This window comes from Oryx dammah, unplaced genomic scaffold (assembly GCF_014754425.2).
Source record: "Oryx dammah isolate SB20612 unplaced genomic scaffold, SCBI_Odam_1.1 HiC_scaffold_13, whole genome shotgun sequence".
NCBI lineage: Eukaryota > Metazoa > Chordata > Mammalia > Artiodactyla > Bovidae > Oryx > Oryx dammah.
The window spans coordinates 15,074,636-15,135,583 of record NW_024070197.1 but is presented as its reverse complement, the minus strand read 5'-3'; the positions used below and the strand labels follow the sequence as shown (position 1 = coordinate 15,135,583).

General features: G+C 46.3%; 1 protein-coding gene and 1 long non-coding RNA gene across 3 annotated transcripts; one reads left to right on the top strand and one right to left on the bottom strand.

Annotated features, from left to right (window-relative positions):
* Positions 1 to 1,999: 1,999 nt before the first annotated feature.
* On the bottom strand, positions 2,000 to 11,669 carry LOC120872402 (cytochrome P450 2A13). Its single transcript, XM_040252738.1, has 9 exons — positions 11,445 to 11,669; positions 10,764 to 10,926; positions 9,511 to 9,660; positions 9,107 to 9,267; positions 7,606 to 7,782; positions 6,136 to 6,277; positions 5,257 to 5,444; positions 4,462 to 4,603; positions 2,000 to 3,950 (listed from the first exon to the last, which is right to left on the bottom strand). The coding sequence occupies exons 1-9, from the start codon at positions 11,622 to 11,624 to the stop codon at positions 3,769 to 3,771; spliced, it is 1,485 nt and encodes a 494-aa protein (XP_040108672.1). The 5' UTR covers positions 11,625 to 11,669; the 3' UTR covers positions 2,000 to 3,768.
* A 5,809-nt stretch (positions 11,670 to 17,478) lies between these two features.
* Positions 17,479 to 34,810, top strand: LOC120872473. Of its 2 annotated transcripts, none has more exons than XR_005723256.1 (2): positions 17,479 to 17,665; positions 33,922 to 34,810. It is a non-coding gene; the product is annotated as an uncharacterized LOC120872473 (long non-coding RNA). The 2 variants fall into 2 exon arrangements; XR_005723255.1 differs by lacking the exon at positions 17,479 to 17,665 and adding an exon at positions 30,582 to 30,783.
* Positions 34,811 to 60,948: the final 26,138 nt, after the last annotated feature.

Sequence of the window (60,948 nt, the reverse complement as noted above, 5' to 3'; positions counted from 1 at the left end):
TGCATGTGTAAGTGGTGTTACAGATTAAACTGTGTCAAGAAGCTATGCTGAAGTCTGAACTCCCAGTACCTAAGAGTGTGATCTTATTTGGAAAAAGAATCACTGAAGATAGAATCAGTAAAGATAAAGTCGTCCTGGAGTATGACTGGTATCCTTACAAAAAGATGGCCATGTGAAGAGAGACAAACATAGGGAAGATACCATGTCGTGACAAAGGCAGAGTTCGTAATTATATAGCTGCAAGCCAAGCAATGCCAAAGACTGTTGCAAGCCACTGAAAGCTAAGAAGAGGCAAGGAAGGATTCCCTAGTGGTTTCAGAGGGGGCGTGATCCGGCTGACCTTGATTTGGGGTTTAGGTTGCAGAACTGTGAGATGATATATTTCTGTTGACGTAAGCCCAGCTTATGATACTCATACAAGGGGCTCAGCACAGAGCTTGGCACATAGCAGGCACTCAACACATGCTACTTGTGGTTGTCATTATGGCAACAACAGGTGTCTAAGGATTCTTGGCTTGGCAGAAGACAATAGCGAAAACCAAGCTACACAGAAACATCACTACTCTCATCCTCTCATCCCTGCAGCCATTGAGTTTTAAAGTTCAGCATTACACCATATTTCAATCTTCAAATAATTCTTGTGAAGAAGGAGTCAGATGAGAAAGAGAGGCCAGAGAGAGGCTCAGGAGGACCCAAGAATTTATTAATAGCAACAAAGCTTGGACCAGAATCCAGGGCCTCTGTTCATACCTCCACCCCAGCACTGTCTCTTTGCTGGGTTGGGTCACTGGCCCTTCCAGAGTGACAAAGCTGGGAGCATCTATCTGGAAAGGTGAGATGGATGCACTGGTGGCTAGAATGTGGCTTGTCCTGGCACCTTTGGTGATGCCTTGATGGATTCCCGCTTTTCCCTTTTCAAGTGTAAGTTTGAGGATTCTGGAGATTAATACTTGTTCTCTCTTCACTCTCATCTCCCTTCTTGCTAGACAGAGACCTGCAAGCCACTCTACCCTTCCCTGGAGATGTGCCTCATTGTCAGAACCCAGCTAGCTCCAGCCCTTCCTTTTCTCTCTTAACTCTTTCTCAGAAGGAACTTTCAACTTGGAGAACATTTGCCACCAGAGGGACTAATAATGAAGTTCCCAAGGATGTGGGCAGGGGAAACTCATGCTAAAATTCTGAGCTTCAAGAATTCCAAGCATCAGTGATTCAAACGTTCTGAGTCTAAGGTTGTGGGAACCTGAGATCCCACAATTATGACTGTGGACTCTGCAGTTCCAAGATTCAACAGTTTAGTTAAGCCCCGATTCTGAGATTTCCCCCAGGTGTGGTTTCTGGAAGCCTCTTAAAGTGACACGCATATGGACGGATAAGGTTTGATTCTCACTCTGGACTGTTAGGGACTTCTCTGGTGGCTCAGATGGTAAACAGTCTGCCTGCAAGGTACATACCTGGGTTTGATTCCTGGGTCGGGAAGATCCCCTGGAGAAGGATTCTTGCCTGGGATATCCTATGGACAGAGGAGCCTGGCAGGTTACAGTCTATGGGGTCGCACAGAGTTGGACATGACTAACACTTTCACTTTTCTCTTCACTGAATTGTTAAATAGTGTGTTTGTAATAATAAAGAATGTGACACTGTGGATTCTTAGCTCCTCCCAATGAGTATGAAGCAGCCAATTCATGGAACCCAAGTGGTCAAAACAGACAATGCAAATTGAAAATCCTGAGAATCAGCCTGTTAGGAAACTTGTAGGGTTCAAAGGACCTGATTTCCTCTCACTTGATCTCAAATCACTGGTCCTTCAAGTGTGGCAAGTTTTGTGGAGGCAACACCAGTGTAGCAGTTAGATCTAAGGTTAGAACTAACCAGTGGTCTAATACAAAGATCTAAAGCTGATGTGTGTAGTGGGAATTCCTAATAATGTACTTTCACAACCTTGGGAAATTCCACAGAAATTACACCTGGAAAAACAGCATATATTAAGAACCTGTGTTAGTGATTATCTTGCGTGTTTTTCTTAAGAATAATCACCTTGTTACAAACCCCAAGGCCCGACCCAGAAGGGAGTATGGCTGGGATCATGAAAGCATGGACCTTGGAACACCAGGTCGGCGCCAGACAAGAACGCTGCCTGTGCACTTGCTGATTGTTCCTGAGACTAGCCCAGGAGGGAACAGCCTGGGGTAAACACAAGGAGATCTGGACAATGTCAGTGTAGTCCTTGACATTTAGGAGTACGTGATTAACACAGCATGTGTCTTGAGAAAGATAAGATCTGAGAAAGTCTTGTAGTCTGTGATTAGGAATAAAAACTGGACTCAGAGTGGAGTCTGCACCTCGGTCCTACAGAGGCTGCAGGTCCCCTGACCCATTCCACCAGATTTCGTGTTCTGTCTTCATTCTCGTTGCTCGCTCCCAGACCATTAGGGCAACAGATGTATTATGAATTTTCAGGCTGTGCAGTGCTGAAGGATGCCACTTCCAAGAGGACATACACAAACTTATCTGAGAGCAGGTGATTCAGACACACACCACAGATCTCAGATCCATCAGAGAGAGCCCCATCTTCAGAAACTCATAGGAAATATGCCTTCCTGCATGTACTCTGGAGAACAGGCAATCATATATTTGCCCATGGGCATGCACACATGCACACACAGAGACATGGCTGCGCCGCTACCAAACTTCTGGCATTTCTCTGAAAGAGCTTCTCTCTCCCATTCATTTTATTAAGAAGTCTGACTTCTAGGGCTTCCCTGGTAGTCCAGTGGCTAAGAATCTGTCTTGCAATGCAGGAGATACAGGTTCCATGCCTGGTCCGGGAAGATCCCATTTGCTATGGGGCAACTAAACTGGTGTGTCACAACTACTGAAACCCATGCCCCTAGAGCCCGTGCTCCACTACAAGAGAAGCCACCAAAATGAGAAGTCTAAGCTCTGCAATGAAGAGTAGCCCCTGCTTGCTGCAACTAGAGAAAAGCCTGCATGCAGCAATGGAGACCTAGCACATCCAGAAGAACACCACCAACAACAGTCTGACTCCTGTCGGACACAGTAGCCTTATCTGGTGGTAGGCACAAAATACACTGTCATCCAAAGTGTGCCCGAGTTGGGAAGAGCGTGGGCAAGTGTGTAGTGAAGCCAGGTGAGCTGCCTGTCAGGACTCTGGAAAAGTCCCTGGACAGAGCTGTTCAGGTTGTGTAATAATATAATAAGTTGTTGTGTTTTCACTTGAGGAAGGGATGCTATCCAAGGACTGTGGGTTAAGTATGGCCATCTGTATTCATGTACTTGCTGAGTACTGACTGACTTGTGTTCTATGGGACCTCAGATAGACTTAAACTTTCTGGTCCTCATCTTTGTTATCTGTAAAATGGGCATAGATACTGTTCCCTATCATGGTAGGTTTGTGAGCATTAAGTGAGGTGAGTTTAAGACACTAAGCATAGAACTGACACAGAATACTTGCTCAATAAATAATATCTGCTATTGTTACTATTCAAAGTATAACATAAGGTTTCTTTTCCTCTCATCTCATCTCTAGCAAGCTGAACAAAGAGTCGCTCTGTTTCTTCTTTCTCTCCTATCCACCTTCCCCTTTCCTCCCCACCCTCCACCATTCCTCATCAATAACCCCGCCCCTCCCCTAACCTCGCCCCTAGCCCCTCCCCTCCGCTCCCATACCCCTCCTTTCCCCATCCTTAGCCCCTCCCCTCCCTCATAACCCCGCCCAGGCCCAGCAGCTCCACCGGGCACAGCCCTGACTCAACGGGGCAGGAAGCTCATGGTGTAGTTTGGAGGGATAGTGGCAAAGCCCACGAGTTTGGGGGACACGTTGATGTCCTGGGGCGACTGTGGGGACTTGAAGCGGAAGTTCTGCATGATGGTGGTGAAGAAGAGGAAGAGCTCCATTCTGGCGAGGCCTTCTCCGAAACAGTACCGCTTTCCTGAAGGACCAGAGGCGTGGAGGTGAGGCCTGTTCTCATGGTTGCCTGACCCCCTTTACCGACCCCCGGCTGCGTCCTCTCAGGGAAGAAGGACTGGAATATCGAGGCTAGAGAAACTTGCAGAGAAGTTGCTACTCCTCTCTGAGCCCGTTTCCCTAGAACTTTTGGTGGGATGAGCCCAGACTGTAGCAATTGGAACTTTGGATGCCCCTTGCCCATAAATACACACTCAAATATGGCTACTGCTGTCATCACCTTTCTAAGAATCTGAAGGATTTAAATGACCTTGGACTTAAATTTCTCACTCTGGGCCTTGATTTTCCCCATCTCTGAAAGGGGTACAGATTATTCCTTTTCTTTTGCTTTGGCCCAGGCTCTTGGTAGTTATGGGGATTGCTCATTGGCCCCAGAGTATATGGTAAGAAGGACTTCCAAGCTGGAGAAAGAAGCTAGGTTAAGCCTTAGAGATGAAGGAGGCCCCTGTGGGTGTTGACTTGGCAGTGTCTCTTACCGATGGAGAAGGGCACAAAAGCATCACTCTTCTTAAATTGCCCCTTCTCGTCCAGGAAGTGCTGGGGATTGAAATCTCGGGGGTTGGAGAAGAACTTGGGGTCTCTCAGCACGGAACCCAGCATAGGGAACACTTCGGTGCCCTGGTTGAGAGGAGGGAGGGGACTTTGATAAGGTGGAGTAAGGGATGGGTATGATGAAAGCACATTGTGGGCAGAGGGGGAATTTGGGTGCCCTAGGTGAGGACAAGGGAAGGCATGAGAGTTGGGGTCCTCTGAAGGAGGTGCTTTGGGGGACATGAGATTCATGTCCTCAAGACAGCAAGTTTGGCTGACATGGGGCTTATGTCCCCTGAGAAGGGAAGTTTGAAGAGCACAGGTTCTATGTCTCCTGGAGCAGATGGTTTTGGGGACACATAGTTCCATGCCTCCCATGGCAGGAGGTTGAGGGGTGGGGAGGGTCATGTTTCCTGAGAAAGGAATTTTGGGAGACATGGGGTTCGTGTCCCTCTAGGCAGGATGCTTGGGGGACATGAGATCATGTCTTTGAAGGTCTAGGGGAAATGAGGTTCATTTCTCTTGAGACAGGAATTTGGGGGGCACACAGGGTTCATATTCCTTGAGGCAAGAGGTCTGGGGAGGTCTGGAATTCAGGAGTCTCCAAAGGGGAAGGTGGCAGGGGCATGGTAGTGGGGAAAGTCTTTGATTAGGGGAGTGGGTCCCGTGGGTCATGGGCTGGGAAGGTTCTAAGGGGAATGGGGTTTAGGGTCACAGGGACGGGCTGGGTGGGGCAGCACCTTGGGGAGGAGGAAGTCTCGAAACTTGGTATCCTTGGTGACTCTGCGGGCCAGGCCCATGGGGATCATGTCTCCGAATCTCTGGATCTCGTGGATCACAGCCTCTGTGTAGGGCATCTTGGCCCGGTCCTCAAACTTGGGCTGACGGTTCTTGCCGATCACGCGGTCAATCTCCTCATGGATTTTGGCTAGGGGAGGAGGGAGAACATATTTAGCTCTTGAGGGGACTCGGGGCAGGAATGAAAACCCAAATATGTACAACATGCATGACATCCATGTGTGATGTGGATGCAGACCACTCAGATCAGACGTCGGCTGTAGACACTGTTGGTGCAGGGTATTGTTCGCTTTGTTGCTGTTTAGTTGCTTCAGTTGTGTCTGACTGTTTGTGACCCCATGGACTGTAGCTTGCTGGGCTCCTCTGTCCGTGGGCTTTCCCAGGCAGAAATACTGGAGTGGGTGGCCATTTCCTTCTCCAGGGGATCTTCCTGACCCAGGGATTGAACCTCCATCTCCCGCACTGGCAGGCAGGTTCTTTACCACTGCGCCACCAGGGAAGCCCACCTCCTTCACCTGGTCCTATGGAAATCATGGGGGAGGTGCAGAGGAAGAGTCCTGGGGAAGGTCTGGAGGAGGGGGCGGTGGGCACTTGGTTGGGTCAGCCGCAGAACTGTGTACCAATCAGTTCAGATATTTTCAATATTTTAACAGCTGGTGAGACTTGGCTGGTGCTTATCAGCCAAACATCACCTAGTCTCTAGAGAGCAGAGCGTGTCTGAGGGTCCGTGGACCTGAGAGAGATGGGACCATCGCAGCAGGCTCAGAGGAATTTGGGGGAGGGGTCCGTGGTGCCCGCTTCCCTGCCCTCTCCAGCCTTACCTTCCACATCTGGGTGCTTCATGAGCAGCAGGAAGCCATACCGCATGGTCGTGCTGACCGTCTCGGTGCCCGCAAAGAAGAGGTTCAGGGTTGTCATCACCAGGTTCTTCCTGTAGAACTCCGTGTTGGGATTCTCCTTCTCCTGCATGGACAGAGGGCTTCAGGTGAAGCCCTGTGCTCTGAGGGCCCTTCTGGGGGTTTTCCCTTTGGACCTGTCTCTTTATTTTATAGGGGCTTCCCCGGTGGCTCAGACAGAATCTGCCTGCGGTACAGGAGACTCGGGTTCAATCCCTGGATCAGGAAGATCCCCTGGAGAAAGGAATAGTTACCCACTTCATATTCCTGCCTGGAGAATCCCGTGCATGAACTGAGGAGCTTGGTGGGCTACAGTCCATGGGGTCGCAAACTGTCAGACACGACCGAGCGAGTAACAACACTCTATTTTATTACCTTTTCAAATCAAATCCCCCCGTTTTTGGGGGGTGTGTGCCATGTGACTCGCAGGATCTTCTCTGACCAGGAATTAAACCCCGGGCCCTTGGCAGTGAGAGTGCAGAGTCCTAACCACTGGGGCCTGTGGGCTAAGTCACTTCAGTGGTGTCTACCTCCTTGTGACTCCATGGGCTGTAGTCCACCAGGCTCCTCTGTCCATGGGATTCTCCAGGCAGGAATACTGGGTTGCTATGCCCTCTTTCAGGAGATCTTCCCGACCCAGGGATCGAACCCACGTCTCTTCTGTCTCCTGCATTGGCAGGTGGGTTCTTTACCATTTGTGCAACCTGGGAAACTTGGTGCACGGTAGTTTTACAGAAATGTTTGCTATCGCGATTCACATTCATAAGTCCTGCCTGTGGACAGAACGGTTTAATAGGTGGAATGTGTGCTGTGCTAAGTCATTTCAGTCGTGTCTGACTCCGTGCGACCCCATGGACTGTAGCCCGCCAGGCTCCTCTGCCCATGGGATTCTCCAGGCAGGAATACTGGAGTGGGTTGTCGTGTGTCCTCCTCCAGGGGATCTTCCCGACACAGGAATCAAACTCGCATCTCTTATATCTCTTGCATTGGCGGGTGGGTTCTTTGCCACTGGTGCCACCTGGGAACTCCAGTAGTGGAAGAGTGATGGTTAATTATCACTGGGATTGTGAAGATTACTAGCTCAGTTAGTTAGTTATTTAAATTATTAGTTAGTTATTTAGTTAGTTAGATTATTAGTTCAGTCGTGAAGATTGTTAGTTCAGTTCAGTTCAGTGGCTCAGTCATGTCCAACTCTGCAACCGCATGGATGGCCGCATGCCAAGCTTCCCTGTCCGTCGCCAACTCCCGGAGCTTACTCAAACTGTCCATAGAGTCGGTGAGTTATTATTAGGCTGGGGGAGGGGTGATTTCGATGGGCCTCTGTTCTCCTCCACCCCTAGCCTGATTTCCCTCTGCCTGGCTCTGGACCTCCTCATCCTGGCTGTGAGGGTGTACCTCCTGCATGCGGATGAGGAAGGAGTCGATGAAGTCCCGTGGGGAGTTGGGGTCCAGTGTGCGCTGGTTTTGTTCCACCTTCTTGGCTATGAAGTCCTCTAGTCCCTGCAGCTCCTTAAAGGCCTGTTGCTGTGGCCCTGGTAGATATTTCATCACTGAGTAGAACATCTCGTAGAGCTGACAATGGGGAGGGGAGAAGGGGAGGGAAGGACAGCTGTCAGTGTGCAGGACCTCGTGGGAGTGGGCCCTGTCTCAGGGCAAGGCAGGTACTGGGTTACAGGTGTCTGCCCAGGTGTTTACATATTTTGATGAGGCTGGATGGGAATGTGTTTTCACAGTGAGTTACGTGTGAGGGCCCCTGTCCACGGAATACAGTGAGATGGACTGGAATGCATAGTCAGATATTCAGATGATGTTGGATTGGAGAAACATACCCGGGGTTCATATATCAGATGAGGTTGGGTTGGGAGACACCTGTCCAGGTGTTTAGCTATTTAGGCGGGACTTGTATGGGTGGTGGTCACCTGCCTAAGTGTTTAGGCATTGGTGTGGTCTCAGTTGGACACAACTGTCCAGATGTTTAGGGGGTCTGGGTTGGGGTTTCTGTGCAGGTGTTGAGGTACTAAAGTGGGGTTGGTGTGCAGGTGTTAAGGTGGGGAGATACCTGTTCAGGTGTTCAGATATTCAAATGGGCCAATGGAGGGCACTTCTGTAGGTGCTGGAAATGAGCTGGATCAGGGGACACTTATTTGGGTGTGTGGGGAACAATCTACCTAGGTGTTTATGCATTTAGGGGTCTTGGTTGGGGGACCTGTCTACATGTTCAGCTATTTAAGTGAACTGGGGAGGGGGCACTCTCTGGAGATTCCAGTGGGCTGGTTTGGGGCATCTGTGTGGATAACCAATGATTTTGGTGGGCTGAATTTTGAAGCACCAGGTGTCCAGGTAGTCAGGAAGTAGGCTGAGGTGACCACTTGCCAGGTGTTAAGAAATTCAGATGGAAAGAAAATATCTTTTTTTTTTTTTTTTTTGCCACGCCAAGCAGAATGCAGGATCTTAGTTCCCCGACCAGGGATCGAACCCATGGCTTCTGCATTGGAAGAGCAGAGTTGGAACCACTGGACCACCAAGAGGCCCCCTCCCCTTTTTTGAGATGGAGTGTCTAAAAAGGGACCACTTGTTAGAGAGTAAGATAAGCTGGGATGAGGACACCTGTCTTGTAAGAAAGCTGGGTTGAGGACATGTATCTTTTCTGCAGGTTTTGGTGTTTTTTTGGTGGAGGGTGCATCTTTTGAGATATCCAGGTGTCCTTGGAGACTGAGTATTGGGCTCTGGTGCAGCTGTTGAGTTGTCCAAGAGTGGTGGTCTGGTTTTGAGGGGACCCTGTCTGGGGGAGGATGGGAGTTTGGGGCACGTCTCATGTGTGTGTGGGGGGTGAGGTGGGGTGAGGAGTCGGCAGGTTGCCGTAGGAGCAGGGTAGAGCCAGGTCGACTCGGGTTACCTGCCCGGTAGACGTAGCGGTGAACTGGAAGCTTCCCAGCATCATTCGCAGTAGTGACAGGAACTCTTTGTCCTCGTAGTCAAAGCGGTCCCCGAAGACAATGGAGCTGATGACATTGGAGACCGTTCGGCTCAGGAAGAAGGTGGGATCGATGAAGGCGCCTGGGGGGATGAGAGCGCAGGGGGTTGGGGAGAGACAGGGATTTAGCGGAGAGTCAGCTCGGCGGGCTGATGCGGTCTGATGCGGTCTGAGACGTGAAGGAGGGCACGGTAATGCTGAACTATACTTCCAGCACCGGACCCAAGACCCTTCCCCCAACGTGGCCCCCCTTCCCGGGCCAGAACGCTGTGGCCGCGTCGGCTGTATCCCTCCTCCTCGCACACCACAGGGTCCCCCCGGCTCACCGCGAGTGCCCCGGAAGGCCTCGATGAGGAAGCCCGCCTCCTCCTGGATGCGCTCTTCAATGCCGCGCTTGCCCACGCCGAAGTCCCGCAGCGTCGTAATGGAGAAGCGCCGGAGTTGCTTGGCGCGCTCCCCGTTGCTGAACGCCACGCCTGCGGAGGCAGCGCGGGAGTTGGACGAGGGCCGAGCGAGGCAGGGCCCAGACCAGCCCCGGGCTCCCGGGCTCCCGGGCTCCCGGGCTCCCTAGAGAGAGAAGGGGTGGACAGAGAGAGCAAGGGGGGGAAAAGGAGGGTAGAGAGCCAGAGTAGGGTGTAGAGGGGAAGGAGGGATAGAGGGTGGGCGAGAGCAAGGGGCGAGGGAGGGAAGGGGGGCAAAGAGACAGAGGCTGAGACAAACAACGCAGACTCAGAGAAATGCAGAAAGAAAGACCTCATGCAAAGAACAGAATCGGAAAGAATGAGGCAAGACAGATATGCCAAGAGACACAGAGACACTCAGGGGAAGAGGAGACAGAGGAGGGAAGGAGGGGAAGTAAGATGCATGGAGATCTGGGAGGTAGACATAACCATGGCAAATTCTAAAGGACTTTCCGGGTGGCTCGGATGGTAAAGAATTTACCTGCAATGCAGGTGACCTGGGTTCGATCCCTGGGTTGGGAAGATCCCTGGAGGAGGAAATGGCAACCCACTCCAGTATTCTTGCCTGGAGAATCCCATGGACAGAGGAGCCTGGCTGGGTACAGTCCATGGGGTCACAAAGAGTTGGACACGACTGAGAGACTAACAGACACACGCAAAAAGAAGAGAGAAAAATAGGGAGAAAGAAACAGAGAGGCCCTGGGGGGAGAGACTGTTGCTAAGAGATGGAGGCATGGAGATTTTGAAGCAGAGATAATGGGAGATTCTAAGACAAAGGAAGAAGAAAGAGAGAGGGAAGGAGAGAGAAACCGGGGGAAGCCCAGAGCTTTAGAGAAAAAAAAAGACCAAAAGGCATTTGGAGATAGAGGACCAGGGTTCCAAAGCAGAAATCCCAAGAGGCTCTAAGAAATACAGAGAAGGAAGAGACATCGAGTGAAAGGGAACAGGGGCAGAGAGAAGCAGGGAGAAACAGAGATGCAGAAACTAAGACAAGATAGAGCAGGGGCAGGCAGCAATGCACAGGAGTAGAGACAGGAAGAGCAGAGGCAGTCAGGAGAAAAAAGCTGGGGACCCCGAAGTCTGTCTGACCGTGGCCCCTTCCCCTCAGTCTCCCTCACCATAGCCTTTGAAGAGCCAGTCAAAGGTAGCCTGCTCGCCTCGCCCACTGAATTCTTCAGCCTGGTCCACCAGAGCCTCCTTCACAGCATCGTAGCCGCACAGCACCACGATCTGCCGGGTCCCTAGATGGATCGTGAACACGGGGCCGTAGCGCTCGCTGATCTGATAGAGGTGAGTGGGAGTTAGTTGGTGGGAGTAGCCCCTATTCTGAACTGGCCCTGTACCCAGACCTCACATACTGGGATGCATTTGCTCACAGCTTCTGACTATCAAGGAGCTGGACATCTCAAGATACGGTTTTTTTCCTGGCTAGGACCCCGATTGTTGTTGTTGAGTTGCTCAGTCATGTCCGACTCTTTGTGACCCTATGGACTATAGCCTGCCAGGCTCCTATGTCCATGGGATTTCCCAGGCAAGAATACTGGAGTGGATTGCTATTCCCTTCTCTGGGGCATCTTCCCAGTGCAAGGATCAAAGCTGAGTCTCCTGAATCAGCAGATGGGTTCTTTACCTTTGGGCCACCAGGGAAGCCCCAGGACCCTGGTATTGGATCTTTAAAATTCCCTTCTTCTTTCCTAAGACTCTTGCCCAACACTGCCCATCCCCTGCCATAAAGCCCCAGACGAACTGGCCAGGCCGCCCCTCCTCATCCCGTTCCACCCATCTCTGCCCCATGACACCTTCATGAGGGAGTTGTACATCTGCTCCGTGTTCAGCTGCAGGTAGTTCCCGATGAAGGGCAGAGGAGTGGGCCCTGGAGGCAATTTCCCTTTGAGGTTCCTTTGCCGCCAGACAGACATCAAGACCATGATAGTCAGACAGGCCAGCAAAGCCACGAGGAGCAGCCCTGAGGCCAGCATGGTGGCAACTGGGAGTGATGGCCAGGTGGTAATGTCTGAGATGGCTGGCTTTTATACTACCTGGGAAAGCAGGACAGACTTTGGTCCTGATTATATAATCGTCTTATTTCACCTCTCATATACACGCCTCACTATGCTCCCTGCCTAGCTTGGGACCCAGCCAACCAGGAAGGAGGGCAGGGGCCTCAGGTCAGGTTAACAAGGAGAGGGCCCCAGGGTGGAATTTGTGGTCTGTGGGGAGAGACTGCCGTAGGGCTGTGGACTTAGGAGGAGACAGTAGATACGTTCCAGAACTGAAGATTTTGGGGAGCCCCTGAGCTTTGGACTTGGGATCTCAGAGTGAGAAGGTGAAGGTGAAGTTGTTCAGTCATGTTCGACTCTTTGCGACCCTGTGGACTCGCCTACCAGGCTTCTCCATCCATGGGATTCTCCAGGCAAGAACACTGGAGTGGGTTACCATTTCCTTCTCCAGGGGATCTTCCCAACCCAGGGATCGAACCCGGGTCTCTCACATTGGAGGCAGATGTTTTAACCTCTGAGCCACCAGGGAAGCCCCTCAGAGTGAGAAGGGACCCGCAAAGTTGTGGATTTGGAGGTCTTGGGAAAGTGAAAAATCACAGATCTGGATGTAAGGGTATTAGAATGGACAGGATGTGTGGCTGTGGATTTGGGGGTCTTTTGGTGAGGAGGGATGTAGGTTGAAGGGTCTCATGGTGGCAGCGGGAATTCCAGGGAATGGATTCAAGGGTCTTGAGGTGAGAAAGGACCCCTGCTGTGGGTGTGAGGTTCCTGAGAGCAGATTCCAGCTGGGTCTGGACTCAGCATCTGATCCCAGATGTTGACTTGCTTTTATTTTGGACATGTTTCTCACTCTCGATGTCCAGAAGCTTCATCGGAACCTCAAAGCGAGGTCACAGTGGGGGTCATAGAACTGACCATCTGTGGTTGGGCAAGAGGTGGAAGATCAGAGCTGTTCATCTGTGGAACTTTCCACAAAACTGGAGAATAGTAACTCACAGTCTCAACCGGTAGAGGAACTGGCCAGGGCTTGAGAAGTAGTAATAACCATCAATCTGATACCAAAAAAAATCCCAAATGTTTTAAGGGTTAGAATTCACACAGCATCCCACTGGTTTCCTACCCAGATCCTTAGGGAAGTCCACTATGTTGACTATATCATTTCTATTACTGTTAATGTTTTGCATTTTACATGTGAGTATAAATGAGGACAGGAGAGAGAGAGAGAGTGGGCAAGAGGCACGCATGTGACCCCCTCTGTCTCCTGCTTGGCACTTATTTCCTCTTTCTGGAATTGGGTTTCCCCACTCCCCAGAAGGTGCCAGTGGTAAAGACCCCGCCTGCCAGTGCAGGAGATGTAAGAGACCCAGATTCGACTCCCTGGAGGGCATGGCAACCCACTCCAGTATTCTTGACTGGAGAGTCCCATGGACAGAGGAGCCTGGCGGGCTACAGTCCATGGGGTCACACAGAGTTGGACACGACTGAAGGGAATTAGCACACACGCAGCAGTGCAAAGGGAGTGTTTGGGAGAGAAGGGTGTACTGGAGGGTGCGTAAAGTCCCCTTTAGAGGTGATTCCTGGACTGTCAGGGCTTCTGTTAGCAGGCAGAGGAGACTATGTCAGGAGAGCTTTGGGTAAACTCCAGTGTCAGGAACAGAGAGAAATCCTGGGATTCTGAAAGTACGGGAAGAGAAAAGAGGAGTGGTCCCATGTCCTCCCTTCACGGACATTTTTCCTTCATAATGACACTTAACCCCATCACAGTACTAACTGTGAAGATTACGTCCACATCCTCATGATCTCACTGACTCCCCGTAACAGCAGGGCTGGTTCACTATTGTCTTCACTTGGCAGTTGAGAAGCCTGGGACTCTATAAAGCCGCTTGCTGGAGGTCACACAGGGAGCAGGTGAAGGAGCTGGAACTGGAGCTCTCTCCTGGTTCTCCTTCCATGGACTGGCCTAGCCCACCCTGGGGGCCACGGGAGAGTCAAGGTTGGAGGCAGGTAAGTGCTGACATTCGCATCAGCCTTGGACACAGGGATTACATTAGGTTCTGCTTCTGGCATTAGGTAGCCCTGGGGAGGCAGGGTATCCTGTTTTCACTGAGCCTGCCCCCCAGGTAGACACTAGGATTAAAGTTGACATTGAACCTGATGCCAGGAAAACAGTAACAGAGCCACCTGTGGTATCAAGAGGGCTCTGAGGGTAGGCACAGGTAGCCCTTGGGGCTGCCTTCAGGACAGCATAAGGGTGGCACCATAGAGATCCAGAGGTTGGTCCCAGTGGGTTCTGATATGAACATCCCGTGGGTGCTGAGATGGATCCTCTGTGGGCCTGAGAGGGGGCCCCAGATGGACCCCGGATAGGCTCTGAAAGTTGGACAACCCTGCTCAGGTGCCACCTCTAACCTTGGACAAGAACCAGGGGTCAGGCTGGTACTCCTGGCGCTGGCATCTTGCTAGGTCATTCTAGGCTGCTGAGCCCTGAGTCCTTTGGGGAGGGGACAAAGGGCAGAGAACAAAGCAGAGAGATGAAAGTTGTTTGTTGGTTTTGGAGGGGGAAGAGGAGGACAAGAGGATTAGCTCCGGCTTGGCAGGTATCAGTCTCCCTAATCCTGATCACCAGCTGTACCTGGGCTGGCCCCACGCCTGCGCCCGCCTCTTCCCCCTAATTCCATGACAAGAAGGGAGGTAGAAATTTGGGGAGTTTGTTTTTCAATGAGATTGGCACCCGCGAGGGCACTCACTAAGTGTTCAAACAGGCTGCTGCGAGCTGGGTGGGGAGGAGAAGCACTTGGGGGACAGTGAGGTCAAGTGAATTTGACTTTGATGTTGGCCCTGGAACATGGAGCAAGAGGTTACTGTCCATCATCACGTGTTGTATCTCCTGGAGGCAGGCAGGACACGTGCTAGCCTGTGGTGGCCTGGATATGGGCTTCTAGAGTAGTAGCCCATAATCAATTAATAGACTTATATTTTTGTATATCTGAGATGCAGAGAGTTGGGATCGTCAGTCCAGATGGAAAGTGAGGTTAATTAGTTCCATTATACTACAATGGAAAAAAAGTCTGTAAGGTGAGGCCAGGCCATTTCCATCCTCTTTTGGTAAAATATTGAGTGGTTGGTAAAGTTTTGTATAATATACAGAAATAAAAAGCACTGAAAAAAGTTAAAAAACAACAACAACAACAGTTTAAAGAGTAGCTAGTGGTGAACTGGGGAAAATCCTTTCTCCTTGCTGGGTCTCAGTGTCCCTTTCAGGACGATGGAACAGCGGTTAAGAGCAAGATGAAGACATAGATTGGAATCCCCTCTGTGGTTGTGTCACCTTGAACAGATAACCTCACCTCTCTGGACCTTATGGAGCCAATGATGGTACCCACCTCTTAGCCTCTTTTGGTAAGGAATCAGTAGGTTAAAGCATTTGAGCTGCATGGCAGTAAACAGTCACTATTATTCGTTCTTACCATTAATCCATGGAATGAAGGCCACAGATAAGAGGTTCTCTAAGCATTCCTCTGGCGTGCTGCGATTCGTGGGGTCGCAAAGAGTCGGACACGGCTGAGCGACCGAACTGAACTGAACTGAAGCATTTCTCTGTATTTTACATTCTCTGGCACAAAGTCTTGGAAGTTTTTCCTTTGGAAAAGGAGACAGAGAAAGTTTTTGGGGGAACCTCCCTCCCCATTTCTTCCTCCAGACAGCAGAACTGTATTCCCTGGACGTCCCTGGTGGCTCAGTGGTAAAGAATCCGCCTGCCAGTGCAGGAGACACAGGTTCGATCCCTGGGGTCTAAGAAGGTCCCACCTGCTGCAGGGCAACCAAGCTAGGGCACCAACTACTGAGCCTGCGCTCTCGAGCTTGAGAGCCACCGTTACGGAAGCCCGCGTGCGCAGAGCCCGCGTGCGCAGAGCCCGCGCGCGCAGAGCCCGCGCTCTGCAGCAAGAGAAGCCACCATAATGAGAAGCCTGCGCACTGCCACGAAGAGTGGCCCGCGCGCCCCACAACTAGAGAAAGCCTGCGCAGCAGCTAAGACCCAGCACCACCAATAAAATAAGATAAAGACGTCTCTTCTTAAAAACAAAGAAAGGAAAACTGTACCTCCTGGAGCTGTGCTAGGAAGTGGATCTCTTAGGCACCTCCGGGAGGGATGATGGTTAGGCAGTGTGACTTTCTGTGTGTCTTCCTCTTTCTCCTCCCCTGCAGGCCAGCCTGCCCTTCAACCCTCTTGTGTGCTTCTGAATCTGTTTATATTTGTGTCATTTTGTCCAGTGGGTTTTCCTAGATGCCTCAGTCATTTTTCTCCTTATTTATTTATTTAGAGACATATCTTTTAGTTGAATTAGTAGACTTTTATTTTGTACCTCTGAGATGCTGGCAGTTGGGATCCTCAGTCTAGATGGAAGGTGAGGTTAATTAGGTACACTGTACTACAATGGAAAGAATTCTGTAAGTCAAGGCCAGGCCATTTCCATCCTCTTTTGGTAAAAGTATTGCTGCTGCTGCTGCTAAGTTGCTTCAGTTGTGTCTGACTCTGTGCGACCCCATAGACGGCACCCCACTCCCGCCCCTGGGATCCTCCAAGCAAGAACACTGGAGTGGGTTGCCATTTCCTTCTCCAATGCATGAAAGTGAAAAGTGAAAGTGAAGTCGCTCAGTCGTGTCCGACTCGCAGCGACCCCATGGACTGCAGCCTACCAGGCTCCTCCACCCATGGGATTTTCCAGGCAAGAGTACTGGAGTGGGGTGCCATTGCCTTCTCCAAAAGTATTGAGTGGTTGGTAAAGTTTTGTATTATATAAAAAGATAAAAAGCACTGAAAAAAGTTTTTCTAAAGACTATTTAAAAGAATTTTGTATCACAGAAAAATTGAGCATTCCCAAGTTACACCTTCCCCCAATACACAGTTTCTCCAATTATTGAATATTTTACATTAGTATGATTAGTATGGTTGTTGCTGTTGAGTTGCTAAGTCATGTCCACCTCTTTTTGTGACCCCATGGAATGTAGCCTTCCAGGCTCCTCTGTCCATGCAATTTCCCAGGCCGGAGTACTGGAGTGGGTTGCCATTTCCTTCTCCAGAGGATCTTCCCAACCCAGGGATCTAACCCGCGTCTCCTGCATTGCAGGTGGATTCTTTACCACTGAGCCACCTGGGAAGTCTGGTTAGTATATTTTGTATTAAAAGTATAAGCCAATACATTATTATTATTAAAGTCCATGCTTTATTTAGATTTCTTTCCTTTACCTAATGCCCCTTTTCTCCTCTAGCATACCAAGTTACATTTGATTGTCATGTCTCCTTCAGCTCTTTTTGGTTGTAAGTTTCTCAGACATTTCTGGTTTCTTTGTTTTTGATGCCCTTGGTAATTTAAATAAGGACTGGTCAGATATATTGTAGAATGTTCTATGAAGCTTTTCTGATGTCTCCTTATTTATACATCTGACTGTGTGTGTACTTCTGGGTGCATGCTTGAGGTGTCTGTGCATGTGTGTGCATGTATGTTTCAGTGTGTCCGAATTGATGTATGACTTAATGCATCTTTGTGGAGTGTGTGTTTGTGCATAAGTGAGTATCCATACGTGTTTATGTGTGTGAGTGCATGACGGGGTGTGCATGGGTCTATTGCCAGTATGGCTGAATGCATGCCGGTCTCTGCATCTGTCTGTGGGTAACATGAGTGCCTGCTTTGGGATATGTCTGATAGGGGATATTTACATGTGTGTGTCTGGGTCCAGCTTGATGTGTGACTGTGTGTGCACATCTGTGCTTGTAGAACTCATGACCATACATGAGTGTATGGATTTGTGTGTGTGTGTATTCTGGTGTGAATGTCAGCTCTGGTTGTGCTTCTCTGTGTTTGGATTCCAAGAGCCCTGGCCCAGCTCCATTTCTCTTCTTCAAAAACAAACAAACAGTTCCCTTATTTTTCAGGATATTACTTCCTTCAGTTTTTAAGGATCATATTGGATAGAAAAAGCCTCCACAGGACAGGTGTGTGTCCTGAGATCATTCTGAGGTAGGTTACTCCCATTGGATCAGCTTCTCAGGAAATTCACCTTCCCACGGTATTATCCCCAGGCTCCTAATTAGCCTTTTAATAGAGGCATTTAACCAGTGTTCACAGAAGCCACTGCTTCATGCCAGCCAATGCTGGCTGATGCTCAGGGCACAGGGGTGGCCAAGACAGCCCTGGGACCTGCCTTCATGGAGCTTTTTCTCCAGAGGGGGAGACAGATCAGTCGCCAGACAATGACAGCCCAGAATGGATAGTGCTGGGAGGAGGAGGAACAGCTAGAGGGGTCAAGGCCACGACAGGGGGACTCAGGCAGAGGGGTCAAGGTCAAGATGGGGGGCACAGGCAGAAGGGTCAAGGTCAAGATGGGGGGACATAGGCAGAGGAGTCAAGATGGAGACACAGGCAGAGGGGTCGGGGCTGGGATGAAGGAGGCAGAGATGTCTGTCTGAGTCCAGAAATGGCACTTGATTCAACCTTGTAGGTTCTGGGTTAGCCACTAGAGGCCTCAGTAGGGACTTTTCAGTGGGAGGATAGGGAGAGTGGGGAGGGAGAGTTGCTGGCAGAGTCAGCTTGTATAAAGGCCACAGAGGCCTATGGAGTGTGGATGAGAGCTGTTAAGAGCACAGAGATCCGGGGCCGTGTTCACTGATGAGTCTGGAGCCATAAGCAGGAGTTGAGTCTGGGGATGGGGTGCAAGGGTGGGAAGTTTGGACTCTGTCCTGAAGCTACAGGGGGTCACAGAAGGCTTAAGCAGAGAAACAAAATGGTCAGATTTGTGTTTTAGAAAGATTTTTCAAATTTTTGGAGATGAGACTACAAGCTAAGAGATGAGGAAGTGACTCATACAGGCAGCCAGGTGAGAGAGGACAGGACCATGAGGATGCAGAGAGAGGAATGGAATGGAGAAAGATACAGAAGGAAGAACTCTTTCTTTCTTGATTCTGTGTTTTTGTACTGGGGGGAGGCTGAGGGAAGAGTCTAGTGTGGGGGAGAGATGGTAGTGTTATTTATTGGTTTGGGGAGACAGGTCAAGAACAGGTCTGAGGCAAGAGAAAAACGAGCTCAACTTTGGAATGTTGAACCATGGCATAGTCCCTGTGCTTAGGGATTTCTTAGACTAGTGGGAGAGCAGACCTGGATAAATTAAAGTCCTCAATGGTGCCATTAGGATTAGGTAGTAATTTTAGTAATAAGTTGCCACTTAGGGTTGAGGATTGGGAAGGCTTGGTAGAGGAGGTGTCATTTAAACTGGGATTTGTGGGATGAGTTCACAATAAGGGAAGAGAGCCAGGTGGTCCAAGCGAGAGCGGGGTGGTCCAAGCTGGGTCTTGGACGTGTGGGATAGATGGAGCAAAACAGATGTGTTTCACAGCAACACCCCTCTTGCTCTTTCTGCCAAGCGTATCCATCAACTTTCCATCCTCTACCTGCTAGCCTGACCCAAAACTCTTAGGAAAAACCTGACTCATGCCCACAAGGGAATCTTTTTTTAAAGTTGAAGTGAAACGTGCAGAACATAAAATGAACCCTTTAAAGCAAACAGTTCAGCGGCACTTGGGACAGTCGCAGGATTGAGAAACCACCGCTTCTAACGAGTTCCAAATGAGAGTCTTGTTTTGTTTTTTCTTCTTTTGGGGGGCCGCTCTGTGTGGCCTATGGGATTTTAATTCCCTAACCAGGGATCAAACCTGCACCCTCAGCAGTGAAAGCACGGAATCCTAAGCACTGGACCGCCAGGGAGTTCCCCCAAAAGAAGCTTAAGTGAGCCTTCTTGTTTTAAATGTTAAATACTAGTACTGTGATAATGATATCATTCATTGAACTTATCATCTTAATGTATGAAATTTTTAATGAGTCTGGTCTTATTACAGTCCTCATAGCAAGCCTATGGTGTTGGTTTTGTCATTCCCATTTTGCAAATGAGCTAAGACCCAAAGAGTTGGAAGTTGAGTTGCTTTGGGTTTTATCACTAATAAAGATAGAGTCTGGATATGGTTTTGTGTGATTCTAAATTTCATATTCTTCACCACCACTCTATACTGCCAAATCTTACCTTTTTTTCTTTATGAATGATCAAAAAACTGCCCCTGATAGCCTGTCATTTTTAAAAAACTTCCCCTAAGGTTGAAAAAAATGTTAAAAAATATGTTTAAAAGGTATCTTAATAGGAAGGATACTTAACGTTCTATCAAGTTTGCATTCTTTGGCATATTAACCAGACTTGGTCAACCAGTGTTACCATCCAAGTCATGGGCAGTGAAATGGTAAGTGAGCCTGGAGAATAAGAGGCTTTGGTCAGGGAGTGAAATGTTTGTGTTTCAGATTTCAGTGATGATAGGAATTAGGGTGGGTTGAACAGGAGTGTTGGTTGGAATGCAGTGAAAGAGAAGGTCAAAGAAAGTCAAGGTTTTTTTCATTTGTTTGGACAGCTCACACCTGTGGCCACCGAAATGCCTTCTTCCCAGAAGAATGGCAGGTCTTGGAGTAGAGAGAAGGGAAAAGTTTGCCAGATGACAACAGGGATGAAGGAGGCAGACTCGAAAAGAGAAAAACAAAATTTACAAGTGGATTGAGTGGTCATACTTTGGAAGTGCCCTGAGGAGTTTCTCATTCTGGTAATGGTGAAGAGCTTCTATGGGGTCAAACAGGGCTTCCCAGGTGACGCTGGTGGTAAAGAACCTACCTGCCAATGCAGGCGACAGAAGAGAGATGGCTTTAATGCCTGGGTGGGGAAGATCCTCTGGAGAAGGAAATGGCGACCCACTCCAGTATTCATGCCTGGAGAATTCCATGGACAGAGGAGCCCGGCGGGCTGCAGTCCATGGGGTCGCAGAGAATTGGGCATGACTGACTGAGCACACACATAGGGTCAAGCATCCTGAAAATAACAATTTTAAAACACCCAATTTCCTGAAATTTCTGGATCGTGAATAAAGCAGGCAGATACTGAAGGGGGCCAGAGGAAGATAATTTCGTGTTTTGTGTGTGTATACACACACACACACATATGGGCCTGAAAGCAAGTGCCCTGGAAGGTGCCATGGGGGCAGATAAAACCCAGAGAGAAACACTGGAATTTTTCTGACTTGAAGGACCAAGGAACAGAGTTTAGGGTAATTATAACATCTGATGGTAGTGATAGCAAAATATTGAAAGAGGAGAGAGACAGAGAGGGGGAGCCCCAAATTCTATGTATAAACACTGTCCAAATTTCTGACTGCTTTTTGAACTATTTATGTGCTGGAAAATTCCAAGTGGTATCAGCTAAGACTAAAAGAACTGAAATAAGATTTCAGTGCTGAACATTTGAACTCAGCCAAGGTAACTGCTCCTTGAAAATGAAACAAATCAATATTTTTCAACAGAACATCACAGAACCCAGAGTCTCTACAATGTATCACTTGCAACCTTCAGGATAAAATCCACAATTACTAGGCATATGAAGATATAGGAAAATATAACCATACTCAAGAGAAAAGGCAGTTGATGGAGAACAACACTAACATGACCCTAATTTTGGAGTTTAGCAAACAAAACTTAAAAAAACACCTGTTATGTCTATGCTCAAGGATGTCAAAATGGTGTTGAGATACAAGAGGTATTGACTCTAATTCTGATCCTGAGACTCTTTGAAAGTGGTTTAATGAGTAACTTGCATTGGAGAGAGTATTAAAAAAAGAGCTGTGCTCTTGAGAGACTATTCGGTGTAGGACTGGGAAATGGAGAGAAAATTTGGACAAATGGTTCATTTATTAAGCAACTGTTCATAGAACACCTGCTGAAGGGGCCAGGATGGCAGAGCAGGAAGATCCTGAGCATATCTTCTTCTACAGACACACCAAAATTACAACTGTTTACAGAGCAACAATTGATAAGAAAGGCCTGAAGACTAGCAGAAAAGGTCTTCAGCTACAAGTATAAAGAAGGAACCTCAATGAGGTGGGTAGGAGAGGCAGAAATGTAGTGTAGTCAAGACCTATATCCCCAGGTGGGCAACCCACAAACAGGAGAATAACTACAATTGTAGAGATGCTTATCAAGGACCAAGGGGTTCCAAACCTCAAACTCCCCAACCAGGAAGTCCGGCAGCAGGAAGATGAGCCCCCAGAATGTTTGACTTTGAAGGCCAGTGGAGGTTACTTCAAGTCATGAGCCATGGCCAAAGTTTCTGGGTTTCTTTTTTAAGCCACCCAGTTTGTGATACTTTGACTTGGTACCTAGGAAGCTTTTCCACTGGTTCCTTGGGCGTCCCTGGTGGCTCAGACAGTAAAGAATCTGCCTGCAATGCAGGAGACCTGTGTTCAAGCCCTGAGTCAGGAAGATCCCCTGAAGAAGGAAATGGCCACCTGCTCCACTATTCTTCCCTGGAGAATTCCATGAACAGAGGAGCCAGGTGGGCTACAGTCCATGGGGTCACAAAGAGTTGGACACAGCTAAGTGACCAACTCTGTTTACACTAGGAAGCTACCAGGCTTAGCAAGTTAATCCATCCATTAACAGAAAAATGGATAAGAAAAATATGGTATATCCACACAATTGAATTTTATTCAGCCACGAAAAGGAATAAAGTACTGTTCCATACTATCACTAGCAGGAAACTTGAAAACATTATGCTAAGCAAAAGAAGCCAGTCACACAAACAATCACATGATTGTATGATTCCATTTACATGAAAGTCAAGAACAGAGAACCTGTAGAGATAGAAAGTAGGTTAATTGTTGCTTAGGATGGGGAGTGGGGTGACAGAATAGGGGAGTGACATCTAGGAGGTATGAAGTTTATTATTATTTTGCCACATTGTGAGGCAGGCATGTGGGATCTTAAGTTTCCTGACTAGGGATCGAACTGTGCCCCTTGCAGTTGAAGCAAAGACTATTAACCACTGGACCAGCAGGGAGTTCCTTATTGTTGAGGTGATGAAAATGTTCTAAAATCGACTGTGGTGATGATGGCATCTATCTATGAATGTATCAAAGAACATTCAATTGTACACTTTAAGTGGGTGGATTTTTATGACCCGTGAATATCTCAGCAAAACCTTTCAGGACTTCCCTGAAGTGGTACATTGGATAAGAATCTGCTTGCCAAAGCAGGGGATGAAGTTTCCCTCCCTGGTCTGGAAAGATTTCACAGGCCACAGGGCAGTTAAGCCCATGCGCCATAACTACTGAGCCCAAGCCTTAGCACCCTCAAGCTGCAGCTACTGAGCCCACACGCTGCAGCTGCTGAAGCCTGTGTGTCTAGAGGCTGTGCCCTGGGACGACACAGGCCACTGCAGCAAGAAGCCCACGCGCCTCAATGTAGAGTGGCTCATGCTCACCGCAACTAGAAAAAGCCCACACTCAGCATTGAAGACCCAGCACAACCAAAAATAAATTTTAGAAAAGAGAAGAAAAAAAACCAAAACTTCTCAGACCAAAAAAAAAAAAAAGCAAAGAAAATGTTTGCTCTGACTCATATATCCTGATTGGTTCTTCCTACCAGTGACATATAAAGACAGTTGATTTACCTAATTTCTGAGAGGAATTTACTCCAAGGAAATAAAAAGATACATCAACTCTCCAATCTTCTTCTTCTTCTTTTTTTTTAAATTTTAGCCGTACCGCTTGGCCTTTTCATGCTGTACACGGGGTTCTCAAGGCAAGACAAGAATACTGAAGTGGTTTGCCATTCGTGACTGAACTGAACTGATACCATTTGGCATGTGGGATCTTAGTTCCCTGACCAGGGATGGAACCCTCTTCCCCTGCATTGGAAGCATGATCTAACTACTGGATTGCCAGGGACGTCCCCTCTCAAACCTTATTCATACTACCTGGTGTCACCCCAAACCCTTGGGCTTCTCTTCTTACATCGTAACCTTTGACACTATCCTGTCCTTTCATCCGAGTGCTGGCCACTCTGGCTGTTATTGTCCTCAAATAAGTCAGTCTGTCTCACTGGACTGTGAGCCCCGTGTGGTCACTGAGTGAATGTAACCTCATCATCATTATGTAATCAGGTCCTTCTACAGGGCCCTATTTAGAATAGGGACGTGTGTTGAATGTTGAATGAATAGCCCTTGGAATTTCTAGGAAGTTTCTAATTTGACTCTCCTCATCAGTAAATGAAGCCTCTCTTGAGGGTCTTGAGTTCTTCCCCGAGAAAGTCCAGCAGTTCTCTGCCCTGCTTCATGTATTAAACTTGTACGTAAGATAAGTTGAGCAAGATTTTTCACAACTAAAAATGTTTGATGACCATTGGCCTGTACGCTTATAAGGGTATGTGTAGCTCTGAAGTTCTATGTTCATCAAAGATGGACCAAAGCTTTAATGATGTGTGTTTGTGTGTCTGTGTCTGTGGCGGTCATGGAGATGAGCCATTAAGATGCCCCTTCAAGAAAGAACTTGCCATTTAGCTGCAAGGAGTGCAGTGAGCTGACTGCCTCTAGCTGCAGCACCTTCAGGATCCACCTTGTCTCGCAGCAAGGTGGAGCAAAGTTACCCTTCCGGTAACTGGTGTCTTTAGTCTCTTACTGCCCAGCTCTTCCTCCTCCCATCTTTCCTTTCATGGATGCCAGATCTATATCCTGGTCTGAAGACTTTTCCTGACCCGTTCTACTTTCTTCCTCTTTTGTCTTTCACACGCATTGCCCTCCAATAAAATGATGCCGCTGTGTCTAAACCTCGGTTTTCCCGGAGGACTCAGTTTACCTCCTGTCCATCACGGCGTTTGTTCTCTGTCGTGTGTGTGTGCATGCGTGCTAAGTCGCTTCAGTCATGTCTGACTCTTTGCAACCCCATGGACTGTAGCCCTCCAGGCTCCTCTGTCCATGGCATTTCCCAGGCAAGAATACTGGAGTGGGTTGTCATGCCCTCCTCCAGGGGATCTTCCTGACCCACGAATTGAACTGGTGTCTCTTTCGTCTCCTGCATTGGCAGACGGGTTCTTTACCACTAGTACCACCTGGGAAGCCTTTACCCTGTCTCAAAACTCTCTTCCAGTTTTGAGAAAACCCCCTATTGGATGCCTTTTTATCCGAGGAAAGTCTTTGCCTCCCACCACAGCAGCTGAGTGGGGACCATGAATTCTTCCTTGCCACATCCTGCCTATGGCTTGGCTAACTGGATCATTCTGCTGGGAACTTTGACTCTTGCTGGAGGAAGTGACACAGAAACACAGACACAATTAGGAAGTTGTCCACAGTGGTTTCAATGGGTCAAGAGTTCCAAGGCAGTTCAGTGCCTGGGGGCTGGGTGGGTGGTGATTGCGGCAGCAGCCCCTCGACAGATGATTCTGGCCATTCCTTTGGGTAATGTTCTCCTGACCCAGCTGTTTTTTTTTTTTTTTTTGCTACTCATATTCTTAGCCTGGCTTTCCAGAATTCACATAGATTTTGTGAGCGAACCAATCATCTTCCAGTAGCCAGCAGACTTTTCTACCTAAAAGAGCCAGTGACGTTTGATGTTGATTAAAAATAGGAACCTTCGCTGTTAGGGGCCTTGGGAGTCTCTGGCAGGGGGTGGTCGTGGTGAGAAGGAAGTTGTAAAGGATGAGCTGTTATCCCTAGAGTGATACTCAAACCCCCTCTTTCTGTCATGCCCTACCTTCAATACAGTAGCAAACGCACTCTCATGTTTTCGTTTAGTCTCTCAGTCGCGTCTGAGTCTTTGCGACCCCATGGACTGTAGCCCCCCAGGCTCCTCTGTCCATGGGATCCTCCAGGCAAGAACTCTGGGGTGGGTTGCCATTTCCTCCTCCAGGGGATCTTCCCGACCCAGGGATGGGACCTGCGTCTCCTGTGTCTCCTGCGTTGGCAGGTGGATTCTTTATCACTGAGCCACCTGGGAAGCCCCGGCAGTCTGGTGCATCATAATGAACTCCAAATCTGTCGTCTTCTCCCCACCTCCACTGGTTCTACTGTGTCTACTGTGTTGCTGCTTGTCGTAGCTTCCTAGTTGGTCCTTGCTCTGGTCCTTACTCCCTCCCTCAGTTTATTCATTGAATAACAGCTAGCACAAGCCATTTAAAACACGTCAATACATGTCATCCTGTGTTCTCCAACCTTCCCAAAGGCCTCCATTGCATGCCAGTCCTCACCGAGGCCCCACATAATCTGGCCTTTTAACCCTTTGCCCTCATTTCACTCACTCCTCTGCTCTCCCTTCCTCCTCTACTCCAGCCATACCTGTCTGCTTTGTGGGTTCATGAGCACACACCCAGTCTTTTGCCTTATGGCTCTCCCCTTTTTAATTGTTTTGCCAGGAACATTCCCTCCCCAGATACCTGAACAGCTTGCTCATTATGGCCTTGTGAAACCACTCATGCCACCGATTTAAAATTCCAATTCTGGAATTCTTTTTCTTTTCTCCCTTTTTTTTGAGAAATTATGTACTTGGCTGCACCAGGTCTTAGTTGCGGCATGCAAGCTCTTAGTTGTAGCTTGTGGGATTTAGTTTCCTGATCAGAGATTGAACCCAGCTCCCCTGCACTGGGAGCTCAGAGTCTTAGCCATTGGACTACCAGGGAAATCCCTACTTTGCTTTTCTAATGCACCACACCATTTAAAAATTTTATTATGTTTATTCTTCATTATCTACCTTTGGTCATTACTGGGGAAAGGTCAACGGAACAGCATAAAGATATGGAGGTCTACAATAAGAATTTGGTACAGATAGAAACCTAGGTGGAGGTGAACAAATGAACTTAAAATCTGCAAGCTTTTGCCAAAGTCTTGGCCAGGGCGTTGCTTTTCTGCTGGATGTAGAAGATATACAGCTCCATATTTGGGGGTGACCCCTGCTGACCTGTGTCCCGTGACAGTGTAATAATGCCTTCTCTTAGGATTGTTGTGAGAACTGAAGGGGGATGAAGAGGTTTGGTGCGCCAGGACACTTGGGCAGAGCTCTGTTCTCCGACGGCTCCTTCCACCTCCAATAGGGGGCGCTCAGCGGACCATGAAGCAGAGCTCGTAGGTCGGAGGAATGTTGCCAAAGCCTGAGACCTTGGGCGTGATGTCAATGTCAGCAGGTGGCACCAGAGAACGTAGAGAGAAGTTCTGAAGGATCGAAGTGAAGTAGAGGAAGAGTTCCATGCGGGCCATGGCCTCGCCCAGGCAGATGCGCTTTCCTGTGGGCACAGAGGGGAGAAAGGGGGTGGGGGGAATAGTAGGGAGAGGCAGACCCGCGCGGGTTAACCGAAGCATGGAGAGAGGATTCCGGCTTCACCACCGCTCAGCCTCAGCTGCCTCCTCTGCATCTCTGGGGTCATGATAATACCCACTTTTTAGGGTTATAAAGATGCAGTGAGTTTCTACAGTTAATGCTCGGCTAGGATCTTCCACGTATAGGGGGCTCAACACGTGGAAGCTATTTCTCTGATGGCGCAAATTCCAACAGATTCTAAGACAGAATGGTTGTAAAGGATCCATGCATTTAAAGTCTTTTCATTTCTGGTTCTTTTAAAGGTTTAGGAAGTGCCTACAAGGTGCCAGACACTGGTGAGGGAAAACAAAAGCTTACACTTAAATAGTGCTTGATCTACAAAAAATAAGAAGATAATATATATATGTGTGTAACTGATTCACTTTGCTGTACAGCAAATACTAACACTACCTTGTAAATCAACTATACTGCGATACAAATTTTAAAAAAAAATAGTGCTTGCGGTTTGTCAGTCACTCTTCCAATGCTTTGGAGAGATTAATCTCCATTTTACAGACAGGGAGCTGAAGTAACTCATTCATGGCCCCACTGATGGTGTTTTAAGTGGCGGAGTGTGCCGCACTGACATCAGGTTCAGTATAGCTTACACTTAAAACACGATTTTTCAAAGATATTGTATTATGAGTTAACCAAGCTGCTGTTTATTGGGTAAATCTTTCCTGCTGCCTGTTTTATACTGTCTGCAAAATAAGAATCTTTTAACATTTTTAAGTGGTTAAAAAATCAGGAGAAAAATAATATTTTTTGACGTGAAAATTAAAATTCAAGTGTTAATGCGCATAGTTTTCTTTATTTTGCATCCATCACAGACATGCTTTTTTCTTTTTATTGTTTTTTGGCCATGCCATGCGGCTTTCAGGATCTTATATCCCCCACCAGGGATTGAACCTGGCCCCATGCTGTGGAAGCTTGGAGTCCTAACAACTGGATCACCAGGGAATTCCCCAGGATGGCTCAGCAGGTAAAGAAACTGCCTGCACCCAGGCAACATGGGTTCAATCCCTGGGACGGAAAGATCGCCTGGAGGAGGAAACGGCAACCCATTCCAGTATTCTGGCCTGGAAAATCCCACAGACAGATGAGCCTGGTGGGCGACAGCTCACGGGGTTGCAAAGAGTCGGACATGACTCAGTATCAGCGTCACTGTTTATGAATGTCTGTGGGTGCGTTCACAATACAATGGTGTAGACTGCATAGTTCAGAGAAAGACCAACGAAACCTAAAATATTCTATATTTTGGCCCTTAGAAAAAATATGCTGGCCTCTATTTAGTGCAATTACTTTTCTAATTATCAGAGTCCATGGTCCTGATATTCCATCATTCTGGAATTCTAGTATTGTATGAGTCTATGAAATACCACCCAGCTTCCCATTCAAACCTGAATGTCAAATACAGACCAATGATTGGGGGACATATCTAGCGTGTTTCTGCAGAGCTGGTGGGGGTGGGGGGACTCAGACCATAGACACTTACCAGAGGAAAAAGGCACAAAGGCTTCATTCTTCTTGAAGTGGCCCTGCTCGTCCAGGAAGTGTTGTGGATAGAAGGCGTCTGGGTAGCGGAAGTACTTGGGGTCTTTGAGGACGGAGCCAAGAAGAGGAAAGACATCGGTGCCCTGGGGTGAAGATGGGCTCAGTTAGGAGAAATCAGTGTTGGAATATGGAGAATGGTAGGGACCCAGGAGGAGTGGGGTACAGTGGGGTACAGTGGAGGGAGGGATGAGAACAGAGGTGCAGCTCCACCTTGGGCAGAAGGTAGCCTCGGAAATGAGTGTCCCGGATGACATTATGGGGGACGCCCATGGGCACAATATCTGTGAGTCTCTGGATCTCATGGATCACGGCATCTGTATAGGGCATCTTGGCCCGGTCATCAACACTTGGGATCCGGTGTGGTCCAATCACCTGGTCAATCTCTTCGTGGATCTTGGCTGGAAAAAACCAGAACACACAGCAGACAAAGATGCAAGAGGTGTTTCTGGAGGATTGGGTCATAGGTTTGTGTCAGCTCCATATGTATTTGGACTGTCTCTTTATTCTTAACTCCTGACACATTGGTGGGGCTAATAAACACTCTTTCCAGTAGTCACATATGGATGTGAGAGTTGGACCATAAAGAAGGCTTAGTGTCAAAGAATTGATGCTTTTGAATTGTGGTGCTGAAGACTCTTGAGAGTCCCTTGGACAGCAAGAAGATCAAACCAGTCATTCCTAAAGGAGACCAACCCTGCATATTCACTGGAAGAACTGATGCTGAAGCTGTAGCTCTGATACTTTGGCCACCTGATGCAAAGAGCCGATTCCTTGGAAAAGACCCTGATGCTGGGAAAGATTGAAGGCAGGAGGAGAAGGGGGCAACAGAGGATGAGATGGTTGGATTGCATCACTGACTCAATGGTGAGTTTGAGCAAACTCTGGAAAGACATATCTGGAGATACTGAAGGACAGAGAAACCTGGTGTGCCGCAGTCCATGGGTTGCAAAGAGTAAGACGCGACTTAGTGACTGAACAACAACAGCAACGATGCATAAAGCCCATGGAATTGTAAATTGCACGTGTAATGCAGTATGCAAGTAACTGAGGTGTCCATTAGATATTAAATGATTTAGATTAGTGAAAGACAGCTCAGACAATGAAGGAGAAACTAGATGAGTCTGAATGGAAATGTTAGTCTCTCCCATTGTCTGTAACAAGAGAAATCTGTTAGTTTGTTTTGAATTACATTAGAAGGTGTGCTCAGGTCCTCAGTTGTGTCCAACTCTTTGTGACCCTACGGACTATATATAGTCTGCCAGGCTCCTCTGTCCATGGGATTCTCCAAGCAAGAATACTAGGGTGGGTTGCCATTCCCTCCTCCAGGGGATCTTCCTGACTCAGGGATCGAACTCACATCTCCTGCATTGCAGGCAGATTCTTTACCGCTGATTCACTGGGGAAGCCACATTAGAAGGGAGAGGGGCCAGAACTGGGAATTTTCCTTTGGTAAATAAATGAGTTTCTCATTACTGGAGTTACCCAACCAGACCAGATTACAGTTTACTGGCAATGGATTCTATTTGATTCTGCCACTATAGTTGGCCAAATAATGGCCATCAAAAATACTACCTCCTAATCCCTGGAACCTGGGTATGTTACTTTACATGACCAAGGACACTTTGCAGATATAATTAACTTAAGGGTCTTGAGATGGGGAGATTATTCTGAATAATCTGTATTGGCTCGAAAAGTAACCACAAGTGTTTGTATAAGAAGGAAGCAGAAAGGTCAGAGTCAGAGAAGGAGATGTGACAGTGGGTACAAAGAGAGATTTGAAGATGCAATGCTGCTGGCTTTGGAAATGGAGCCCAGGAATGCAAGAAATACAGTTCTAGAGGTTGGAAAAGGCAAGGAGTCAGATCAACCCTGGTTGGACCCAGTGAAAGCCTATTTGAACTTCTGAAGTCCTGAACTGTAAGATAATAGATTATTGTGGCTTTAAGCTACTAAGTTTCTCATAACTCACCACATAAGAGTCTATTTTGTTGCTCTAATTCATTCACTAAGTCGTGTCTGACTCTTTGCCACCTCATGGACTATAACACGCCAGGCTTCCCTTTCCTTCACCGTCTCCCAGAGTTTGCTCAGATTCGAGTCCATTGTGTCACTGATGCTATCTATAACCATCTCATCCTCTGCCGCTCCCTTCTCCTTTTGCCTTCTATCTTTGCCAGCATCAGGGTCTTTGCATCAGGTGGCCAAAGTATTGGATAAGAAACCATGACAGGCACCAAGCAGAAGATGAAATTAAACGACTTTCCAAGCCGGAGATCCTGAGATTCCGTATCCTGAGGTTCTAAAGTGTGAGGAGTTGAAAGCTGTGGGATTCTACAGTTTCAGGATGATGTCTTCTTTCCTGTGGGGAATGAGGTCTGCCAGGTAAGGCTCAGGTGGACGCTCACCTTCCACCTCAGGATGCTTCATCATGAGCAGCAATCCATAGCGGAGTGTAGAGCTCACTGTCTCAGTGCCAGCGAAAAAGAGGTTGAGGGTTGTCAGGACCAAATTCTTGAGGTTGAATTCTGTGTGGGGGTTGTTTTTATCCTGAAAATGAGAGAGATGATAAATAGACTCACCATCTTCTGCCTTCATCTCGTTTTCTCCCTGTGTATAAGGTAGGGCTTTGTGAAAACACAACAGATGGGTGAACCAGGTGAGTATCTGGGAGAGGAAACAGTCAGAGAAAAGGTCCTGAGGCAGAGGTGTGTCTGGTGAGGAACGACAAAAAGGAGGCCAAGGTAGCTGCCAGGATAATTGGAGTGTAGTGAACAATGGGGAGAATGAGGGGGAGGGAAGTGGAGACTGCCTTGTCAGATTTGAAAGTTCTAAGACATTAGGGTACATGATTTCAAACTGCTGAAGGACTTCGCTGGTGGTCCAGTGGTGAGGAATCTGCCTTGCAATTCAGGGGTTGCAGGTTCGATCCCTGGTCAGAGAAGTAAGATCCCACGTGCCTTGGAGCTACTGAGCTCTCATGCACATGCTGCAACTAAGACCCAACGCAGCCAAATCAATGAATAGAAAATAAATAAAGGTCAAATTTCAATCAAATATCTGTTAAAAAAAAAAAAACAAAACCTGCCAAGTACAGAGGTTCTACAGTAGAAAAATAGAAATTTGTAAGTTTATAAAATCCTAAGAATCCATGATGCAGAGTTACTAAGCTTCTAAATTGCTATATCTCTTAAGAGTTTAAACTTTTAAAATTTTTTGAAAAAATTTTTTTCACCATTGAGGATAATGTTTGCTGTGGGTTTGTCATATATAGCTCTTATTATGTTGAGGTATGTTCCTTCTATTCCTGCTTTCTGGAGGGTTTTTATCATAAATGGATGTTGAATTTTGTCAAAGGCTTTCTCTGCATCTATTGAGATAATCATATGGTTTTTATTTTTCAATTTGTTAATGTGGTGTATTACATTGATTGATTTGCAGATATTGAATAATCCTTGCATCCCTGGGATAAAGCCCACTTTATCATGATGTATGATCTTTTTAATATGTTGTTGGATTCTGTTTGCTAGAATTTTGTTAAGGATTTTTGCATCTATGTTCATCAGTGATATTGGCCTGTAGTTTTCTTTTTTTGTGGCATCTTTGTCAGGTTTTGTTATTAGGGTGATGGTGGCCTCATAGAATGTGTTTGGAAGTTTACCTTCCTCTGCAATTTTCTGGAAGAGTTTGAGTAGGATAGGTGTTAGCTCTTCTCTAAATTTTTAGTAGAATTCAGCTGTGAAGCCATCTGGTCTCGAGCTTTTGTTTGCTGGAAGATTTCTGATTACAGTTTCAATTTCCGCGCTTGTGATGGGTCTGTTACGATTTTCCATTTCTTCCTGGTTCAGTTTTGGAAAGTTGTACTTTTCTAAGAATTTTTCCATTTCTTCCAAGTTGTCCATTTTATTGGCATATAGTTGCTGATAGTCGTCTCTTATGATTCTTTGTATTTCTGTGTTGTCTGTTGTGATCTCTCCATTTTCATTTCTAATTTTGTTGATTTGATTTTTCTCCCTTTGTTTCTTGATGAGGCTGGCTAATGGTTTGTCAATTTTATTTAACTTCTCAAAGAACCAGCTTTTGGCTTTGTTGATTTTTGCTATGGTCTCTTTTGTTTCTTTTGCATTTATTTCTGCCCTAATTTTTATGATTTCTTTCCTTCTACTAACCTGGGGTTCTTCATTTCTTCCTTTTCTAGTTGCTTTAGGTGTAGAGTTAGGTTATTTATTTGACTTTTTTCTTGTTTCTTGAGGTAAGCCTGTATTGCTATGAACCTTCTCCTTAGCACTGCTTTTACAGTGTCCCATAGGTTTTGGGTTGTTGTGTTTTCATTTACATTCATTTCTATGCATATTTTCATTTCTTTTGTGATTTGTTGGTTATTCAGCAGCGTGTTGTTCAGCCTCCATATATTGGAATTTTTAGTAGTTTTTCTCCTGTAATTGAGATCTAATCTTACTGCATTGTGGTCAGAAAAGATTCTTGGAATGATCTCAATTTTTTTGAATTTACCAAGGCTATATTTATGGCCCAGGATGTGATCTATCCTGGAGAAGGTTCCATGTACACTTTAGATAAAGGTGAAAATTGATTTCTTAGCCACACCACGTGACATATGGAATCTTAGTTCCCCAACCAGGGGTAGAAACCACACCCCTGCATTGGAGGCTGGGAAGACATTAAACTTTTAATTTTGAAGTTTAAACTCCAAAGTTTAGACTTTAAATGTTTCAGCTCGGCAAATTCTAAGACTCTAAAAATGCATTCTACTTTTCTGTATTTGTAAGTCTCTGGTGTATCGGATTAGAAAGGTGTACGAGTTTAAGTTTCCATGTTCTTAGAAGTCTTAGCTGCAAAGTTTAAGAGTGTAAGAGTTTATACCTTAACAGTTTCTATATCTCATCTATAAATAAAAATCAACCTGGTGAAACAATGCTTGGCCCTTGACATACTGTCATCAAGATGTTTACAGATGAGTCTAAAGTTGTAGGCACTAGGGATTGGGGAGATGAGAGGAAAGGACTGGGGGCAGAGGAAGAGGTACCTGGTGCATCTTGATGAGGAAGCAATCAATGAAGTCCCGAGGGTTCTGGGGGTCAAGTGATGCTTCGTTGATCTTGACCCTGGAGGCAATGAAGTCCTTGAGCTCCTCTATCAAGTAGTAGATGCGATTGTGTCTTCCTGGCAAATATTGCATGATTCCAGAATACATGTCATATAACTGTGGGGAATAAGCAAAGGATGTTTGTTAGCAATGGGCACCAGAGGCCAGCCTGGGCTGAGTCTGGAGTCCAATAGCTGGGCTTAGCATCCAGCACGGGGTCTGAGAATTGCATGAGGCCATTTGCTTCTTGGAGACCCAGGGCATCTTGATTCTTGCCTCCCAAGATTGTGGGGAGGAGTTAGTGAGGAAGAGGCAGGGCCTTAGTTAACAGAGGTTGGGGGGTGGACATAGAGGTAACTGATGGGCACCTGGGCCCAGGATGTGCTCATTTCTATGAAACTCTGGTTGATCATTTGCAGCAACTTCAGGAACTGCTTGTCCTCATAGTCAAAGCGGCTTCCAAAGACGACGGAACTGATGACGTTGGAGACAGTGCGGCTCAAGAAGAAAGTAGGTTCGATGCGAGCCCCTGAATAATGGAAGTTGGAGGCCATGAGTAGGAACATGGAATGTGACATCAGGTTGGTTTAATAAGCACCTGAGGGACTTCCCTGGTGGTCCAGTGGCTGAAACTCCATGCTCCCATTGCAGGGGGCCTGAGTTCAATTCCTGGTTTGGGAACTGGATCTCACATGCTACCACTAAAGATCCTGTGTGCCTCAGCTAAGACCCAGTGCAGCCAAATAAATACATAAAAATATGTGAAGATTAAAAAAATAGCCACCTCATTGGTTCATGAAAATTCAATGTTAATTATCCACGTAAAATACTTAGCACAGTGCCTGACGTGTAATAACCATGTGAGAGATGCTGGTGGAGCTGAATCCTTATTTTTTGTTATTAGAAGTTAATTGTCCTGGGGCTTCCCTTGTGGTACAGTGGATAAGAATCTGCCTGCCAAAGCAGGGGACGCAGGTTCGATCCCTGGTCTGGGAAGATTGCACGTGCTCAGGAGCCACTAAGCCAGTGTACCACAACTACTGCGCCTGAGTGTGCTAGAGCCTGAGAGCTACAACCACTGATCCTGCGCGCTGCAGCTACTGAAGCCCTCTTGTCAAGAGCCTGTGCTCTGCAATGAGAAGCCCGCTCACCACAACGAAGAGTAATGCCTGCTTGCTGCAACTAGAGACAGCCTGCACAGAAATGAAGAACCAGTGCAGCCACAAATATTAAAAAAAGAAAAAAAAAGAAGTTAACTGTCCTGGAGAGTCACAGATTTTAGAAAGAAGTGGATGTAAGGGACGCATTAAAAAAATAGAAAAGAATTGGCTAGATTCAGTCTGTCTCTACCAATGATTCCATCTGCCCTATTTAAAATAAAATTCTTCCCCTGGCCTCAGCTGCACCATCTATAAAACGAGATGCTGGTCAGGCCAGTGGGTATGGGGACAATTTCCCTAAAGCAATGCATATAATCACAGTTGGCTTTGCAAATAATTTCTAGGGGTACCTGAGTCTACAGAGTCTTTATGCAGACCATTTGGCACCCATGGAGCCCAAGGGAGGAGTCTAATGTAGAGAAATTTGTCTGTTTCTGTATCTAATCTATTCATCTCTGTATTTCTCAGCCTCTGTGTCTTTTTTCATTTGACCCCAGACATTCCAGATCTTATTTTTGGGTGCATCATGGATCCCTTTAAAAATGTAATGAAATGGTGTAATGTTTCAATTCACAGGTTGAAAAAGTTCTAAAAAATTTTCACAACAATGTAAATATATGTAACACAACTGAACTGTACACTTAGAACAGTTTGTTGTTGTTGAGTCGCCAGTCATGTCTGACGTTTTGGTACCCCATGGACTGCAGCACACCAGGCCTTCCTGTCCCTCGTCATCTCCTGACTTGGCCCACGTTCATGTCCATTGTGTCAGTGATGCCATGCAACCATTTCATCCTCTCATGCCCTCAGAAATAGTTAGAGTGGCAAATTTTTGCATTATATGGTTTTTACCCAAATTATGTGTTTTTGTATGTGTATGTGTGAATGTATACCTAGTTAGATAGATAAATTTAATCCTACCACCACAAAAAGGCATAAACTCACATATTGCCAAAGTCTGTACATGATACGAGGAGCTCAAAAACTCCTTAAGATCCATTGACTCAAGTCCCTGGACAAGGGATCTCTAAGGGTGTTTCATGTTAACTTTCATGTTAACATGGAATCTGGCTGGAAATCTCAGTAAATCCTTCATCTTCTTCACCCTTTCCCACTCCCAAACTTTCTCCCACTAAAGCCCATCTTCTCGTGACTGAGCTCTCTACACCCCTGCCCCCTCCAACAAGTCCCCTTGTAGCCCTCCCGGCTGGGGTCACACATACCTTTGGTCTTGCGTAATTCCGCTAGTAGGAAGCCGGCCTCCTCCTGGATCCGCTCCTCAATGCTCCTCTTTCCCATCCCGAAGTCCCGAAGAATGGTCAGGGAGAAGCGTCGGAGAATCCTCCATCGTTCTCCGTTAGCCAGAGCTACACCTGCCGGGATTTCAGGGTCAGGCTCCCGTCTCCCCTCTTGTTTGTGCCCAGCTCTGTGCTGGACGGGGAGGGTGCCAGGATATGACAGCTGTAAACTTTCCCCTTGGGGATGCCTCTTTCAACCTTCCAGGCTTAATGGGGAAACTAAAGTTCCCTTCCTACTGGACTCCCCAAAACAGCCCAGGACTGAGAGGAAGGAAAAGAAATCAGGCTAGTAATGACTGTGGGAGATTAAGGAGAGTTTCTAACAGGCTAGAGAGCTGGAACTGGATACATGCATATCATGGATGGTTGCCTAGGAATATGGGGGGGAAGTATAGATAGAATGGGACTTCCCTGGTGGCTCAGATGGTAAAGCGTCTGTCTACAATGCGGGAGACCTGGGTTTGATCCCTGGGTTGGGAAGATTCCCTGGAGAAGGAAGTGGTAACCCACTCCAGTAGTCTTGCCTAGAAAATCCCATGGACGGAGGAGCCTGGTTCAGGCTACTGTCCATAGGGTCGCAAAGAGTCGGACACAACTGAGTGACTTCACTTTCACTTTCTTTATAGATAGAATGGGCTTCCCTGGTGGCCCAGTGGTAAAGAATCTGTGTGCAATGCAGGAGCCACAGGAGATGCGAGTTCTGTCCCTGGGTCAGAAAAATCCCCTAGAGGAGAGCATGGCAACACATTTCAGTATTCTTGCCTGGAGAATCCCATGGACAGAGGAGCCTGGTGGGCTAGAGTCCATAGGGTCGCAAAGAGTTGGACATGACTGAAGCAATTTAGTATACAACCATAGATAGAATGTCATATAGAGTATGTTGGAATGGGGAGACTTCTTCTATAGTCTATGTTCTACTTGTATTCTCTAGACATACATGTAAGTGTTCACAGGAGATCATACCTGTACACTAATACACCCACACAAAAGGAGTTACCATGTAGTAAACAGTATTTAGAAGCTTCCAGATGTGCATACATCAGTGAATTAATGTTTAGAAATTTGATGAAATGATGTTGATAGATTACTGAATGGAAGGAAGTGTTTGTGACTGGAATGACTGACAAATGGATGGATTAAAGACTTCTGGATGGGTAAACGGCTAATGGATGGATGGTTGGAGATGTATGGGTAAATGGTTGGAAGGAGGTATGGGTGACTGAATGATTAATAGGTGGATGAATGGTGGAAGGAAAAATGAACAGATGGCTGAAAGGATGACTAGATGGGTAAATGAGAAGTTAATTGATAGATGATGTACAGATCAATTTGTTGGCGAGATACTGATACTTGTATAGAAAGTCTAATGACTTTTTTTGGCGACTGTATGGATCAATGGAAAAATGGATGGATGGAAGGAAAGGCAGAGGGATAGATGGGTGAGTGAAAGTATCAAAAAAGGGTGTGAGGCTGCTTGGAATTGAATGATGTGGGCATGCTAAGTGTGTGCATGCTAAGTTGCTTCAGTTGTGTCTGACTCTTTGTAATCCTATGGACCGTAGCCCGCCAGGCTCCTCTGTCCATGGGATTCTCCAGGAAAGAATTCTGGAATTCTGCCTCAGGGCCATTAGACATTGATGTGTAGGGAACATTAAAAAGATATCTGTGGAGGATGCAGAGACCTATGGGTTGGGTCTGTGTGTGTATATAGGAGGATAAACAGTAAGCTTGGCTATGAGAGCTTGGTGAATTACAAGAGTGCCACTCGTCCATTAAAAATAATAACACACACACACAAAATAATAATAATAACACAAGTAACACAGACGATCCTCTAGGGTCAGACGGTTTGGGTTCAAAGTAAAACGATTCTACCACTGACTGTTGCTACTAATGTTTCTCATTCTCAGATTCCTCATTTGCAAAGTTAGGAAGACATTAATAGCTCTCAGGGAAGTCACAGCAATAATTCATTTAGAGCACTTATCAAAGAACTGGGGATATAGAAGTACATTACACTTTGTGATTACATTTTGTTTTTATTTTTGTTGTTACCTACCATGACCTTGGAAGTTTCGCTCTATTGAAGCCAGTTCTCCGCGGCCACTGAACTCATCTGCTCGGTCTACCAGGGCCTCCTTCACTGCTTCATGTCCACATAAAACAACCACTGGCCGGGGCCCCATGTACACGGTGAAGACTGGACCGTATTTCTCCTTGAGCTGAGTGAAGGAAGACATAAGAGGAGGGGGCTGAGTGTAGCACCAAGTGACAACCAGTCAAGGATTTTAGGAGATGGCGATTTCAAGGAGCATGGGAATAACAGATAAAATTGAGTCCTGGGCTTGGAAAGACTGCTGATAAAGAGACACAGAAGTCTTGGCTTCTGTGATCCTGGGCAAGATCCTCCATTGCTGCTACAAGCCTTGGTTTCCGCATCTGTAAAACGGTGGACCTAGATGACTTGGAATTCCAAGATCCATGTGTCTTGCTCTGAAGTGCTAACTTTCTAGAATCCTAAGATTTCATGATACCGAGTCAAAGTTTGAAGACCAACAGAGTGCAAGAGTTCTTGTATCTAAGGATAGAAGGTAACTGTTTATTCCAGACACTGCCCTGGAGGCCCCATGGTTAAGACTTTACCTTCCAATGCAAGGGGTGGGGGTTTGATCCCTGGTCAGGGAACTAGGATCCCACATGCCTTGTGGCCAGAAAACCAAAACAGAAAAACAGAATTAATATTATAATAAATTCAACAATGACTTTAAAAATGGCCCACATTAAAAAAATCTTTAACAAGTAGTACAATGCAACATATTTTTATTTTTAAAGAAGAAGGTACTGTTATTCCAAAGTCCTGAAGGTCTTAAGTTTCAATGCGCTAGGAGTCTGTGTTTCCAGGAGTTTAAGATTCTGGAATTCCAGAAATTTAAGGTTATGTTTCCAAGAGCCTTTGTTATAGAATTCAGAAATTTCTACACTATCTCTATAGAATTAGTTGCTTCCAGCTATGCGAAAGCAGACAGACTCACCTTCATGAAAGATTGAAAAGTGGCATCAGTACGAACTTGCAACACATTCCCCAGGAAAGGTATCGGTGTGGGACCAGGTGGCAGCTTTCCCCCTTTGCTCATCCGTTTCCAGGCGATGAGGATGAGAAGACAAGACAAACAGAGTGCTAGAAAGATGGTGAAGGCCCCTCCCAGCTCCATGGTGCCAGGTCGGATTGTGCCCAGGGCACCAGATCCTACCTAAATACATTCTGGGAAATCAACTGTGTAGAAATCTGAACACCCTGGGATTCAAGTTTTCCGGGTACGGATGTCATGAGGGAAGAGACTGCTTTATCTGGGGGGTGGTTATATAACCTATAATCTCCCACCTGTAAAAAGGTGGATTGAATTCACCCAGGGAAATCTACTGGGGACATTCCCCTTTCTTCCTATTTCCAGTCTCTCAGTTCTCTCTCAGCTCAGCTTCCAGTTAAGCTTGTCTTGGTAGGACATGAGAAGCAGTTGAACATCATTTTAAAGGCTATTTCATTTAGGGATCATACAATCTGAGTTCCATCTTTTCTTCATTAGGTGAGTCATGTAACTCTCTTGGGCTCAGTTTCCCTGTCTGTCAAATAGGGTAAGCATATGGTTTTAGAAAGTCTTGATGAAAAACAGAGATGGCTCCTCTCTCTGTGTTCTTAGTCGCTCAGTTGTGTCCAACTCTTTCCCACCCCATGGACTGTAGCCTGCCAGGCTCCTCTGTCCATGGGGATTCTCCAGGCAAGAATATTGGAGTGGGTTGCCATGCCCTCCTCCAGGGAATCTTCCCAACCCAAGGATTGAACCTAGGTATTCCACATTGCAGGCAGATTCTTTACCATCTGAGACACCAGGGAAGCCCCCTCTCTCTTTGCTAGACCCTAATTAATTAGTTGTTTTTTTTTTTTTTAAGAGAGAAAGATGAAGATTTAAAACCATAAAAGAAACAACTCAATTGAAAGGGTTTAATTCAACAAGTTATACTGTTTTCACTCAAGATAATATTAAATAATAATAACCAAAGTTTACCTGTGTTACTTTATCAGAACTTTATTGGTGTGTGTGTGTGTGTGTGTTCATTTTCCAAGTTTGAGATGTAGGAACCACCTCTGAGCCCCAGTCTCATCATCTCTAGAGACATGACCGAGTGATTGCTCTTTGTAATACTCTACATAATGGTTTTCCATCCTTTTTGCACCAAATATTTATAAATCTTCTTTACTGACCTGAAACAAAATTCCTGGGAATTATATTCTACCTACACATGTTATTAAACATAACTCAAAAGCCCTTCTCCTGTATGTTGATTCTCAGGCTTGGAAATTGAATCTCCTAGGAAGCCTGTAGATTTGGATTAAGGCTTGGCTGTCTAGGCTGAGGTGTCCTGTGATCACAATGGTAGGAACTCTGGGAAAACGGAGCGATTCACACAGCACCACCTTCTCCATCTTGGATCTGCTGCTAGAACGGCTTTCATGGGGTAAGAGTAAGCTCTAGGCTGCTTCTTTCAACTCTCACATCTTTTGCCTCTTTTTCCATTCTGACCACCTCCCAATGCACACACTTATACCCACTCAGGATTAGATACTAAAAAAAAAAAAAAATTTATTTGGCTGCACTGGTTCTTATTTGCAGCAAGAGCTGCAGGACCTTTAGTTGCAGCATGTGGGATCTAGTCTCCTGGCCAGGGCCAAACCTGGAACCCCTGCACTGGGAACATGGAGTTTTAACCACTGGACCACCAGGGAAGTCCCTAGACTCTTAATCATCTGTGATGGTGACGGGTGTGAGTTTGGTCCTCCCATTCAGACAGGTTGGAGAGAGAAAGTATTCTGGCTTCAGCAGAAGGGAGGATAGCTAGAATTGTGTTGTTTTTGTTGTTTTTTCCCTAGGGAGGCAAGATAAGCAAGTCTGGGAGATCTTTGTGCACAGTTTAAGACTCATTATCAAAGGTGTTTTATGCTATGAAGGGTGAGTTCCAAGGCTGAGCTAAGTGGCTTCTCCAAGCTGTCATTTTTCTAAGATTCTGTGGTTCTCCAAATCTGTTGTTGTAATGTTTGAGGATTCCAGAATTCTATAATTTAAAAATTTCAATCTGAGCCACCTCAGACGGTAAAGAGTCTGCCTGCAATGCAGGAGATCCAGGATCAATCCCTGGGTCAGAAAGATCCCGTGGAGGAAATGGCAACCCACTCCAGTATTCTTGCCTGGAGAATCCCATGGACAGAGGAGCCTGGTGGGAACAGTCTGTGGGGTCGCAAAGAGTCAGATATGATGAATGACTAATACACACAAGTTTTCAGTGCTCTATGGATTCTTCCAGAGGAGAGTGGGGATCAGCATTAAGAAAGTTGGGAGCTATGGGGAGAAGGGCAGAATGTCCTTTCGGTTTGATTCAGTCACTCAGTCATGTCTGACTCTTTGTGACCCCATGGACTGCAGCATGCCAGGCTTCCCTGTCCTTCACCATCTCCCAGAGCTTGCTCAAACTCATGTCCATTGAGTCAGTGGTGCCATCCAACCGTCTCATCCTCTGTCATCCCCTTCTCCTGCCTTCAATCTTTTACCTCCTCCTAGATGTTTTTAGTGAGAGTAGGAAGGTACAGCCAGTAGTGCCTAGCTGTTTCTCCCAGTTCCAAAACAAAACCAACCAACCAACCAAACAAAACCAAAACCCCTCCAAACTTAAGGGAACCAAAATCTAGGGACAGAGTTTGATATAGGGGTCATTCTTCTATTGGAGACTGAAAAGGACAGTGAATGGGGCCTCTGAATTTCTTCCCTTCCGCTGAGAAAAATTATCCAAAACATGGAAATTAAAAAAATAATTATGGGGCTTTTTCATTTTCTTACAGGTCCATTTAAAGATAATCTCATTTCAAAATAGGATGTCATTTTGTTTACATAGTTGATCGAGGTCTAAGCACTTTACAATTCTACAAAACTGTGAACTCATGATGACTATCTTTTTCTGTTTGTTAGAGAAGGTGACATTCCCCCCAGATTTTAAAAAATGCAATAAAATTAGACATTAGCCAGTTTTGTAGTTAACTCAGTATTTCTTTCCCATCGTTTTGGACTATAAAAATCCTAGTGTTTCATTTGTCTTGGGGACTAATTTGTCCTGGAGACTAGCTTTCTTTTTTTTTTTAACATATAAAACATTTAATTAAAATAATCATAAAATAATTAATAGAGAAACATTTAATGATGTCAATAAATGCTAAAACAACATTGGGTATTATTCAGCATTATTTTAAAAATAGGTAGAATGTTCAAAACAAAACTTTTAAAAATGCAAAAAAGAAGAAAAACACAGAAAAGCCTCACTTTCACCTGTATTCCCGCAGACAACTTTTTTTAAATCCTCTGTTTATCCTTCCAGTGTGACACTACGCAAATATAAGCAAATACGGATATTCTCATTCTCCTTCTTACATAAAATTAATTATATATTTTTACAAAATTTATATGTACATACACATATTGTTCTTCACCTTGCAGTTTTCATTTAACAATATATCTTGGGAATATTAATATTGCCATTTCAATAAGGAACTTTTCCTTACTTTTTATTATAGCTGCATACTATTTCTGTATACTCTAGTGTAGATATATAGTCTATTAAACCAGTTCTCTGTTGGTAGGCATTTTTGTTTTCTATTTTTTACTGTTGCAAACAATGCCAAACACTTGCAGAGCATATATGTAAGTGCGTCTGTGGGATATGCATGCATGCTTGGTTGCTCAGGTGTGTCCGATTCTTTGTGACCCTGTGAACGGTAGCCCACCGGGTTCCTCTGTCCATGGAATTTTGCAGGCAAGAATACTGGAGTGGGTGGCCATTTCCTTCTCTGGATGGACTAGCTTTCTTTACACCTAGTTCCCTCATTAATGAATTAAATAATCTTGACACTTGTGCAGCACATATTTTGAGAAATTAGGGTTTTAATCATTTTGAGAATTATCTTTTAAAAATCTCCCTCCTCTTCTTCTTTCCTAACTCCCTTCACCTTTCCCTCCTCCTTCCATTCCCCTTCTCTTTTCTCCTCAGTTTCTCTCTATCTTCTCTTTCTCTCTCTTTCCCTCACTTCCCCCTTTCAAAGACTCTCCCTTCAATGTCTTCCTTTTTTCTTCCTTCATTCTCTCCCTCTCATCTCCCCCTACCACTGCTTTTCTTTTTCCTCTCTCCTCCCTCCTTCTTTATCCTCTCCTTTCTTCCATAGGGATAGAAGAATCTTCTTAGTGGTTACACTAAGATAGAGTTATGCTACTATCAAATGGCGTAACATGCACGACTGGAGTACCAGAAGAAGGAGAAAGAGATGATGGGACAGTGGAAATATTAGTAGAAATAATGGCTGAAAAGTATTCCTCAAAGTAGTGGGCTGTTTCCCCACCCAATTACTTGTGTCATGTGGGAAGTCCCAGTAATGGTGACTAAAGTCTGATGGGCAGGAGGCAGCTCTGGGTCCTGAAGCTAATAAACTAGAGGGAGGGTTTCAAAATGGTACTTGCCAGCACCCTAGATCATACGGTACTGGTGACTAGAGGGGAGTATCCTGCTGGGGTGCATAGGATGTCTCCCACAAGAGACCACTTTTCCAAGGCTGGGAAACATAACCTACCTACCAAGTACACTGAAATGAAAAACAGCATGTTAGGCAAAATGAGGTGACAGAGGAATATATTCCAAATGAAAGAACAAGATAAAATCCTAGAAGAACTAAGTGAAGTGGAGATAAGTAATCTACCAATGAAGTGTTTATGTCAGTGATGATAAAGGTGGTCAAAGAACTCAAGAGAAGACTGGATGAACAGAGTGAGAAGCTAGAAATTTTTAAAGAATTAAGAAATATAAAAAAAGCCAAACAGAGCTGAATAGTACAATAACTGAAGTTAAAAATTCACTAAAAGGAGTCAATAATAGATTAGATGATACAGAGGAACGGATCAGCAAATTGGAAGACAGAGTAGTGGAAATCACTGAATCTGAACAGAAAATTTTAAAAATTGAGGACAGTTGAAGAGACCTCTAGGACAACATCAAGTGTACTAATATTTGCATTATAAGGGTCCCAGAAGAAAGGAGTGAGAAAGGGGCAGAGAGCATATTTGAGGGCAGAAAATTTCCCTAACCTGGATAAAGAAAAGATATCCAGATCCAGGAAACACAGAGAGTCCTAAACAGGATTAACCCAAATAGGACCACAACAAGACACATTCTAATTAAAGTGGTAAAAATAAAAAATAAAGATAGAATATTAAAAGCAGCAAAGGAAAAGCAACAAATTACAAGGAACTCTTGTAAAGTTATCAGCTGACTTTTCGGCGGAAACCCTGCAGGACAGAAGGGAGAGGCATGATATATTTAAAGTGATGAAAAGGAAAAACCTACAACTGAGAATACTCTGCCAAGCAAGGCTTTCATTCAGAGTTTATGGAGAGAGCAAAAATTTTACAAATAAGCAAAAGGTAAGGAGTTTAGCTCCACAAAACAAATTTTACAAGAATTTTTTGTTTTTTAGGTTCAGACATCTTTATTAAAATAAAAAAAACAACTTGGCTATAAAATGACACAGCTAAAATTTAAACTTAGATCTGTATTCTCTGAATTTCAAATTCCTAAGCATGCTTCTCTTGGAGGGAAAATACTTAGTCTAGGTATTACCTGGATATGCCCTCACACATCAATGATCAGAGACCCTCTTTCTCTAATTACAACTATTCTCCTTTCAGTATGTTCACATTGTTGGTCCCCATGCCCAGACTCTCCTAACACAGATACTCCTGACACAGGAGAATCTCCATCTACTGAACATTCACCCACCTCCCCTACTCAGTTTCACAGATCTGTAAGACCCATATTTCAATATATACACAGGAATTTAATTATCATATTCTCACAACATTTCATCACATCTACTAATCCCAGAAAACCCCAAATATTTTCCCTTTCCAAGGCTACATTTGTCACAGTACATGATTAAGATCTGAACAGGTCTAGTTACAGTGTCACAAATGTGTTTACTGCTCTCAAAATTATCTGGCATTTTATTATGATCATCTCCAATCCAGATAAGCTTGATAATATGATTATCAGTTCCCTGTCAAAAAAATGTGTGAATATTTTTGCATTGCTAATCATTAGGGGCTGCTTCCCGGGTAGCTCAGCTGGTAAAGAATCTGCTTGCAATGCAGGAGACCTTGGTTTGACTCCTGGGTCAGGAAGTTCCCCTGGAGAAGGGATAGGCTACCCACTCCAGTGTTCTTGGGCTTCCTTGGTGGCTCACATGGTAAAGAATCTGCTTGCTGATCAAACCTGGGTTTGATCCCTGCGTTGGGAAGATCCCCTGGAGGAGAGCATGGCAACCCATTCCAGTATTCTTGCCTGGAGCATTCCCAAGGACAGAGGAGCCTGGCAGGCTACAGTCCATGGGGTCACAAAGAGTCAAACACCACTGGGTGACTAAGCACAGCACAGCAATCATTAGGGACTCCTCGCTTTAAATTTTTTTTTAGCCATACCACATGACATGTGAGAGCTTAGTTACCGGACCAAGGATCAACCTGTGCCCCCTACAGAGAAAGCACAGAGTCTTAACCCCTGGATCATCAGAGAGGTCCCAACTCCATTCTAAATTGAAGGTCTCCTCTATCTGTGGCTTAGTCTAATCATATCTCTTTCTTGTTTGCTTTTTCTTTCTCTCTTTTTAAATTAAAGTGTATTTGGTTTACAATATTATATTAGTTTCAGAAGTACAATAGTGATTCAATATTTGTATAGATTATACTCCATTTACAGTTATTACATAATAATAGCTATATTTCCCTGTGCTGTATAAGATATCCGTGTTGTTTCTTTATTTCATACATAGCAGTTTGTATTTCTTAATCCCTTACCCCTACTTTGCCCCACCCTTTTCCTTCTCTGGTAACTACTACGCTGTTCTCTGATTCTGGGAGTCTGTTTCTGTTTTGTTATACTTATTCATTTGTTTTATGTTTAGATTTCACATAAAAGTGATATCAAAGAGTGTTTGTCTCTGACTTACTTCACTAAGTATAATACCTTCTAGGTCCATTCATATTGTTGAAATGGCAGAATTTCATTCTTTTTAAGGCTGAGTAATATTCCATTGTGTATATATGCCACAGCTTCTTGATCCATTCATCTGTTGATGGCCACTTAGGTTGCTTACATATCTTGGCTATTATAAATAAAGCTGCTTTGAACACTGGGATGCATATGTCTTTTCAAATGAGTATTTTCATCTTCTTTCAACTCATGCCCATGGAGTGGGACTGCTGGGCCCTATAGTGGTTCTATTTTTCAGTTTTTTTAGGAACCTCCGCTCCGTTTTCCCACCAACAGTGTACAAGGGTTCTCTTTTCTTCACATCCCTTCTAACATTTGTTATTTGTAGACTTTTTGATGATAGTCATTCTGACAGATGCAATGTGATAGCTCATTGTGATTTTGATATGCATTTCTCCGATGATTAGTGGTGCTGAGCATCTTTTCATGTACCTGTTGTCTACTTTGTGCAATAAGGCAAGAAAAAAAATCATATAGATTGAAAAGGAAGAAATACAACTATCCTTATTTACAGATGATATGAATGTCTCTGTAGAAAATCCTCAACTACACAAAAAAACTGGAGCTAATAAGTGTATTTTGCAAGGTCACAGACTATAATGTCAACATACAAAAGTATTTTTACATAACAGCAATGAAAAATTGGAATCTCAAAAAATTTTAAATAATGTGTAAGTTAGCACCCAGAAAATGTAAGTACTCAGTTCTAAATATAACAAAATCTGGAACGGCATAGAAGTCCATTCCTGAGGCTTCCTGCTATTTTCTCTCCCCATAAGGGCCCAGTTCATTGTTCCTCTCCTCCTTTCCCCTTTTCTTCTTAAGTTGGACAAGGAGACTAGATCCCAACCTCTCGTTTCCTAAAAAAAAATTTAACAGAGCAGAACTTATTGAAAAAGTTAGACTAGGAGGAAATGAAAATGCATCAACTAGTGTGGAATTCCCTGATGAGGATGACATGGATAGAGGGGAAGTGGATGTTTAGAAGGGTCCAAACTGGTAAATATGGATGAAAGTAAGGACTGAATGGAACGATGCATGATAGAATGATGGAAAGAAAAATTAATAGATGGTAGGATAGATAGATGAATAGCAGCATGGGTGGATAAACAGAAAGAGGAATCATTGGATGAGAATGGATCAATGGATAAATAAATGGGAAGAAGGCAAATGGGTGAAAGGTTGAACGTGCTAGTGAATGAAGGATGAATAAATAAATGTATGGATAAGTGGGTGAGAGGACACGATGATGGAAGAGTGAATGGGTGGTTAAATGGATGCGTGGTAGGAAGGAGGGATGGATGAATGTGTCAGAGGACAAAGGATTAAACGATGGATGCTTTCGGAAGGGTACATAACTAGAACTTGAGATAATTGCCTGGTTGGATGTGAATAGTTGAAAGAATGCCTGAATGATAGACTGAAGAAGGAAAGGTTGATTGAACCACCCTGGAGAGAGAGGGCTTTTTGAAATTGATACACGGGTAGTTGGTGATGAATGGATGAATTTGAGACTGGCACGTCTCTGTGACGGAGAAGGCAATGGCATCCCACTCCAGTACTCTTGCCTGGAAAATCCCATGGACAGAGGAGCCTGGAAGGCTGCAGTCCATGGGGTCGCTGAGGGTCGGACACGACTGAGCGATTTCACTTTCACTTTTTACTTTCGTTCATTGGAGAAGGAAATGGCAACCCACTCCAGTGTTCTTGCCTGGAGAATCCCAGGGACGGGGGAGCCCGGTGGGCTGCTGTCTATGGGGTGGCACAGAGTCAGACACAACTGAAGTGACTTAGCAGCACGTCTCTGTGAGGTTAGTTCCTATAGACTTTCGGTTGGGAGGAGTGTTCAATTAGGAAGTCATAAGCGGACAGGATGTTGTATTTGATTGTATCAGAGACCTCAAAACAACGGTGACTTCAGAAAAATAACAGTTTATCTCCAAAGTGTCAATCTGACTGCAAGCATTCAGAGGTTGATACAGCAGTTCCAGTACCAAGAACGCAGATCTCTTCTGCTTTAGCGCCACGGTTTCCCAGTGCATTGCCCTGGTCCTCATGGTTGAAGATGACTTACCAGCTCATGTGCTGGGTCTGTGTTCCAACCAGTGGGGTGATGGGACACTGAACTGGAAAGGAAGGTACAGCCTGGAAATGGTAGACATGGCTTGCCCTCGGATCTTATTCGCTCCCAGTCTCAGTGTCTGCCTAGCTGTAAGGGAGTCTGGGAAATATAGTCTTTATTTTGGATGATCTTTTTTCTTTTCATTTCTTTCCTTTGGCCAAGTGGAAAGTGGGATCTTAAGGCATCGAGCCCAAGCCTTTGCATTAGGAGCTTGGAGTCTTAACCACTGGATCACCAGGGAAGTCCTAAAAGATAAGAAGGTTGTTTTTTTTTTTAATTTTTTGGTCACACCGTACAGTATATGAGATCTTAGTCCCCAGACCAGGGATCAAACACACACCCTCTGCATTGGCAGGGTGGAGTCTTAACCACTGGACACCAGAGAAATAGACATTTTGGATGATCTTGGGCTGAGCTCAGAGTTAATGTTCTATCACCAAAGAAACGAGGGAAGAACTTAGAGGAACAACTAACAGTGTCTACCATAGGGATTGACTCGAGGCTGATAATGAAACAAAAGGAAAACACTCTGCAAAGAGCAGAGTTGATATCTAGCTAATGCACTCCTCATTATGAAAGCCTGGGATGGGGGGTGGAGTCCCAGTGCCAGACATAGCAGAAACAGAAATGCACTCCTCATTATGAAAGCCTGGGATGGGGGGTGGGGTCCCAGTGCCCCACATAGCAGAAACAGATACTTTTGGGTAACTTGATGTTTTTGTTCATGTGCTTCCAGAGTGTAAAGATCACCGGGATGGACATGTGACAAACAGGAAGAGGGTGTAGACCTCTCAGATCTCCATGTAACCAGGAAGAAGGAATTGACCTTGGCCATGGGCCCTGGCTACAAAGATCCTGGGACTCAGCTTTTGGTAACCCTAACACCTTCAGATTAAATTTCCTGGGGGTTGGATCTCACTTGGGAGCTTGCCATGCTTCGGAGTTTATATAACTTCTAGTCCTTCCTCTGAATGACCATTGAGTGCCGAGCTCATGAGGTGATTCCCTCCACTTTGTCCCTTCAGTCCCCTCCTCATTCATATCCATACACTCCAACTTTATTCTCTCAGAGCGTAGAGGGCTTCCCTGGTGGCTCATACAGTAAAAAATCTGTCTGCGATGCAGGAGACCCAGGTTCGATCCCTGAGTTGGGAAGATCCCCTGGAGGAGGGAATGGCAACCTACTCTAGTATTCTTGCCTGGAGAATCCCATGGACAGAGGAGCCTGGCAGGCTACAATCCACTGGGGTCACAAAAACTCAGACGTGACCGAAAGACTGACACTTTCACTCTTCTAGGTTTTAGAACAGTCTGAGTTTTGGAAGCTAAGTCCCAGGATCTTTGTAGAGTCAGGAAGAACCAGGTTCAAGTCCAGCCTCTACAACGTTCTTTCTTTCTTTTGTTTGCTGTGCCACAGGGCATATGGGATCTTAGTTCTTTGACCAGGGATTGAATCCATGCTCCCTACGTTGGAAGGGCAGAATCTTAAACACTGGACCAACAAGGAAGTCCCATCTCTGCAACTTTCCTGGTGCGTGTGATCTTGAACAAGACACGTCATTTCTTTGTATCTCTGTTTTCATTTCTGAAAAATGAGAATACCAATAAAAGTACCTCCCTGAAACTTCCCTGGTGGTCTTGGAATTGACTCTTTCACTGCTGGGGTCTGAGTTCAATCCCTGGTCGGGGAATTAAGATCCCACAAGACAAGTGGTGCAGCCATTACAAAAAAAAAAAAAAAGTTGTTGTATGGATTAAATGTACTGAAATCTATGAGCATGGTGTCATAACTATCACTCAACAACCTATCCTGAGCACTATCAAATCTGCCCTCGGCAGTGGGGGGCGGGGGGGGATTTGCCATAAGTGGGGCTGATGGCTAGAGCAGGGCTGAGCGTAGACTGGGGCTGATGGCGGGTAATGGACAGACGACAGCATGGACTGTCAGTTGAGTGCTGGACCAGCAGGGGAGGCAGAAGAGAAGAGTGGGACATTGCATGTTCCTGAGCCTCTTCTCAGCGCCAGCTTTGTGCTAAGTTGTGTTATTTATTGATTGGTTTGGTTGCATTGCATCTTAGTTGTCTTGGGCGGGATCTTTGTTGTGCCATGCAGAAAATTTCCTTGCGGCACGTGGACTCTAGTTGCGGTGAGGGCCTCAGTAGTTGCAGTGAGGGCCTCAGTAGTTGCAGCTCATGGGCTCAGTCGCTCTGAGGCATGTGAGATCTCAATTCCCTGGCCAGGGATCGAACCTGCATCCCCTGCATTGCAAGGCGGATTCTTAACCCCTGGACTGCGAGGGAAGCCTCCGTGCCCAAGATCCAGTCCCATGGATCTTCACATCTTTGTAGTCATCCCCATTACACACTCGAACAAACTGAGACTCGCCCAAGGTCACTGGGCTCTCAAGGGGCAGGGTTAGGATTAGTGCACCAGTTTCGTCCTCAGGAAGTCTATTCCACCGGCCACTTGCCTAGGGCTCCTTTCCCTGGGCTGCACTGGGTGTGGGGGGAAAAGGATGGGACCAGCTGATGTGTATCAGAAGGGGCAAGAAGTAGTGAGATTGTGAGTGAGGTGCTTGCTTAAGCGTAGCTGTTGGGAGGATAAGGTGCCTGATACATTCCTCTGGTGGGTGGGGGTGGTGACCTCCAGAATTTTCAGCAGCACCATGCTGGCCAAGAATCTCCAGTGTGTTAGTTGCTCAGTCGTGTCTGACTCTTGCAACCTCATGGGCTGTAGCCCACCATGCTCCTCAGTCCATGGGATTCTCCAGGCAAGACTACTGGAGTGGGTTGCCATTTCCTTCTCCAGGGGATCTTTCCGACCCAGGGATCGAACCCAGGTCTCCTGCACTGCTGGCAGATTCTCTACTGGCTAGGCCACCAGGGAAGCCCAGGAAGGGGGTAAATAGCAAAAGCATTTTCTCGCTTGTTGAAGCCCCAAACCAGTGGGGTGGGGAGGAGCCAGGCCTCCTTCATTCTGTCCTCAGAGGCCTCGGTCTCTGGTCTCAGAACTGGATGTCCCAGATCTCAGCCAGCTGCACTGGATGGTTCCCCCAAATTTCCACCCACACCTGTTTCTGTGACTTTGTACCATTCCTAGGGGCCAGAGGAGAGCCTGAGTGCCTGCCTGTCTTTCGTGGGAAGCTCTTTCGCCAGCAGCCTCCGCCGAGTCTCCCCCCACCCGCCCTCCCTCCAGTCTGTGTACTGTTTACTCTCTGGTTGTCTCCAGGTGAGGGGGCCAGTAATCTGATCTCTGTGGAGCTGGGAGAGGCGTGTCTGAGGCCAGGCTGCTGGGCTGAGGACAAAGGAGTGGGCTAAGAAAGGTGAGAAGGAAAAAAATGCTCCTTCCCAGCCGCAGCCTCCTCCCTCAGCCCTTTGAATTCATAATGAATGGTTACATAATCAGCTCCATCTTATTCTCTCCTGTGGGCAGTGAGCCAGATGGGGATTAGGCTGGGCAAAAATACAAAAACAAAAAAGATCCCACGCGTAATTACAAAGGGAGTGAGAGCGATTTCAGAGCAACAGAAGGCAAGAGAAAGAAAGAGAGGAAGTGAGCAGAGAGGGGACAGTGAGGGAGCGAGAGGATGAGAGAGAGTAAAAGAGCCAAGAAGAGAGAGAGAAAGAGACAAAGTGTCAGATGCAAAGAGAGAGGTGGGGGGATGAGGCAGGGAGGTGAGAGCGAATGGTTGATTAGGACACAGAGAAGCAGGATAGCACAGTGGTAAAGTATCCACCTGTCAGTGCAGGAGCCACAGGCGAGCTCAGTCCCCAGGCTGGGAAGATCCTCTGGAGGAGGACATGGCAATCCACTCCAGTATTCTTGCCCGGAGAATCCCATGGACAGAGACGCCTGAAGGGCTACAGCCCATGGGGTTGCAAAGAGTCGGACACAACTGAGCACACACGCACACAGGGACGCAGGAAGAAAAGCATCAGAAGATGACACAGGACACAGGGAGAGGACAGAGCCAGAGATGGAGAGACACACAGAGAAAAGAAGAGTTAGAGCTAGAGGGAGACACATACTCAGAGATGTGGAGACAGGGACAAAGACCGCTGCAGACAGAGGTAAAGACAGAAAGGACAGGAGGGATCTAGAGAAGCAAGAAACAGAGATTCAGAGAAGAAAGCCAGAGAAATACAGAAGCACTGGGATTCAAAGTCAGAGAGGGATGGAGAGACCGAAAGGACAGGAGACACAGTCCAGTGAAGGACACAGATCTGCCTGAGGTAGAAACAGAGGCACAACAGAGAGGAGAGATACAATCTAATCAAAAAGGGAGGCGACCTGACCGAGTCTTGTGAGCAGCCAGCTCAGTCAATACTTTTCTAGCCTGTCTTGGGTGTCAGACTCTGACACACCTAATCTATTAATCCCAGTAAAAAGCCCTGATGATGATTTCAGCTAACACTGTACTATGTCCCATGCATATTCTTAATCCTTTGCACATTTCTCACCTGGTCTCATAACAACCTTATGTGGTAAGTGCATATATGATCTCCATTTTATGGACGGGGAGATGAGGGCATTCAGAGGCATAAAGTCACTTCTCAGGGTTACCAGCTAGTAGCCAGGAGGCAGCGCCCAGGCAACCTGGCTCCAGTCCCTTGTTTCAATACCTCCACTCCCAAGAGAGAAATAGCTGGGGATTCTAAGGATTGGCTTGCGTGCATGCTAAGTCGGTTCAGTCGTGTCCGACTCTGTGCGACCCCACGGACTGTAGCCCACCAGGCTCTTCTGTCCATGGAATTCTCCAGGCAAGACTACTGGAGTGGGTTACCATGCCCTCTTCCAGGGGATCTTCCCAACCCAGGGATCAAACCTGCATCTCTTATGTCTCCTGCATTGGCAGGCGGGTTCTTTACCACTAGTGCCACTTGGGAAGTCCCTAAGGATGTGGGCCCTCCAAATTTGGAGAAAAGAGGGGGTTCTTTACCTGGAATCCAAAGATTGATAACAAGAGACAATGGATGCCCTGAAATGATTGTGCAACGTGGACATCATGCCCACCTGGAGAAATGATGGGCAAGTATTATGGATCCCTGGAAGACACAGCTGGTTTTTTTTTTTTTAAGGCACATGGGATCTTAGTTCCTGGACCAGGGATCGAACTGGTGCACCTGCAGTGAAGCAGGGAGTCTTAACCACTGGACTGCCAACTCTTATTTATTTCACATGTGGTTCTTATGAGGGTTTCCCACATAGCTCTGGTGGTAAAGAACCCACCTGCCAATGCAGGAGACATAAAAGATGCAGGTTCAATCCCTGGGTTGGGAAGCTCCCCTGGAGGAGGAGGGCATGGCAGCCTACTCCAGTATTCTTGCCTGCAGAATCCCGTAGACAGAGGAACCTGGCAGGTTACAGTCCATACGGTCACAAAGAGTCGGACGTGACGGAAGAGACGTAGCACGCATGCATGGTTATTATGAACCCTATTATGTGCCAGGCAGTTCTGGAGGGTGAAGGATCCATGGGAAACAAAGCAAATAATAGCAATAACAACAACAACAACAAATCAGTGAGTCCCTCTCCTCTCAGAGTTGTCCCTTGGGTAGGAGGACTCATTGTCAGAGGCAGCATCTGATAGCTCCTGGAGTTTGTCAAGCTTGCTCTCACCTCAAGGCCATTGTTTCTGCCGCTCCCTCTGCTAGGAACACGTCTCCCCACGGCTTCCCATGGCCGACTCTCAGAAGTCACCTCCTCCAAGAAGCCCTGTCTGACCACCCAGTGTGAAGCAGCCCCTGCCAGTCACTATCGATCCTGTCTCCTCGTTTAATTTGCTTGGTGCCATTTATCACTGGTGGAGGTCCTCTTGTCTATTCCAATACCGTCTGCTTTAAGTCAGTCTCATCTTCTAGAAATTAACAATTCTCTGAGGAGAGAGAGAGAGACTTGGATTTTCGTGTTATTTGCTAGAGCCCTTGCACCTACATTAACAGGTCACATGTGCTCACTAAACTTCCTTGGGAAGGTAAAGACGGTAAAGAATCTGCCTGCAAGGCAGGAGACCTGGGTTCGATCCCTGGTTCGGGAAGATCCCCTGGAGAAGGGAACGGCAACCCACTCCAGTATTCGTGCCTGGAGAATTCCATGGACAGAGGAGCCTTGCAGGCTATACTTCACGGGGCTGCAAAGAGTTGGACATGACTGAGCGACTAATACATACGTGCTCACTAAACCCCTGTCGATCAGTAATGACACCTCACCCATGTATCATGCTCCCCACCGGCCACTAGACGCTCCATGCTCCATATATTAACTCACTTAAGGGGTTCTGGATGAGAAAGTGGGACAGAGAGCGTAAGAAACTCGTTCAGATTCACAGTGCTGGATGATGGCAGGGTCATGATCAAATTCACCTCTGTGGCTCAGCTCCTGCTGTTTGCCGCTCTGCCCCGCAGGTCACCTGAGCCTGTGCGTTCCTGTCCACCCCCCCCCCCCCCCGCCCCCCCCCCCCACCCCAGGCCTGGAGTGATGAACCAGGCTCAGCACTGTGACAAGATTCCCCAGCCTCTGGGGGTTGTCTCACTTGTACTCACAGGACTGCAACTGATGGAGGTGACTGAGGGATAACACAGAGAGGTCAAAGCTATACAAGAAAAACTGAATGTTGGCCACATGCCCAGGAACGTGAGGCCCCGCACACAGGGCCACAGGAAAAGGCAGCAGCGCTGGTCGGGAGGCAGAAAGGAATGAGAGGAACGTGCAGACCTGGGTCTTCACTGGGAGAGGCAGGACAGAGTCAGCAGTGTAGGACTGGGCTTTGGGTCACGGGGGCTGTCCTGGTTGTCTGGTGCCTGGCCCTTGGGTGGATTTAGGGCTGGGAAATGATTCTTGACTGTCACTGTTCCCAGGCAGGTGCCGCTTCCACTGAACCGTCTCAGTCTTTGAAGTGTCCCCACCCCTTGAGAGGTGACTCAATAAATACTCACTTAAAGACAATTAAAAAGACAAGAGGCTAGGGAAGCGTTCCAGGGGAGACAGAACTGGGGCTGGAGAAGAGTTCAGGGATGAAAGCAGCGTCCTCTTCCTTCCCCCTCCTCCCTTTCCGCACCCTCCTCCCCACTCCCTCGCTTTCTCCAGCCCCACCACCTTCACCCATTCCCCACTTGGCCAGACCTCTGATTGCATAACCTCAGTTCTGGTTCCTGCTGTTGAAGCTGTTTCTTTTGGAAATAAAACAAACGCTAACCTTGGCGAGGCCGGCCCTTTCCTCATCCACCCACCCACAGATCTGGCATTGGCAGGAGAGAGCTGATTCTCAGCTGGTAGAGGGGTGAGCCGGATCGGACAGTTCTAGCCAGTGGTGCTAATTGATAGCGCGCGGCTCTGCTCCCGGAGCTGGTCACCTTTGGGGCTGGTGCTCCCCCTGCGGGACAAGGGCTGCAACTGCAAGGCCGGCTGGCAGCAGATGAGGGACCCGGGGCTCGCGGGGTTGGGGCTGGGACTCCACACAGCCGTTTTGGCCTTTCTGCGCCTCTACGGCTGTCACGGCAGTTCAGTTCAGTTCAGTTCAGTTCAGTCTCTCAGTCGTATCTGACTCTTTACGACCCCATGAATCGCAGCACGCCAGGACTGTCTGTTCATCACCAACTCCTGGAGTTTACCCAAATTCATGTCCATCGAGCTGGTGATGCTATCCAACCATCTCATCGTCTGTCGTCCCCTTCTCCTCCTGCCTTCAGTCTTTCCCAGCATCAGGGTCTTTTCCAATGAGTCAGCTCTTCACATCAGGTGGCCAAAGTATTGCCCTGAAGAGGGGCTACCATCTTAGCTGACCTGTTCTAGAATGTTCTAGAAGACCCATACTCGATCTCAGATTCTTAGGAGCCTTTCACCTTCCCCAGCCCTCTCTCCCTCCCTTCCTTTCAAGACTCAGCAGAGGCTTCAGGTTTGTAAAAGGAACGCCAAGGACTTATTTAGGATCAAAAACATTTAAGCCAATGAGGAGGAAATGTGCTTGCATGGTATTATGAGATTTACCCCCTAGGTGTGATCCGTTCTTGGTGAACAACATGCATTGCCTTCACCCTCGCGGGATGGTCGTCAGCCTCTTTCAGAGTCCACCTCAGCTCAACAGAAAGAGTCTTTTAACAAAGAGGGAATGCTCGCCTGAGCTTGGTAAGCTGTTGACTTTATGGGGGAAAAAAATTTTTTTTTTGAGAAGAGAAAAGGAAAACTGGGGAAAAAATGAAGCAATATGTTTAATGAATGAACCTGTACAATTGTACTTGCTTGCAGTTATGTTTTAATTAATTATTTGTTTGGCCTTATTGCGTCCGGCCTTATTTGCCCCGTGTGGGATCTTTCGTTGTGGCACACAGGGATTAGACTGGAGGGGTGGCTTAGGTGGCCTGCCTGCCCCCTTGGTGGTGTGGAATGTAGATGTGATCAGCAGGACTCCAGAGGTGAGACTAAAATCTGAATCTGCCTCACACGTCTCTTCCTCATCCAGGGAGTGGCAGAGGGAGAAGATGGTTAACTTCTCACAGTAGGGATGTCATGAAGGACTGAGCTTGGGGTAGACAGAAGATTCTAGGAGAGTTACCCCAAGTCTCCTTCTAAAAGAAAGCCTGGGAGAAAACCCAGGTGTCCTTGAATGAGCTGAGTGTTCAAAAACCATACAATTGCACACAGTTCACGTGCTAGCAAGGTTATCTGTTGAGGTCCTTTAATGGATCAGAACCTGGTCATCTGGAGTTGACGATAAGAAAGTAAAAGAGAGAGAAAGAGGCTGATATTCCTTGGTTTATGCAGAAAACCAAAAAAGTCCTTGATACAAGGCTTATTGCTCTCGAAGGCACCTGGTGCCCTCTCGAGGGGTTGAAGGCACAGTGTGCCTTCTCGATAGGGTCTTAGAGGCCCGGGCAGGACAGTGAGCACGATGGGTTTCTGTGCTCCAGAGAATTAGCCTGAGAGAGAGAGAGACAGAGAAAGAGAGAAGGAAAGAAAGAAAGACACAGGGACCCAAGCTGGAGCAAAGGTGTTTTATTCAACATGGTGTGAGTATATATACAATCTTACAAGGTAGCTATTTTCAGCAAAGATAAAAATCAAAAGTCCAGACTTACAAATTATCAAGGAAAACATAAGGCGATCCATATCAAAGAGAGAGGGTTGTAAATAATCACTTTTACCATATGGTTCATAAAAAGGAAGAGTGTCCTAAATAGTTACTTATCACCAGACGGGAAAACTAACGAAGGAAATGCATGCATTCCTCAGCCCCTGGGAGTAGTTTGCTCCTCCACTTAATTCCTGAATATTCAGGAATTAAGTGGAGTAAGGGACAGAGGATTCATGCCAGATCCAAAACAGCACACAAGAAGCCTCCTGTAAAATGCTTCCTGACAATTCCCCCTATTTTACTATATTTGTAAAAAAGGTCCTGAACAATTGAGTTTGTTTAGTGTTAACCAACCTTATAGAAAGGCAATGATAGACAACAAATATAATTACCAAGACTATCACCAAAGTTGCAGTTCCAGACCCGATTCTGTGGGTAATACTTTTGTTAGGACCAAACGGAAACCAGGACAGACACTCAGGGGCAGGCTAGGCCGGAGAAAAGCTGAGGCTCTGGGAACTCCCGCAGGCAGTGTAGCTCGACCAATCAGAAAAATCCCCATAGCCCCCGCCTGCGCCAGACCGGAGCCAATCCAGATAGGGATTCGAGGTTTAAAAGTCCCGCGCGCGCGTATGGTTTAACCAATCAGCTATGCTGTTACAGAAACAAAGAACCGTCTGTATAAAAGTATATGTGATTCAGAGCTCAGGGCCTTTGTCCGATTCCACTGTGCTGGATGAAACCTAGGCCCTGGCTCGAGCTAGTAATAAACCCCTTTATGCTTTTGCATTGCTGTGGACGTCTTATTCTCTCAGTTTTGGGGACTCGGACTCTGGGCATAACACTTTGAAACCATCCTCGTGGGTCTAGCCCAGATAATTGATTGGCTAGTTGTTCAGCTAAAGTTTCCAAATGAGTGGAAGAGGGCAGACGTTTAGAAAAAGTTTCAAAGATTTCCTTTTGCAGTAATTGTACATTCAGAGAGGCATTATCATGTATATTTTGTAAATGGAATTTGATTTGTTCCCAGGTGTAGGAACTACGATTGAAATGAACAGGAGTAACACAAAACTGAGTAGAATTCCAATCACATTTTAGTATCACTTGTTTTTGCAAATCTATTAATTGATCTCCGACCCATTTGATGGCCGTTTTTAGTTCCTGTATTTCTGCTTGTATATCCTCATCTACCTGAGCCTGAGTAGCCCACATATTATGAGCATCTTCCAGTCCAATTTTGGATAAAATTATGTGTTTGAATCGAAGTATGTAAAGCCATGCTGGCGACAGCAGCAGTGGTGCAAATAGCTATTAATCCCAAAATGCCAAGGATCAGCCATCCAATGAATCGTTTAGATCGTTGGAGCAGTTTAGTAAGTAATCTGGAAGCAAGTCCACCTATGGGACCTTCCTTCTAGGGTCGTTGGAGATTTACTGGTAACCACAAATTAGGTCGAGGTCGAAGAATCAAAAGGGAATCATTTCTTAAAGGGATAGAGGAGTTAAGTATATAGTTTGCAATTAATACAAGTAACAGAACGTCAAGTCCTATTAAATTATAAATTTGCTATGGCTATAACAAAAGGAAGTGGGACACAGGCCTGTATAAAATGTGACTGATTATAGCGAAAGAAATAGTTACTATGACCACGACTGGTCCCTGTGAAATGTCCGGTCCAAGTTCCAAGTTCTTCAGTGCTCGAAGCAAATGTGCAAATGTCCCATTGTTCAGGCCCCTCTGTTTCTCGAGGACGATCCTAGGACGAGGTGGGGCTAATCCACCGTCAAGCCACCCAAGAAGTCCTTTGTTGTGGTAATGTTCCATCATAGTGTCAGTGACCTTCCATGTCACTTGCGTAACATAGTCACACACTGTGCTGTTAACATCTTCTGAGCAGTTGCTGCTAAGTCACTTCAGTCGTGTCCGACTCTGTGTGACCCCATAGACGGCAGCCCACCAGGCTCCCCCGTCCCTGGGATTCTCCAGGCAAGAACACTGGAGTGGGTCGCCACCTCCTTCTCCAATGCATGAAAGTGAAAAGTGAAAGGGAAGTCACTCAGTCGTGTCCAACGGTTAGTGACCCCATGGACTGCAGCCCACCAGGTTCCTCCGACCATGGGATTTGCCAGGCAAGAGTACTGGAGTGGGGTGCCATTGCCTTCTCCAGGCACATGGCTAATTCAAATCTGGCTTTTTGGAACGTTCTCGAAGTCTTTTGGAGGGGGGAGGGTATTTTCTGTGGTTGGTTGAATTACTAAGTGTGGTAACCTCAGATATAGGTGGATGACTATAGTGTAAAACAAATCCAATGAACTCCCTATCCAATTTAACCACAGCTTTACCAATGGATGACTATAGCATAAAACAAATCCAATGAACTCCCTATCCAATTTAACCACAGCTTTACCAATACTGTCGCATCTATCGCCACACCCCTCCCCTAGCTTGTCCCCCTACCTTGTACCCTAGAAGTTACCATGAATATGTATTTGGTGCTTAATATTTTCTTGACATTTTTCGTTTTATCACTATTACATATATTCCTACCAATAGATAACCACATACCATGGGGTCCCCAATCAACAATTATGTGATTAGCCACATTAATTTTCCTGATTTGGCTTGACATTTGTCCCAAAGGACAGGAGTATACGTAAACTTCTTATAAGTGAACCCTTTGCATAATGATCTCTGTTCTTTCCCTAACTCTTTCCCTAAAGTCTCAGCAGTATAAACATGGTTCACAGACAAAGAAAGGGCAGTAAATAATCCAAGCAACATCCAAAAATCCTTTTTGGGAGGCAGGGCAAAAGCCCAAATTTGTCGGCTAATGTTTATGCATAATTTCCCTGGGCCCAGGCACAATGGAAGGACTTTAAAGCTAAAGTGAAGAGAAGACGTGAAGTGAGGTCGCTTAGTCATGTCCGACTCTTTGCGACCCCGTGTACTGTAGCCTGCCAGGCTCCTCTGTCCATGGGATTTTCCAGGCAAGAATACTGGAGTGGGTTGCCATTTCCTTCTCCAGTAGATCTTCCTAACCCAGGGATCAAACCCAGGTCTCCTGCATTGTAAGCAGATGCTTTTACCTTCTGAGCCACCAGGGAAGTCTACTTCTTTATAGCCTAAAGAAATGTTAATTACTTTCCCCTCCTCCCCAGGGTGTAATGGCTCCTTCACATTCCAGGGAGGGGGCATATGGGTGGAGTCATTGGTTGACAAGATCAGTCCTTTCTCCATCCATTTTATGACCTGCAATAAAGGGGGGTTGGGTAAGTAAGCCCAGTTAAGTTTGATTAGTTGATCCATCTCGAGCGGGGAAGGTACAGGTCAGGAGACTGAGCATTGCCAGGAGAATGTATTCAGGACTCCAAGGCATTCCCTGTTGAGAGACCAAATTTTCAGCTCGATTAGTAAGGGTTTTTATTTGTCCCCAAGTGGGGAGATTATAAGGTTGATGCCGCCGAGGGCAGTGCTTCCTGGAGACCTTTAGAGCCGACATGGCCCATATTGGAATTTCTTCCTCCTGGGGTCCTTGTTGTCCCGTCTCCATTTTGAAGGCCGGGGGCCCCCTTGGGTCAAATATTCCGAAGAGGAAGCCATGTGAGTTTGTTGGATCCACCTGGGGAAATACAAGCATACCCCTTTCCCTGTAAGATTAGTT

Excerpts from the sequence above, each read along its gene's own strand:
- LOC120872402 (XM_040252738.1), bottom strand. The coding sequence starts at position 11,624 with ATGCTGGCCTCAGGGCTGCTCCTCGTGGCTTTGCTGGCCTGTCTGACT. Across the intron at positions 9,661-10,763 it reads CTGGCTCTTCAAAGGCTATG|GCGTGGCGTTCAGCAACGGG; the intron begins GTGAGGGAGACT and ends CTGCCTCCGCAG. Across the intron at positions 6,278-7,605 it reads TCCTCATCCGCATGCAGGAG|GAGAAGGAGAATCCCAACAC; the intron begins GTACACCCTCAC and ends CTGTCCATGCAG.